Genomic DNA, 72,089 nt, shown 5'->3' with positions numbered 1-72,089 from the left:
TAATATTTAGACATTATGAGTAATATTGATATTCCATTTTACACAGAATTTGATTGCAGCTAATATAGTCAATATATTAATCCAATCTAATAGTATAACATTATCCCTCTTCTAAAAAAGCCTTCCCATAAGTTCATTTAAACTGTCATAGAAAGTTTTTTGTCTAAATGGTTTATCGTTTGGTTGTCAAGTTGTTTCATAAGTCATCGTAATCGTAGGCTTGTCCCAATCGTTGGTTTGTTTAAATCGATTTTGCACGTTGGTTTGTTTAAATCGCAAGAATATCCAAATTGTAAGTTGTCCTTATAAATCGTGAATTTTTCATGTAGCTTGCTTGTAGTACTCAGTCGTTATTATTATCAATTTTCAAAATTGTTATCATCATCAGTTAGTGATGAATAATTAGGAATAATAATTGATCAAGTTGGATATAAGAAAAAGTGAATCATCAATAATCAGAATAATATATGAATTAATATATAGAATATGGAATAATGTGTTGAATGTAAATCAAATTGGATAAATTGAATAATCGTCGCGTTTTAGTGTTAATTCATTTTTTGCATTTTAGTGTTAAATAATTTTTATTTAAATATTAATGTTTTCAACCCATGAGGTTAAAATATGCAAATAAATATTATGCACACTTCCCTCTCTTTAAAAAATTTTTTGAATTTAACACCCTTGTTTTTTAATTTAAAAAATGTTTTAAGATAATAATTCTTCATAAGATTGCTTTTAATAAAAAATAATTTCTTAAGCCTCAAATTTTTAGAAAATGATCTTGTCACATCTTTAAACATTTTCTAAAATGAAGATAGTTTTTACATAACTTCTTTTTATAATATTTATATTTGTCTTCAAAGTTTTAAGTTTCAAAAATCTCTTATCACATTTAGTATTACTTATAAGAGTTTTTTTAATTTTATAATTTTCTTTAATATTTGTATTATTAACTTTTTTAATCACAAATGTTTATTTAAATTCAATCATATGATTTATATCTTTTAAATCTTTTAATTCATATTTAATTACATTTTGATATAGACTTAAAATTATAGTGTTATAATTTTCATAATATCTAAAATTATTATTATTGTAATTTATATTTCTATTACAATTATTATCATATCTAAAATTATTATTATTGTAAATTCTATTTCTATTACAATTATTATCATATCTAAATAACATTTTTACAAACTAAAATTAGAATATAATATTAAAAAGGTTAACTAAAATGAGTAGTAAAACTAAAATAAAAATACAATTACGTGATACGTGATATATAGCGCATATGCCCTCTGACGTTGAGTAACAACATAGCCACGCTAGGTTTTCCTCATTTCCATCTAATTGGAACAAAAGTTAATTTGGGTATAAGTAAAAAAAATATGAGGAGCCCTCCACATGTTTGTGGGCAAGTCGCACGTACTTGTACGCTCAACATTTCAAAAAAGGTCGTAGACGTCCATAGGCTTAAAAAAATAAAAGGAGCGGGGCAAAAAAAGAGCCTATACCCAAGAACTGCAGTTTAAGTTAATTACTTTAAGGGTGAGTTGTGGCTGATTTTAAATTTAAAGTTTTTATAAAAGAATTAAAATAAAGTACCTACCGATTCAGTTTGCTATTTGTCCTGATTAAGAAACGTCACATATTATAATTTGAAAAAAAAGATGTTGACAATTGTCACAGGTGATATTTTATTTGAAATGTTTTTCTTTTATCCTGAAAAGTTTTTTAATAGACTTTTTGCAATTGTTTAATTTAATGAATTGTTTCATATTTAGATTTAACTCCATTACATCTTTAATAGTCTTATAGTACCAGAGAGATTTATATTTTGTATATTCTTTCTTATTATAAGTGTAAAGCCAAGTAATGGCATCATGAACTAAATTTTGATCCGAATTTCTTATGATATGGGCCTAAAATTGAATGCGGCGTTTCCTCAGGGTGATGTGTATCGGAGTATGTTTAGATGTTTTCCATAAATTATTATTTGATATAACCTGCGGATAAAAAATGTCATTTATGATTCTAAGACAATTATTTATAAAGGATTGGAGTCTCCTATTTTCTTCTTTATTAAATTCCCATAAGTCCCCTCCCCCCCCTTCCAAAAAGCAATATGGGGATAATTGTAGAATTAAAAATTCTAAATTTGGTGTAAACAGAGATCTCCTCTGTTTTCCATATTTTCATATACTTGTAAAAAGCCCCTTTTGCCTTTTGTATTCTATATTTTCATTTCTTCTTTACAGCAGCCCTTGTTGTCCAACAATATGATTAATTATTTAATTTTATCTACTACCTTAATATTATTACCACCAATTATGATATTTGGATTTTGGGCTGCACTGGGGGAAGGAAGAATGACTGTTTTGTTAAAATTTATTTTCAATCCCATTTTCAGACTTAAATTTTCTAAGAGGTATAACAAATTTTCCGTTTCCTTGATGCTTAATGACACAACAGCGATGTCATCCGCATATGATATTATCCTATTTTCTAGATGTAACTTTGCGTTTGAGCTCAGATCCATTAAACTCGCGGCTCCCGATACTTCATTTATAATTTTATACATTATGATATTAAACAGAAGAGGTGAAAGTACACATCCTTGTTTCACACCTTTCTTAATCTTGAAAGGGGGGAGGGTGTCTTATTGTTGATTTTGATATAACCGGTAAGATTCGTGTGGTGGTTTTTTAATATGTGAATTATATTCGATTCGATTCCGCATTCCAACAGCGTTTTCCATAAAGCCTCATGATTTGCATTATCAAAAGCTCTGCTGAAATCAGCGTCTACATGACAGGATTTTCATTGGATGCAAACTCCCTTCAAAAACTTTTGACTACCCCCCTAAAAAATCCACGCCGCCTTCGGCGGCGGTGTCTTTTTTATTTTATTTTGACCTTTATAATTATATTGATACTCCTTTTAGAGAATTTATAAGGATAACTTAAATTAATCTATCTCTACCAACTAATTTTGTGATTATAAAGAATTTATTTTTTAGATAAAAAATTCAATCAAAACCTCCATTATTTACAATGAATTAATTATTATGGCATTATGAGCTTGCTGATATATCTAAACCTTTTAAATATAATTTAAAAGGATAGCAGAAAGTTTTATTTGGAAAACAATGTGTATGATTGTTTGCAATATATAGATTTGATCGATGTATTATAATAATTCTATAATAAAAGTATTAATTTTTACAACAATAAATTTTGTCCTATTTCATCTCAAAATTTAATAGATAACCCCCCAAAAAATTGTTCCTAACCCCATTAAAGCAGCTTACCCTCTACCCCCTAAAAAAATAGGATGCAAACTGTTCCTACCCCTACCGCTCATGTAGACGCTGGCTGAAATCAACAAAAGTGAAGTAGGCGGGAATTATATTCCAACATTTTTGCATTATTATTTTTAGTGCTAAAATTTGTTCCAGCATATTTTTTCTTTGGTCTGTAGGCACAAATATATTTCGGAAGTAAAGTTGGCAGAGATGACATGATTCTGTTCTTTATCAGAACCATGAATATTTTAGACACAGTAGTTCTGAGGGCAATCGCGCGATAATCTTTGAAATTTTTTGGGTCTTTTATCTTGGGGAAATTACATAATAAAGAGATATTCCATTCTTTGGGAGTTTCACCATTATCTCAGATTTTGTTAAAGAGAGGAAGTAGATAGGAGGAGTTTGGTGCTATTTTAAGATGTTCAGCCGTTATTTCATCTAGCCCAGGGGCTCTATTATTACGCAGTTTAGTGATTGCTTTCCCAATTTCATCAGTGGAGAATCCGGATGGAGGCGGGATTGAGTGTTCTCTTATGTTCCTTTGGCAGACGGCTTTTCTTGAGTTAAAGACCCACATATAGTAATCTAACCATAAAGCTATTTGATCGTCTTGATCCGAAAGTTGTTCCCCGTTCTTTAAAGCTTGCATAACAGCTTTCCTCTTTTTAAAATAATTATGTCTATAAATATTAATCAAGTAAATTTGCAAATTTACGATAAGAATTAAAAAGCTGTGAAGATTTAAAAAGCTGTGAAGATTTAAAAAAAATATATATTAAGCTAAAATTCAACTCAGGCGCGTAGGTACCGAGGGGGATAAATGGACAAACCTCCCCCTCCCCCAAGCCAAAAAATGCAGATGCAGGATATATTTTTCAAAAATATTATAGTTTATATTAATTTATATTTTATAATATTTATTCCTATCTCTTTCTTTTTAAATATATATTTAATTATCACATTCATTTACTAAGTTATTTTAAAGTTTTCCTTGCCGTAATATTTATCTATTATTTTCAAATTTCTAGTGACGTATTATTTATTTCATTTTAAAATTTATAGTTAAATAATAATTATGGACATAAAAATTTTTTAAAAATATTGATGATGAAAATCCTAGTCATCTTACAAAAAAGCAAAAAAGTACAAATAATTATATAACATTTTGTAATTAGCCTAGAAATACTTCTTAAAAGGGTATTAAAGATACTTACTATTATTTTATTTAATAATTGATTTATATTCAACCCCTCAATTTTCAATATCCACAAACTTTATGTGCTAATCGAAAGTTAAAATTTTAAAACAGCTATTTTATTAGATGGTTAGGGCTAGAATACTTTATTCGAAACAATGGTGCTCATTGCAAGATATGTGTCCTTTTTGGCCCAAGATATGCTGGAAGAAATTTAGAACTTAACAGTCTTGTTAAGACTCCATTCAGCAAATATAAAGATGCTAGAGAAATCTTTGACAATCATCAAAAAACAAATTATCACAAAAACTACAAACTGATGGTTTCTTCAAATTAATTCAAAGTGGGGATATGATTACTATTTTATGACATATTGACAAAAATAGGATTAAAATAGTAAAAGAAAATAGATGTATTAGCAAACTAACTATTGAGCCCATTCTATATTGTGGATTGCAGGGCCTAGAATTACGTGGCCATTTGGATTCAGGAAGCTTGAATTTCAATTAATAATGATAAGATAATTTTGCTCTTGTAAAATTTAAGGCATTAGAGTTTTCTGCATTAATGGAATACCCCAACCGATAAAATATTTTAAACAGAATTATTTCTGAAACTCCTTGTCCTACAATGAGAAAGAAATTGCAAAAAACTTGTCCAACGAGATGGAGTCTTCTCCATCAAGCAGTAACAGCTTTTATGGAGTTAGAAGAGCCTATTATTAATGCTCTTATTGAAATATCGCATTGGCCTGAAAGAAATATTTCCTCAGAAGCAATCAAATTATTGGATTCAATACTTATACCAAATTTTTTTTTCACATTAGAATGTATTAATCAATTAGTTAATTATACTATTCTTCAAAAATATGACATTGACTTGATTGAGACAATAAGAATAGCAGAGAGCCTTTTATTAGAACTCAAGGAAATTAGGGCTAATGTTGATGAAGAATTTCATATTTTATATGTTATTGTTTAGTCAAAGGCAGAGCTATACGATTTTAATATTTGTCTCCCTCGATTCACAGCAAGGCAAGCTTGTCTTCCAAACATTAATATAGGGTCAGTAATAGAGTATTATAAAATAAATGTCATTTCCCTCTCTTGGATATATTTATAACCCAAATATAAGAAACAACTCTGCTTTATATATGTTGTTAATATATAATTTAATATATAATTTGAATACTTTTACTTTGTGACTTATGACCTTTTATAAAAAACAACTCTGCTTTATATATGTTGTTAATATATAATTTAATATATAATTTGAATACTTTTACTTTGTGACTTATGACCTTTTATAAAAAACATTTCTTTATTTTTGACAACCTATAATTTGAATATTTTTACTTTTACTTTTTGTAAAAATCTTTTCTTTATATTAACGTTAACATGTAAATATAATGTGTATATATAGCTGTAAAAATTGTAAGTTTATCAGTTGTATTTTTTGAAATAATAAAATTAATAAAATAAATTAAACTTTTTCTACTTTTTTAATACCTGCCTTCCCTGTGTTTATCATGGTGGCAGCTTACTTATTAATGATAACATTGCCTTTGGAAACTATTATAAAAGATATTTTGACAATAATAAAAGAGATTTCTCTTATACGTTACATGATTCTATGACAATTATTATGATACGTTATGACAGACTTGAAGACATGCAAGAGGCTTATGAACTGATAAATGGAAAAGAATACTTTGACACGACTGGAAGATTATTTATACTCAAGGCTCGTAGATATCAAAGAGACTTATAATAATATCAACTATAGTCGTATTGTATTTACACAAACATATATGATAAATTATAATTATTAATTATAAATATTAATATTATATAATAAAGTATAATGAAACCTTTAGTTAAAAATACTATAATAGAATGCCCTATATTTAATAATAATGTTGAGGTTTTTCTTAAAAAATTCGATAATATATTTAAAGATACACAATATACCGATATAGAAAAGGCATACGCATTTACGCAGAGGTTACCTGATGATCTTTACCTGAGACTAGAGGCGATATGCACTCCTACGGAATTTAGCAATCCATCGATCGTACTCGAGAGATTTAAACTTTTACAACCGGGCAATTCGAACATAGCGTATTTGAAAGAATTCAGTGAAGTAGTACAAGATAAAAATGAAACATTCAGTAATTGGGTAACCAGATTATGTTTATTAAGTAATAAATGCAAATTTGGTAATTATGATAGAGCAATAGAGAGAATAAAAATATATTCAACCAATAAAGATATACGTCAGAAAATTTCACATGTAGAAAGTTTAGATATTCATGAAATAATAAAAATAGGAAAGGGGATTGAGGATGAAGAAGCTTATGACAAAATAATTAATAAAATTGATAATATAAAAATAGAAGATTCATCCGAAATAAAACAAATAGAAATGCGGAAGGTTAATCAGGCGGATACGGATAGAAGGATGATGAAATACGATGATCGAAATAGAGGAGTAGATGCACAAACGAATTACGTCCATAGAAATTAATGGAGGCCTAGATACGAGGTTAATGATGCTTACTACCAAGTGAATGTATGGAATTCTAAATACCAACCTAATTTGCTAAATACCGACCAAAATTTATTAAAATGTAATAAGATCCTTATTATTTAATATATTAATACGGAATCACGTGGTCGAGTCCGGCCTCCTATATATTATCCCCCCAAGGATGGAACCACCAAGTTAGAATAAGAAAAAAAACATGATCATTCCAGGGATTTGAACCCGGGACCATGGGATAAGTAAACCAAGCTCTTGCCTACTAGGCCCTAGAGGCTTTCCAAAAATCACGATTTTTCAAATATATAGTATAAATATATTTGGTAGTGCCTATCCAAATGAAAAATGAACAAAATTCAAATTTGATAGATGGTACCTTAAGGTACCAAGCATCATTAACCTAGATACGACAGTTATCAAAGAAATAATTATCAAGAGAATAATTTCAATCCTCGTTTCCAAAACAATTTTAATTCAAGATATGCGAATAATTACGAGCCAAGATATCGGAATAATTATAATCCTAGAGTTAATAGTGGGTATAATGGACCGAGATCGTATAATAATTTTAAAAGATTCAACAATAAAAATAATTATAATAATAACTACAATAATTATAGATATAATAATAATGATAATTACAAATATAATGAAAATAATTATAGAGATTATAGATATCAAAACGAATCAAGATACATACCAAGATACAATAATAATCGTGATAATAGTCAGAGAAGCAATAATAGATATAGAATCAATAATAATAATAATACAGGATATTTAATATAAATACCGTCGATATAGAATAAATAAAGGAGGAAAATAATGATAAAAAGGATCATAGTTTATTTAGCATTGATGTGAATAATATGGAGGATGATGACATGGCAAATGATGCTTACAAAGTTACGATATACCTTAACGATATGCCGGTAGTCATGCAGATAGATACCGTGTCGCGCTTTTCAATATTACCGATTAAGATTGCTAGAAAGATAGGAATCAAAGTCTTAAATAAATCGGATACGAAACTTATTGGCTATGATGGAAAAAGTATTAAAGTGCTAGGAATCGTTAAAATAAAAGTGAGATATGATGACAAAACTCAAAACTTAGATGCGTATGTAGTCGAAAGTGACAAGAATGCACTACTAGGAAGAACATGGATAAAAGTTTTTGGTAACATACTCAATAAATTCGTGAATCTAATCGAGGAAAATAATAATGATACTATAGACAAATTAATAAAAGAATGTAGTTCAAAAATCAACAAAAAACCTATATATCGTAATGATGTTAAATTACATTTGACACAAGATGCTAAACCAAAGATTATAACACCAAGACGCGTACCATATAAAAGACTTGATTTAATAACAAAAGAATTACAAAAATGAATTGATGATAAGATAATAGAACCGGTAGATGAAGTACGATGGGCAAGTATATTACTCCAGTTTATAAAAGTGATGGATCATTGAGACTATGTGCTGATTTCAAAAATACGATAAACCCTGTATTAGAGGACTTTAAATATCCGATACCACGTATTAATGATTTAATTTCGAAATTATCAAAAGGAAAAAAATTTAAAAAAATTGACTTCAAAAACGCGTTTCTACAAATACCAATACATAAAGAATCCAGAGATTTGCTTACTATATCAACACACAAAGGTTATTATAGATTCACGAGATTACCTTTTGGTTTAAAAACGTCATCAGCGATTTTTCAATGCACCATGGATAAAATTTTCGGAGTTATGAAAGATGTCATATTTTATATAGAATTTATTGATAACGGGTGATAATGATGAAATACATCTGAACAACATAAAAAAAGTTTTCGATAGAATAACAAAATATGGACTTACACCAAATTTTAACAAGAGTGTGTTTATGAAGAAGGAGATTAGATTTTTGGGACATGATATAGATGATAATGGCATACATCCTAATGAAGACAAAATTAAAGCTATTACTAACATGCCAAAACCAACAACTAAAGAGGAATTAGCGACATTTTTAGGCATGGCCAGTTATTACAGGAAATTTTTGTGCAACTTTGCAGACTTAGCTGATCCTTTATAGGAAAAATGGATATGGGAAGATGTGCACCAAAAGAGTTTTGATGATTTGAAAGCGTTGATTAGCAGTCCGCCGACTTTAAATTTTTACAATCCTGAATTGCCTATAGGAATTGCTACTGACGCTTCGAAAAAAGGATTAGGTGCAGTATTATTTCACATGGAAGGTGATGGTAAAGAAAAACCTATTGCATTCGCATCTAGAACTTTGTTAAAAGCTGAAACAAATTATACAAATATCGAGAGAGAAACTTTGTCTATAATATTTGCGGTAAACAAATTTCAGGAATATTTAATTGGGACAAAATTTATGATAATAACAGATCACAAACCACTAATATATTTGTTTTCAAAAACACTCAAATATAATACTCCAATATCAATGCGTTTACAGAAATGGAATTTAGCAATGGGAGCTTATGATTATACAATAATACATAGACCGGGGAAACAAAACTTGGTGCCTGATTGTTTATCAAGATTACTATAGACAAATACAGAAAATACAATAAAGAATATAGATGATAAAAAAATTGACAAATTATGGGACATACCAATAAACTTCAATCAATTAGTTAAAGAAACAAAGAAGGATAAAGAACTAATGGATATAATTGATAATATTAGAAATAATGAACCAATAAAGAACAAAACATACAGAAACATGGAAATGGAATTGAGTTAGATAAAACATTGTCTATTTAAAGAAAACAGAATAATAATACCGCTGAACATGAGAAAAGAGATTTTACGCGAACTACATAAAGGACATTTAGGTGCAGGTAAAACGAAAATGTTGGCGAGAGATTATTTGTGGTGGCGTGGTATAAACACGGAGATAGATCTAGAGGTAAAAAAATGTGATTTATGTAATAGATATGCGGATAACCCTCACAAAATACAAAATCCATGGGAACCAGCATCAAAGATTTTTGAACGTGTACATATAAATTTTGCACAATTTGAAGACAACAATTTAATGGTATTTTTGGATGCGTATAGCAAATTTCCGAAAAATATTACGACGGAATCAACTTTAAAAGAATTGATAAAAATTATAAGCTTATTCGGAATACCACACAAAATCGTGACGGACAATGGTACGAATTTTACTAGTCAATTATTTAAAAAGTTTTGTGAAGATTATGGCATAAAACACATACTTACAGCACCTCATCATCAACAATCGAATGGTCAATGTGGACGGATGATAAAAACTATGAAAATGAGTCTTAAAAGAAATATGGAAAGCAACACGAACATAGACTTGGATGTAGCTTTAGAGAAATTTTTGTTTAATTATAGAAATACGCCGAATGATACAACGAATATGATGCCCAGTAAAGTAATGTTTTCAAGAACGATCAGGACCAAATGGGACTTAATCAAACCTGTGGAAGATAACGAGAATATACTAAGAAGAAAAATATCAAAGAATAGAGAAATAGAATTAGGAGACAAGATTTGGTACAAGACGTTTAAAGAAAATATTTGGGATAAAGGAGTAGTAGTACAAAAAGAAGGCAACTTGACATACAGAATAGACAAGACATTTGGATCAAATAAAAAAGAGAGCATCAATAAATAATACTGAAAAAATTTTTGGAGGGGGAAGAAGTGAACAAGCTCAAGTTCAAAATTCGAAAATTCAAAGTCAAGTTCAAGTTCAAAATTCGAAAATTCAAAGTCAAGTTCAAAAGCGAGAATATGACCTACGACATAGAAATTGATTGTTATAAAATTTTATAATAAAAATATATATATATAAATTTTTGAAAGAGAAATGGGATGATCAATACAAATAGCAAATCAACAAACAATGTTCAACTAACAATGATGTACAACCAACGATGTTTCATGATGTTCGATAATCGATTCAACTGGTCAAACAAACAATCTAAAGATATACGAACAAATGACTAATGTAGCAATTGAGAAACGAATGACTGGAAGTGAAGATAAGAAACTGAGGAAAGAAGACATAAAAAAAGAAAAAGGGGGAAATGTTGTTAATATATAATTTAATATATAATTTGTATACTTTTACTTTGTGACTTATGACCTTTTGTAAAAAACATTTCTTTATTTTTGACAACCTATAATTTGAATATTTTTACTTTTACTTTTTGTAAAAATCTTTTCTTTATATTAACGTTAACATGTAAATATAATGTGTATAAATAGCTGTAAAAATTGTAAGTTTATCAGTTGTATTTTTTGAAATAATAAAATTAATAAAATAAATTAAACTTTTTCTACTTTTTTAATACCTGCCTTCCCTCTGTTTATCAATATACAAATTTTAAAGGCTCAATAAATTTAAATTTCTATTTTGGGTCATTTATAGTGATTCATATGCTGGTTATATTCAATTAATATTTTATATTTCACATTTATTTTTTATAGTTTATCATAGGCCACTGGTTATATCCGTTTAATATTTTTTAATTCACATTTATTTTGTAGATTTTATATACCGGTTTATATATTAAATTTTTTTTAATTCACATAAATTTAAAATTGTATATTAGAAATAGTTATTAGTCCTAATCAATTTATGCTTGATATTTTTAAATAATAATAATTTTATCAAAATTTAATTCCCCCCCCCCCCCCCAACAAATTCCTGTGTACGCGCTTGATTCAACTTATCTGTTAATTAATAATCAAATTAAAATTTTCTCATTATCAAATAATATTTTATCAAGTAATTTGTCATCCCAGTAATTAAGGTTTTATTGAATATATATATTTTTTTATAATAATGATAGAAATCATATATTCAAAAATCATTTATTTTGTGGAAATAAAATACATGAAGAATGATATTCGCATATAAAGATTTCAATTCGTTATTAACTCATAATTAATATCTTCGTAAAATTATAAATTTGTTTTTGACGTATGAACAAGAAAAAGAATGGCATTTTTTCCTTGCTAATTGGGGTATGGAGTCTGTAAAGGTGGCTGGTGTTACCAATAAAATATATATTATATTCTATATGTATCTATTCTTTTTTTATTATGTTCTACACACTATATATATATTATCTTAAAAATATAAATTAGAATACATATAATCAAAACGAAAAACAAAAGTTATAAAAAGTTATAAAAGATTGAATTGTAAAAAGTTAAATCGTAAAAGGTTAAATCATAAAAGGTTGAATTGTAAGTCGAAAGAAAAAATAAAATACAAGTACAAATTTGTATATTTATTATATAACAATCTCCCGTTTTTAACGGATAATCTTTTTTGTTAACTAATTAATTGTTTTTTTAGGATTAAATATTGTATTAGAATTTCATTTTGAAAAATTTTTTAAAATAATTTTATATTTTAAATTAAATTTTGGGCCACTTGTACTATCCTTTGAATATAAAAATATATTACCTAAAGTTGCAGAGCTTATCAAAATCCCCAATATAATTTTACGAAATATAAAGAACTATCTTCGAATGATATTTTTAATATTTGAGGTTGCACTAGGCCAATGAAAAATTTATTTATTCTTCTTCAAAATATTATAATTATCACAACTATACAAAATCATCTCCTTATATATAAAAAGAAAATAAGAAATCAAAAAATATAAATGGAATATCAAGTAAAACAAATGATGGCTTTACTTCAAGTATTTTGGTTCAAACTATTCTTAAAAGTAAATTAAAATATTTAAAAAAACTTATAATAATTATTTAGTTTTAAATGCCTTCTTAAATTGTTATATATAAATATATTTTAGTTTTATGCCTTAGGGTATGATTTAAATTATTTTAGTTTTGTTTATATTTTATCGCGTAAAATTTTACATTTTTTTATTATTTTTCACTTAAGTTAAATTTAATCTTAAACAAAGAACATTTCATTTTCATTTTGCTTAACTTGATTATTATTTTATTATTATTTATTACTCCTCATGTACTTATGATTATTGATCATGTGCTATTATGATGATGAATATATATACAGAAAGTCTATTTCGATCCCTACATTTTTAGAATAAATAATATAAAGTAAAATGAAATATAGTAACTTACAAGAAATATTTAGTTTTGAATACCTACTTAAATAATAAATATAAAATTAAATAAATAATAAATATTTATACGTACACATACTGATAGAAAAAAGAAAAATATAACTAAAATGTTTAAATAAAGTAAAATAAAGTATGGAATATAAAATAAAAAATTAATAATAATTCAGGATCATAAATGTTAATAATTTATTAATATTGAATAAAAATTATATGAAATATGGCTATTTAATATCTATACCATAAATATCCGCAGGATTATTATAATCTTTAACAGCATGATGAAGGTATTCCGACTGAAAATTATAGAACAGAGAAACAATAGTGGAATTATGAAAAATCATGAATGATTCTACATGTTACCAGGGCAAGCCTTTTTTTGTGACAGCTTAAGGAATAATGTTGTTAGAGCACGAATTTTAAAATGGCTTGATTACGTTTCTAGTCAAAATAATATTATATAAGGTTGGAGATTTTGTTCATAGATAGTAGAAAAAAGATTTGAAGATCTAACAACGAAATATCAAGGTTTACATAATATTATTTTTTACCAAAATCATAGGGTCATTTTTTAAAATCGACATAAATCAGTCTTTTTAACAACATTATTAAGGAGAAGGTAAATTTTTAAGAAGTTATAGTAAATGAAAATAGATAGATATTCAAGTTCTTAAAAAATAATATTTAGAGGAATTATGAAATTAAAGGTCATTAATCTCATATAATTTATTCCTTCAGAAAATATAATGATTTATGTTAACACCTTTTTATATTTCCAAGGCCAAAAAATAGTTTCCACTATCAAGCCTCTATAAGAAAAAGTCTAAGATTGGCGTTAGAGCAAAAAAGGGAATCTGCTCATTTAAATTAATATCTATTTCTTAAAAAAAAATTGTATTCGGGAAATTGATGTCATTGATTGATTAATGTCAAATGTGACCTATCATATCATTTCCATATTATATTAGGAGCAGTATATTCTGGTTGATGTGAAATTTTAAATCATAACCATATGGCAACATCTTTATTATGTGTATTTTTTATTTTATTCATACCTAGTATGCTTAATATTTTTTTTCATTTAATAGTATTTTATTTAGAATCGATTTTCGCTTCCAAAGATATATATTGTTATGAATGTGCGTCAAGTGCAAAATCGAGTTCATCTATAGATCCTGGTTGTCAGAATTTTGAATCATGTTGTAAAGATCCTTTTATAACAAAAAATTCTGTGTCTAAGTCCTTAATTAAAAAATGTTCTACAGGAGTTTGCCTGAAAACTACATATCATTGGGGATGTATAATATAATTTTATCTCTCTATTTTTATTTTATGGAAAGATAAATATAGAAATGATACTTATTTTGAAAGAAAATGCTTTGATCCTACCTATATAGCTTTGCTGTTTACCCCTGAGATTAATAAAGATAATAAGATGCCAACAATTTATCAAGATGCTAGAAGTGAAGAGGCAAAATTGGAGGTTATTTATAAATATTTTAATGAGATTTATGAATATCAACAAACTTCTTTTACATTTAAAATGTTAAAAATTTAAGATATGTTTTGTTTATTTTTTATATTAAAACTTATTTCATGTTTTTGATAAAGTAATTGAACTAAATTTTTTCATGTTTTAGAAATAGCATTTCTATTATATTTTTAATAAGCTGCCCCAAATTTTTTTAGGTCCAAACTCTGTTTTATGCTCAGGGTTATCAGGTCAAATTTATCGCAGGAGAAAAATTTTGTGATGTCAACTTTTGGCAGTGTGAAGAGATGGAGTTTATTTAACCCCTTTTTAATATTCACATAGTTGCTACTTTCTTATACTTAACAAAAGCAGTCCCATTTTATTACTTATGCTTCCTAGTTAAGATGTTTTTTGTGCTTTTGTCTTACTTCTAATGATATTGGTTAGTCTTTTTTTTTACATTTTGTTATATTTAAAAAATAACAAAAATTGTTTGTTTAAATGTTATTTTCCCACATATTGGCTTTTTTTTTAAAAAAAGTGTAATGATATATTGATAATATTTATTCAAATTTAAAATTTTATAATGCAATTTTTTCTTTAATTTTCAGTATAATTAAATAATATTTCCAACACAGTTTTTGCCAAAAACTATCACCCCTAGTCTTTAGGTTTTTTGAAAAAGATACATCAACAATTAATAAATCAGGAAAAAATTAATTTGGCTTCACTTAACAGATTTTCCTTGCACCCCTTTAGATTAATCGCCATCCATGTCATATTGAACCTCACAACCCACCACTTTCAATTTCAATAAAAAAAAATTGTAGGCCACATTTTATATGTTCTTGTTAGATTAAAACGTAATTTTAGTTTGTTAGCAATTATATTACATGAGATAATTGGAATTTAAGGTATAAAAATTATTGTTATTACTTTAAACAATAGAGAGTCTTTTATTTATTAAAAGTTTCATATATAGTGTCATCTATTTATTAAAAGTTTCATATATACTGTCATCTATATTTTTTTATACACTAATTGCAATATTGTTTGAGGAAATTACCTAGCCACACTAATTACTGAAGAAATTTTGAAAAATAGTGAACGATCAGTAGGAAAGAAAAATTGCAACGCCATTTTGAAAAATAAATTTTAAGCTTTCAACTCGACCATAAAATGGCCATGAATTATTTAACAAGAGAGGGTAATAAGGTCGATTTTCAAACCTTAAATACCCATTATCTCAAAATCCAAAATGCTAAATTTTTGTTTTATTACTAATTAAAACATTTATGACGTGCTTATAAATTTTTGTTTAAATTGAAAAAGACTGGCGAAAATTTTAGAGGGTTCTGAAATCTCTTCACAGGAGGATACATCGATATTTTTTTTTTATTATTAAAACAGATATTGTTTCTAAAAAATATTATTTATCATTTCATGTTAAAATTTTTTGAAATTTGTGGTAATTAGTTTGGTGCCAAGGAAAAAATTGCAAGTGTCTCCGGCTAATGGGGAAGACCTTGTAACTTTGTTCATACTGATTTGAAGAGCTCTACTCTAAAAAAATGATTTAAATATAATTAGATTAAAATTGAGATGTAATCTAGATTCTTCAACTGATTCTGATACATAATTTATTTTTTAGTTGTCACCAAAATGTTTTTTAATCATAATATAAAACTTTTTTATTTATATGAACCAATAACTAATTTACTCATGTCATAAGAACAAATTTAGTATATTAAAATTATATAGATCCAAATATCTTCCGTAATTTTTAGATAATTTTATCTAATCTTGTGACTTTTCACTCCATACGCCATCGAAAAGTTAAGGAAATCACAAATACAATTATTATTAATGCGATCAGAAAGAATGTTAGATTGAAGGATGAAATTGCAGATAAGATTAACCATAAAGCATCTGGAAAATTTAAATATATTACGTTTGATAGATAAATCCTTGGGATGCCTCATATTTGTTATATATTGGATAAATGATCATAAGGTCACCACAGACAGGAATTAAATAAAAACAATTTAAAATATGAATGTAATAATGAATATTTGGAATGTTAGATTAAATTTATAATGTTTGAATATTACAAAAATATGTAATTTTAGTACAAGATATACGAACGAACAATAAAGTGGAAATTTATATTTGAAAAAAAAATATGAGCGGTGAATTAAAATTTAGGATTATTTTTAGCAAGCTGGTTATTAAAAATTTGGCTGCACAGTGCTGATGAAGGATATATTTTTTTGCTAAGGCCTGGAATAAAAGGAAAAGCACAAGTCAGAGCAATGAAAACTTTATATATAATTATGCTTTTAATAGTATTGCAAAGCTAATTTTCAAATATAGCTCTTTTTACTTATTCACCCATCTCTGTAAATAGACTTTTACAGTTGTTTCTAGCATTGTTAAACGGTTCGATTTGAGTCAATTTTCAAAAAGAGCTGACCACATGGCATAAAGGTTTGGGCACTTATTAGCGAAACCTTGAAGCTTAAATATTTTTTTGGTGAAATATTGAATTAGCCTCTTTTAATTTTTGGCTCAAATCGAATGGTTTAACAACACTAGCTGTTAGCCCTATATTATATAAGCTAAAAATTGGTATGGTAATAATTTTTACCCTCAGAATAGATATTTGCAAATATAACCATATATTTTAAATAAAATATGAATAATGCAGGCTAAAATCAATTATTAAAAAAAGACAAAATTTATACGTTAAAAAATTGAACTTTTAATAAATAAAATACAATTTTTTTTGGGGGGGGAAAGGGGAATCGGGCACGCCCTCAGCTAGTTACGCCACTGCTTTACTCCGGCCACTTTTTTCAAAAAATAATCTGGATCCGTGAATATTACTAAATATCTTGTTTTATGACAATGTTCATGATTGCTTCTTTTCACACTAAAGTTAGGACTAAAAAATCAAATTTAAAAAAAAAAAATCAAAAAATTTTTGGTTTATCTTTTGTTCTCGATTTTACTGAACATTCAAAAAATATTTTTTTCCGAACCCTACCGTATTTTCATTGAATGTTTTACCTTTTTAAAATAAATTCCCCACTTTTTAAAATGATTAGTTTTTATAATCAAAATCTAAAGCCAATTTGTATGCTATCTTAGTTTTTAAAAGATCATTAAGAACATTATTGTAGTCGAATATTCCAATAGATTTATTACATTAAATTTGTTAGATATATTTACGAGGGGTCTGCAAAACCTGGCTGTTTATTTTGGTGTTAAACAATATTTATTTCGGGTTAGGCTTTGTATTTAAAGAATAATTAAAAACCGGGCAGACAACCTTTAGTAAAAAAAATTGGAACCGGGCCGGGCAAGAATTAATTTCTCGCTGAGCCAGGCCTAAAAATTTTGCCATTTGCAGACCTCTAATGGCCACCACATTATTTTTAGAACTTTGCAAATTCATTTTTTAGACGGCTGATTTTTAGACCCCAACCCTCCCAAAATTAAAGCATGAATTAAAGACAATTTTATAAAAGTTAAATCAAATAACTATTTATTTGTCCTAACCCATAGAGAAATTATCATGTTATTTTGAATAAGAGAAGATAAAAGTATTATTTTATATTTTATTTAAACCCGATATTGGCCTCTTTTATTCGACAGACTTTCAAGGCTAGTGGCGAAATATTTATCGATATATCTTTTTTTACAGTTAAGGGACATGAAATGTGTTGACATAGTCCGCCAAACACCTACAGGAAAAGCTTACATAAACGTGTGCTCTTGTAAAACGGACCATTGTAATTCGGCTCCTTCCACTCGTATAAAATGGGCGATAACCTTCTCATTTTTTGCCATTTTTATATGTTCTAGGACATTATTTTTTTGAAAAAAATTATCATATTTTTTTAAATGAATATATATTTTAAATCAATTCAAATTTATAAATATTTTTACATACTTCAATCACCTTTACATTTTAAACTAATTTAAAAGCAATTATGTGATTTAACATATATATTGAGAAGAAGAAAATCTGAAATATTTTTTATCCTTTATTTCCCCTAAGTTTTTTTAAATTTGACTTTTATTGAATTTCAAAAAATATTTTTTTTAAAAAAAAATTTGACACATGCAAATTAAATAATAAATATTTTAAAATATTATTTTCAACCTTTAAAAAAACATGTATATATATAATTTTTTAAAGAATTCTTTCTAAAATTTAAAATAATCGTTTTAATTGTCGGGTAATCTTGAAAACAAAAACGTTCGTATATCAAGGCAAAGTTTTAAATAATTATTGATTATTGGAATTAGCATATTCAAACTCAATAGAAAATATCGCATTTATACTTCATCCGATGAAAAACAAAATTCTCCCAAAAATATTTAATATCTTCCTTTTTTTCATTTAAGTTCTAATTTTCAAAATTATATATATATATTTTTTTTAACAAATCATGAAAACACCTTTATTTTAAATTATTACATTTTCTTACCTTTATTTTTATATTGAACTTATTTATTATGTAATTTAATATTTTATTATATATTAAAATGGCACAAATTCGCGTGTTTATTTTATAAGATGTTTGAAAAATTATTTTTTGCCTTCAAATCAATAATAAAGTGTTTTTTTCCAGATTGAAATTATAAAAAGTAATCACACCCATTAGGATTAATGGTTTATTAAAAAAAGGAATTGTATAAATAATTTTGATTGGAATTGAATGAAAAAATTTTCTTCCTAGTTCCCAACAACGAGAGCTAATAAAATTTTTTCATAATCGCCACTGGTGTCATCCTGTTAATATAAATAAAAACGAATTTAATATATTTAAATAAAATAGCAGAGTTCCCAGACTAATTAGCAAAAACGTCGACCTTTATAAATGTCTCCAAGCATTTATTGTATATTCTCCGAAAATCTTGCCTAATTTGCGCTAAATCTACTTCGGATCGAGACACAATTATGCGGATTAAATCCTCGTCTTTCGTTCCAAAGCCCTATTTAAAAAATTTTTTTTAAATAAAAAAATATATTATTAGGCGCTGTCCTAGTTCTTTTAGAATTAATAAAATAGAAGTAGGCGCACTATGTCAAAATCTATAATTAAAAAAAAATTCCAGGCTTGCTGTTCTGTATAGAATTAATAATTAAAAAGAAAAATTAAATTAACTTAGGACGTGGCCTTAGACTTTGTTTTTAAGGGTATTATTTATAAAACATAAAATTGATGGAAGCAAATCACTATAAAGGTTTAAGTTAATTATATTGGTAACTAACATGTTCCCGTTTCAAATTGAAATGACCTCTCATTCATAGTTATCGCGAATACGGCGAATGGTAAAAAATATGCTGTATTCTTGTATTCTCGACTGCGAATTCGCGCTAACTGTGAATGCATGGTGAAGTGTCAAACCATTATCAAAAAAAACGAATAAAGAGAAATTATAAATATTGCTAAAAACGGAGTTTATAGGATGGTTCTGGACCCGAATTCGGATTCAGGAATTTTAAACTCTATTTAAGGGAAATTTGATAACAGAAACTTAATCGAAAACCGATTTTCTAAAAGAGGTCGAACCCGCCACGGCTCCATATTACCCCGGGTTTGATGGGCCCATAAATCGATCTATGTTTGGTCTGTGGTTTCAAAATGCCCAACCAAATATTTAAATTCCTTTTATAGTGCGCACAAGTTGAGCGTCAAATGCTACTAATGCATTTCAAATGGTATCGTGCAAATTGGTTAAATTAAATCTTAAAAAACGCAAACTGTTTTTTTTTTCAATACCTTTTTATTCATTCATTTTCACATTGGTCTATGACCCGTTCTAACTCGACTTTTTTCTTACAAGAAAGTCTACTCCTAGATAAGTGTAATAAGAGGTAACCACTAAAAACCCGCTCCTAGTTGTTTAATTATATGTAAATTAAATTTAATATTATAAAAAATGCAAAATTTTTTTTTAAAATGTAATATTTGGAAATTAATTAAATAAAAAGGAGGACTATAATATAATTTACAAAACCAATTATTTTTTAAAAAAATTTTGAATCGACAATTTTATTAAAAAAGTACGGCAAAACACAAAGGCTCAATCTGTGCGCACTATTACTTATATTTTATTCCAAATTTATTTAGCTCTATCGCCATTTTCTATCAAAAAAAGGTTTAAATTGGTTTGGCGAATTCGTGGCTACGCTTCAGAGACTAGTGGTAAAAAAATATATAAATGAAGATACTAAAATTTTAAGTTTGTTTTCAAAATGGCTAATTTTTTAAAAAAAAATTTTGAGTCGAAACGAAATTTATTTTGATTTAAAAAAAATATTTAAAGACTGCACCTATATACTTTACGGTATAATTAAGGTTAAAATGCAAAAATATGCTCTTAAAAATAAGTTTAAAAAAAATATATCCTTATAAATTTGGAAAATTAAAGATAAATTATTATCTTTATGTAGGTTATGAAACATGGGAAAATATATAAAATCAATAAATTCCAAGTGAGTGATATGCGTGGGCCTTGGCATGGCAAACAATAAGCATTTTTTAAAAAAAAAAGGATTATGGTATTAAAAAAAGTATATATATTGGTATTGGAAAATATTAATTTTTTTAATCTAAACAATATATAAATTTATTATTTTAATCGATTGAAAAAATTATATAATTCTGGGTTAAATAAATTAGAATTAACTAAGTGGATTAATTTCGTAAAAAAGTAATAATTATATTTGATTTAAAAATAATATTTAAATAACTTGAATTGATTCATGCAATCTTTTAGCAAAATAGGATGCGGGATATCTAAGGCATTCGACTAAAATTTTATGTTAATTTTTTAAAAGTGATATTAGAAATCGAATTCCTAAAACAAAAAATAATGGAAATATAGAAAAACTATTTTTAAAAAATTATTTGAAGGTATGAAAGGGAATAGTCCTTTCGGTCATTTTATTTTTGGAACAGACGTGTCCTAATGGAAATTTAAAACCAGGTGATTCTTAACACCAACTCTTCTGACAGTGAGATTCAATGCAAGTTTAAATACCCAACGCATGCTTAGCGACATTTTTTTTATATGAACATAATTTTATTTAAATATGTATATAATCTCCGTAATCAAGAAATGAACGTTTTCGTATAATCTAAATGTTTATTTTTTTTATCAACTTTCCTATCATCTTTAATAAATCGAAGGAGACTATATACTTCTAATGTTAAATTATTATTATTTTTTTAAAAGAAATTTTTTTAATACATCAACGAGATTCGATCCCCAGATTTAACGTTCCATAGGCAAGCGTACTTTCCAACTAAGCCCCCTTCTATATTTAATTTGGTAATACAATTCTTATATGAAACTATATTTTGATAAAGTAATTTAATTATATCAATATGTTTTTTATTAGAAGCTCCAGGCTTGGGAAAAAATTTCCAAATAATCTGTTGGTCAGGTTTGAAAATTTTTTTAAAATTATAATGGGTCGGGCTGGGCTTGGAAAATTTTTTTTAGAAATTATATTAGACTGGGCTTGGGTAAAATTTTTCAAATTATTATCAGCTTGGACGCTTGGGAATTTTTTTTATTATTAACTATGGATAATTGATGATAAAAAGCTTTAGGCGATCTTTAATTTACCATTTTCATTTATAAGTATCAGATTTAAAATGATAACATAATTTTTCTAATATATCAAGAATATCGATCTTTTTTTGTCTTAAGCATTATGGAGGACAGACCGTTTTTAGGATTAGGACTGATTTTCAAGGATATATAGAGATGGGCGGACTTTTCCTTTCAATATTGGAAAAGAATTAAATTATTTTATAAGAAGTGTACTGATAACTATTTAGAGGTCGATCCGAGTTTGAATATATCAAGTTGATATAGGTCGATCACGATCCCAATCCGATTTTTTAATTATAGCATAGGTAAAAAAAAGAATTACTACATTTACAAAAAAACTCAATCCGTCATTTTAATATATTAGATCAGCAAATAACTGATAATTTTAAACAGACATTCCGATATTAAAAAATCGGTACAACATTACATTTGCTTTCTACTTAGACATCATAGCATCAACGGAGGAAATGATACCTAGATAAGAAGTATAGTACACCCATTTTAAAGATATTAGGCTCACGTTCTTTGTGTAGGGGAGACTGAGGCACGTTAGTCAGCTCCAATATATTCCCAAGCTCTCATCATATAGGAGTTGAAATATAAACCTAATTATTATCACTATTAAGTTAAGAATACGACTAATTACCATTACAATAGAAAATGATGGGTAAAAAAATTACCCAAAAGATGTCAGGATTATATATGGATATTATTTCTGAAGATTTAACATATTCTTAATTGTTATGACCAGTGGCAAAATTCTTGCTATTATTGGTAAGTAATTTACTGGGATAATTTTTATCATCCGGCAAGTCAAACAGGCATCAATCTAAAGGGCTATATTCCGTGTCTTGTAAGCAGGGATAGTGATAAATCGCCTCTGGCGCGATATATGTTTACATAATAACAATATCATCGAGTGCTGCAGAAGATCTTAAATGGTCTGAAAAATTGTGTAAATCAATAAATTTCCGTTATCACATTCACTTGGAAAATCTATATAACTATTAGGGCCGTCGTCTCTGATAAATGATTAAAAAAAATTTCCATGAAAAAAGAAATGTAGAAAAGCTAGCATGATATTTATGTCAAGCGATATGGTCACAAGGGCTCTTTTTTCATAAGTCATTGCTGTGACCTGTTTTTGAACTTTTAGGACAATTATTTTAGTCTTATTTGTACACTATATACACCACTTTCATCTATATTACATAGTATGCTGAAGCGGGTTATAGCTTGTATTTATCTCTCTTTTTACAAACTATAAAATAAATCGATGCTAATGTTTTTTAAAACCAGCTGTTCCAGATAAGTTAGCGGTTTCTGAATATCTATCAATGTGTATTGTTTACTTTTCATAAAGCCATGAAATAACAATATTACCAGCCATTTTAATTATATTTCATATTCGGGGTTATATTTTTTTAAAAATATAAATGACCATATCGAATAGAATATAAAAGTAATCTAGTTTGAAATAATATCATAAATCTAATGGATATACGTTACTCATAATAATTAATTACTAATCTATTTTTATGAACAATAGAATATTAGTTAAAATGGATTGCCTTTGTCACATATTTAAATTAAACTTATAAGATAACCCAAATTTATGAAGTGCGAAAGCATAAATTTACAATCATAATTATTGTAAATAAGATTCAAAATAATGTCAATTTATTTTACCAGAGTTTAGAATGTTCTACAAAAAAAATCTTCAATGATTTCTGATCTCATTTTTGAAGCGATATTTGACCAAATTTTACCTATAAATCTTTTGAGATATTTATGGAAAAATCTTTCATGATAAAATATTTTTTTTTGTGATTTCAAAGATTTTTTTAACTAATCCATTAAGCTTAATCAATATAAAATTATAATACAATGATGTTTTGTAAATAGAATATTTCAAATTTTATTTTAAAAATAAATTATATTGGGGTCTATATTTATTTTTTAATTAGTTAAAATGACTTTTGGTTTATTACATGTTTTAATTTTTGCATATAATCTGATATTTTCTCCTCTTTCCAATCACTAAAAATGTTTTTATATGAATATTCTATAGCCAGCAAATTCAGAATATTGTTTCCTTTAGCTATATATCTATATAGGTTTGATTTACATACACCTTAAAAATAAATTCATATATAAAGGATAATTCCCCGATAAAAGTATTAGGATTAAGGGCTTATTCAGATTTCTTCTGAATTAAGGATTTTTCTACCCATATTTTTACTATATACCCGAATCATTTCAAAGCTGCTAAAATGGCGATAATTCATATTCCTTAAACCAACCAATCAACTCTCCTTTTAATTTTATAAATATCATTCATAATCATAATTATACTAATACATATTTTATAAATTCTAAATGACAGTCAGATTAAAAAAACTTAAAAATACTTTTGAAATTTTTTATTTATCCGACAAAAGTTTACATTAATTTTATGTTACTTCATCAAGTATTTTTTCACTGATTTATGATAAACCGAATTATGTTTGTTCTTATATGATAGCTTGTAAATAAATTAGAACTTTTGTTCCTAACTTTGGGTTGAAGATACTTCCAGCAAAAAGCGAAAGAAATTAACCATTATTCCTAAAATTATTTAAATTAAATTTTACATAAAAAATATGAACACAAAAATCGTAAAAATCAATAGGTAAAATAAATCATTTTTTTTTATAAAATTTTATATTAATTAAATTGTTAACTTTTGTTTTGAAACCAAGGTTGTGCCAAGCATGAATTCAATATCCTTTTCTCTAAGTTCGATGATTTTTTTTAGAAATTTACTTGAACCTACAGCTTCTTTATTAGAATAGTGCAGAATTATCAGAAATGTTTTGGTATTTCCATAAATAAAGAAAATGGATTATTTTCCTTAAAATCCTCTAAAATATGACTTTGTGTGGAGGGTCTATGGTATCAAAAACTATTTTTGAGGCCTTTGTTCTTGAATCAAAAAAGGCAATAGACAATAAGCTTGCAAGCAATCTATAGATGAATAACTAAGCGATTTTATCGTGTGATAGATGAATATCGCCTTGTATATTGAATATATAATATTATCAACAGATAAATTATTGTTTATAAAGTAGGGTTTAATATTTTTTAAATTGAATATATTTTTTTTTGAAAACTGCAATTAAAAAAAAATATAACATTAAAATATGCAGAATTGCTATAAACTTCTATATCTAATATCATTGTATATAGATTGAATTTTAGTTCACATTCACATAAGGATCATTTTCAGAATAAGATATTTATCATATTTCGTTTTAAAATTAATATTAAATATTTTGTTCCTTCTCTAAAAATGAAAAGAAGACTAAAATAATCATAAAGATGCATTTTTAAATGTATGATTTAAAAAACATAAAAGATGACCGTTAAGTTTCTGGTTAAACTAATTATAAGAATTTTATATTTTAAATTTCTATAAATTTAATGACTATTTTGGCATAATCAAGCAAAAAAATAAGTTTATTCCAAAATTGAGAGGTCTGGCAACCCTGCCCTCAATGCGTCTGACCCTCCTAAAACAAGTATAAATTGTTTTCTTTCTATTATAAATAGTATGCTTTCAGAATATATCAAAATTATCATAATATAGCTAATTTAACAATGATTCATTCATTACCATAGGAAAAAGTATGTCAAATGTAATTAAATAATAAATGTATGTTCGATTAAATAACTTTCCCTAAGGAATTTTCCTTAGTTATATTTTATCAAATAAATCGATTTTTTTTTAAATAATGATTTTTGTCAATCCGATATCAGTGCGCCGATCCAAATGTAGAACAATTCTATTATGCAAGGAATTGTTTATCCTGTCAAATTAGTCGAGATGTAACAACTAGCAATATAATAATCAGGCGACAAACATTTTTAATGAAGAAATTTGTTTTGTAAAAAAAAAACTTAGAGTCAAAAAAGCCTTTTTAAATTTTCCTCCCATTTCACTGTTGATAGATGTTTCGATATCCTGGTGTGTTAACCTTTGATACTCTTGCATGGTGGCATTGAGCTGGGAAGGATTTTGGGAAGTAAAAATATCCACAAACAAACCCTCATCAGTTCCCCACTTATTTATTCCGGCCTTGAAAAGTCTCTGTATTGTATAATTATTATAAAATGAAATACTGAATGTTTGTTTGTAATAATTTTCCATTCTTAAGAAAAGGCTTCATTTAAAAGGAAAATCTTTATTAATTATATTTTTTGTCATTTTATAAGATACAATCACAGACCATTCAAAGGAGGGGTTTTACCTATGGCAAAAAATATCCATCGAAATTTGCCGATCCCACTATATTTCTATACATAGATCTTTATGTCATACTGATTTAACTCAAATAATAGTTTTTAATTATAGATATATTTTTAATAATTAACTCAGCCCTAATTTATTTTGAAAATAAAGAAATTCTTTTTAAAGAAAAAAATTAAAGTTTATTATAGAAAAAGACATAGAAAAATAATACGAAAAGATGATAAAAAATGAGATAAAATTAAAGAGATTGCAAAAAATAAAAAATAACCAAAAATTAAAGAATGCCAAAAATGATATTTCTGGATTACTAAAATAATTTTTTTATAAAAATTAAATTTTTAAATTTATAAAAAATATAATAATTATTTCTTTTTTGAATCGGAATTTTCCTTTTAATCAGACTTTTTCCTTTTTTGATAGGGCATTTTTCTTTTTTTCAGTTGAACCTTTTCCTTTTTGGACCGAACTTTTTCATTTTTTTTAAACGAAAAATTCTGCAATCACCTTTATTCATTCATTATAATATTAAAAAAACACTCTAATTCTCTTTGAGATCTTTTATCAATATAGTCTTTTTTTAAATTGGGGAGCCGTTCCCAAAAGCGCAAATTGTCTCTTTCTTGTTATTAAATTTTTTTTCGAATTTAATTTGTTGATATCAAATTAGAAGGAACTATTTTTGGGTTAGGACATTTAAAAAAAAAGAGGGATATTTTTTCCCAACTATTTTAAATTGTGTTTGTTCATTTCAATCCAGCTTAACTCAGGATGAACCAGTTTCAAACATGTTGCTATATTTTATATATCATTTTATATTATATTAAAGGTTTATTGTAATTTAATATATTAGGGTTAACCATATAATATTATTTTAATATAAAGTTCATCGCGTTTAATATATTATATACCATTGTAATTAGTAATAGAGGTCATTGTAATTTGTAAATTGAATAACTTATATTATTATTTTATCGTCCAGTATTGTTGGATACCTGAATTTATTGATGGTTAAGAATATAGTAAAAAAAATAAAAATATATTATGGAAGATTGCTCATTTAATAATGTTTTTATAATTTGAAATTATGGTTTTAAAAACATTGCGACAAATTTTAAGGAAATTTAAGTACATACTCACCCCCAATTATTTTTATCCGATGGGCTAAACATTATCAAGTGAGACTCTAATTTAAGTACTATTTTGAAATAGTACAGATATGTATAAACGAATAATTAGTTCAATTAACCATAGTTATCATAGTATTTTATTGTCAGAGCATTGGTTCATTTCGGTTTAGCCTAAACATTGACAAAAATGTAACTAAGTAATACGTTCTAAAAAAATAGTCATGTTTTGCTACAAACAAATTGGATATATCTGGTAAGGAAAGAACGAAGGGATAAATTTTAATTTATATATATATGCCTCAAATTTATTGTAGTAATTGTGGATAAACTACATTTGAGATTTTTTTATATTAAAATAGCCCATTATTTATTTAACTGTGATTATTTCTCATAACTTTTTTTTTCGAAAAAAATTTTAAGGATATATTATATTATTTATGAAACCCTTTCAAAATAATGTTGATATTTTTATAGTTTATAAAAAATAATAAAAAATTTGAAGCAGTAATTTAAAAAAAAAAATTTACTTGAGCATCTTGTTGTGCCTTATTTCCGTCCACTCTGTTAGAATAATCCCTTTGACTCTATACATTAATTTTAAATTATAATCAACATGTTGATTAGCAGAAATTTTATAACATAAATATGAATTCGTACGCCATATAAAACATAACTAAAACAACGATCAAAACTTAATCTCCATAACATGTAAATCTTAATTGACTGGGCATGTAAAATTAAATTTTTTTAAAAAAAATTATGAAATAGGTGTTTTAAATTTTAAAAGATTAATCGTTTAATAATGAAAATAGAATAATAAAAAAATTTTACTCGACAAAGTGCCAATAATATTTTTTCCAAATCGCCTGACGTATCACCGGCCACGTCCCTTTCAAGATCCCTTCCATATACTTAATATATATATATTTATGTATTCAAAAATAAAATTGTTATATTATAAAATTTTACAAAAGACAAATGAAGTTAAAAAAAATAGTAGGGGCACGAAATGAACTTAGCCAGAATCTTTTTAAAATATAATTTCCTGAAAGAAAATTAACCGAATCCTAAAATAATTTGTACATTTTTTATTTAAATTATAAATTCATTTATTTTTGACAAAAGCTTTTCGTTTTTAAAATTACCATTATATTTTTTGGAGGGTGGTTAACTTTATATAATACCAGAAAATGTAATTTTTAACTTCTTTTATAAGCTTCCTTAATCCGAATAATTTGTTGAGGAGTTCTGGAGCACAGAATTTCTATCAGAATAGATTCATTCGTCCCTAAACCCTTAATTATATGATATAATGAAAAATATAAAATTTGAACTTAAGATATATGGACAGGGGCCTGGAACAGAACCTGAGGAAAATTACGGAACGAGAATTTCGGCCAAAAAAATAACATAGGAGAGACCTGGGGAAAAACGATTGATGGGATAACAATGTTAACGTGAATAACCCTATAACCCTTGAGCATAAATACCATAAATTTGGTATTAAGATGAATTTTTATATGTAATTTTCTACTTATGTTCATCTTTATGAATCCTGGTTTGACATATTTTTCCAAAACCCCGACCCCAAAATTATAAAAATCACCCTTCCTTAACGTCTTAGCTATAAGATAAAAGTTTATAAATTAACTAGAAGTCATGCAATAACGATTTGTATAATATATCACCTTGGGGTAACTGTTATGGGTAAAAAGATTACAATTTTCGTCAGATTATAGCAGCAAAAAGATAATTATCAAATATTAACGTCCACCCCATAGAGGTCTGCAAAGTGATTTATTTGCGGCCCGAGTCCAATTTTTAAATTTTTTGACCCGACCCGAGCCCGAATTTTTTTTTATAATTTGAGTTTAAATATTATAATATCCAAGAAAATTAAAAATTATGTGTATTTATTCATATATTGCCTGCTTAAATAAAAGTATATTTACCTCCATAATCTAATAAATATTCGTATAAAGTCGCATTTTATTTAATTTGTATATGTTGGCGTCAATGTGTTATTTTTTCAACTTTAAATCATTTTTTGAGCGCGTTTTTAAATTTGAAAATCTGATTTTACCGGAAATGTATTTCAGCATAAAAAAATTTATATTATATTTCGGAACGTTCTCCTTTTTTAAAATAAAATTCGAATTATTAAATTATAATTCATATTAAATAGACAGTGGAAGACATTTAGTTTCATTGAATTTATTTTAAAATTGAACTTATAAAAGGTCTATTTTTTTAACTATCCCTTCAATTTTCATAAACTCGTTCTTACTAATTTTTTTTTCTATTAAAACGTGCAAAAATATTATAAAAAAAATATATGAATAAATGATAATTATTTTTAAAAATATTATGTAATAATTTAAATTTTTTTAGAAATTCACTTTTTAAAAATTAAACTTGTTATATTTTTTTTGAATATGGTCAATCAGGCAGGGGGGGATCTCAAATTTCTTGTAAATATCATTAAGCTAATAAAAATTTTACCCCTAAAGTTCCAAATATCAAAAAAAAATTTATAAAAAAGATTTGGAATTTTAGGTAAAGTTTGATAAACACTCCTTTGAGCAATCTCAAAAAAGATTTTTTTATTTTGAGAAGTATTTAAATCTCTGAATTAATTTTATACTTGGGTTATCAGGTTTAGAATTAAAAATATATATTGGGTTGAAAATTGGGATAATATTTTTCTCCCTAATTGGTTGGATATGGTCAAAAAAGTAGTTTCTTACAAGTCTCTAATTGTAAATGTGGGATAATGTTTTTCTCCCTAATTGGTTGGATCTGGTCAAAAAATAGTTTTTTACAAGTCTCTAATTGTAAATGCCATTATTGTACTTTTATAGCATCATTCAGACATTGAGCATCATATACATCAGGTGGTGTAAGAAGTGCTAGCAATACCTTTTCTAATTTTCCAGAAACTTCACTTTTGATTTCTTGATACAAATCCTTCAAAAAATATTTATTCAAGTGATTCTAGTTAATCAGCCATTAAAAAAAATAATATTATTATACAAACAAGATTATATTAAATGATCCATAGGTCTCATCTTATTTAATTTACTTCAAAAATATTTTTGCATTCTATAAATAATCAAGATTTTTAATTATAAATAGTTGAGATATTTAGAAAATTTTAAGGTTATTAATTAGTATTAACAACAATAAATGAAAATGTTTAAAACAATATAGATTTTTATATATATTATAAATATGGGGAAAAAAATATATAAAATTTAAAAGCTTTGTTGATTAATATAACTTTTTGAATTAAATTATAACTATTTCCTAAACAAAATTATAAATCTTATCAGGATTATATTAAAAAAGTTAGGTTGAGTATTCTATATTAAAATATTTATAACCTTGTTATATAATCCTTTATAAATTTGGGCAATTTGTTGTCTCTGTATATTTGTTCTCTTAGTAATTATATCAATTAAGGTATCTTCGTCAGTTCCTATATTATCATTCAAATTATAGTTTTAAAATATTATAATACCAAATCCTTTCATTGCCTTTCTAAGCTTTTCTGCATCATTTTTATGATCAAATGGATGCTCCCTAATACTTGGTTGCATTTAAAAGAAATTTTATTCTAAATAATTAATAAAATAATAATACATTGATCGTTGATGACTCAACAAGGCACCCTTGATATTTTTTTACCAATCATATCATTACATTTATAATTTTCAAAATTATCAACCGGGAAATTATTTAAAAATTAAACATATGATTCTTTTATGGAAATTTGTTTATTATATTTCTCAGCTGTTTAATATCTGAAATTAATGCGTATGCCATTCAAATACGTTCAATCAAATATTAAACATCAAAAATCATACCTTATAAGAAATAAAAAGTAAAGTATATTATATGAAACAAGAAAAATGCTAATAATATTTGAAAATTGTTATGAATTATAATAAATTAAATGTGAAGAATAAAATATATTCTTTTATTTATTACTAAATTTAACAAGGGCGCCACTAGCCTTTACTATCTCAGGGGGGCTCAACATATTTTTTGAATTATTTTCAAAATTACCTTTTTTTAGTGGTATAAAAGATAATTCAAAAATTTTGAGGGGGTTCTTCAAGGGGAGTTGAGCCCCTACGCGTCAACCCCCCCCCCCCCCCAGTGACGCTATTGATTATTTAATAATAGTAAAAAATAATTGTTATATGCACAATGAATCCTGGTTTTTGCAAGTAAATGGGTAGGAGATACACATCACAACAAAGATGCGGAAAGCCACGAGTTAAATCCCCAGATAAAAATATTTTTATTCTTCTAAAATTAATCCCTACATACATGAGATTTATTATTCGATAGAACCGAATAGCACAAAAGTGTTTCACAGGGGAAGGATAATGATTTTTAAATACTGATTATTTAGCTTATGTAATTCTACTTTTTAAATTCGTGTTAACAATCATAACTTGAATATTAGTTTTATTCTATTTATTTAATTCAACCTTAAAATTCGCGTTCATAGTTATCATTTAAATATTGGTTTTATAATTTTGCTGACAAATAATGCTATATTTGAGGTCAATAATAATTAGAGTACGGGACTTGAACGGGACGAAAATAGTCACAAAATTTGACGCGTACTAAAATTCAGAGTTGTACAAAAAATTCTTTAAAAAAGATTTTTTTATTTTGTTAACATCTTAAATTAAAATTTCAATGAAGATGTACAACAGAAAAGACAATTGTCAAAATTTTAACTTTTTTAAACTTTTTTGAATTTTTTTTACACAAACGGGTATAAATATATATTTTGAAAACATGATTAATTAAAATTTCAATATAGATGTACCATAGAAAAGTTACAATTATCATAATCCTTATTTTAAACTTTTTTGCTATTTTAGATATAACATAGAAAACTGACAATTGTCATACATTATTTTTAAACTTTTATAAAATTTAAACAAGGATATAACATAGAATAAGATAATTATTGGTACTTTCAAAATTATTAAAAATCGCCAAAAATATTTATTGTAAACTAGGTTTATTTTAAAAAATTAGCGTCCCCAATCTAATTTTTTTCAAGAAAAAATATGGGCACAGCGTGTTTCTTAAATTGATGGCCTTATTATTAGATTACAAAAAATTAAAAAACGATACTTTCTAACTTTTACAATTTGAGCCTTATCTAGGATTAAGTAAAAGTCGTGTTTTTACTATTTACAACGACATAAAATGGCAGACCTTTTCGGGCAAGAAGGTAAAAGTCAAATTTAAGTCACAAATCCCAATTTATTAAATATTTAGGTTCTATTTACTCTGGTATAAAACTTTTTTAGAAAATTATTTTTCATGGGCGTCCTCCAAACTGTGCAGCCATTTTTGAGGAAAAATGTATAAATTACAAGCAAAACTAAAAAATTAATATTTTAAATGCTTTATTTATTCGTATAGTTTTTAATATCATATATTATATTATTACCTACACTACAAAACATAAGCGTATCAGGGATTATGTTGGAGGGTGGGGGGGGGGGCATTATTATTTCTTCCCATAAATATTGGAGATCTATAGGTACACGTATTGTAGGCCATTAGCTTTATTTGAAATTTATAAAAATAGTCCTGGGTTTTCACTTTTTTTTATAAAAATGCTTTTTTCTAAAAATTCTTAATTATAAATCTATATTAGAAATGTTACTGTCCTTGTTTTTGATGAATTTATTTCTAATTTTTGTTTAATTTATTACTAGTTGTAGTTAATTATAAAAGTTAAAATATTTTTTTTATACTAGAATTAAGAAATATTAAAAGTGTTAAGTAAAGTTAGAACTATTAAATTGTTGCTCGTGACTACAGGATTTAGATTAATTCGGTTTAAAGATAAAAAAAATTTTATATATAAATATTTTTTTAAAAATTTTTTAACAAAGTAATTTTTAGGTAAAGTAAATTTTAATAATATGAATTGGGCCTGTATTTTGATCAGTATAATGAGCCTCATCTTTTTAACAAAATTTTTATTAAGGACCTTAATTATAAAAGTTTGTATAAAACCTTCGCAATCATTTAAAATAGGATTATTTTTTATTATATATATAATAAGTATTACATTGAAACTTTTAATTAAGAAATGTACCTTTGTTGTGACAAAGGTGTATAGTAATTTAAAGAAATACACTCCGGTGTCGAATAATCTATGCAATAATCAGGAATGTGTGGAGAGATCAGTGGTGATCCTCCAAGAATTTAAAGAAATAAAAGAAGTAAACAAATGTATATATCGTTATATATATGAATTGATTAATATGAAGAATAATTGTGATAAAAGCCAAATATGTGGCAAAAATGGTCCAAATGAAAAAATTGATTTTTCAAGGGACAAAAATTTAGTGAAAAATTTAATGTGAAGAAGAATATTGGAAACAATATTACGTGCAACCGTTGTGGCTATAGAGACATAAGGTTGAAACCTGTATGGTTAGAGAACAAAATTTTGTGAAGGTTTTCCGTTAAAAAAATTAATAATGGAAAATTCGAATGTAAGAAAAAAATCAAAATTTTAAGAAAGTAAATAATAATGATAAAATAAGATATATTACTTATGAAATGAATGATTTTAATAGAAATTTTTTTTTATCATGATGATAAAATTAAAATTGTAAGTTATTATTATAGTCCGAATAAAAGGAGTTATAATGCTTTTAAATGGGAAAAATATCCTAAGGGTATTGTCATATCCAAATAAAAAGGATATTAATAATTTTATTGGGAAAAATATTCTAGTGACATTGTTAAATTATAAAACATATCAATATTATTAAAAAGCCTCTAAATTCCGAGTTGAATTTATGCAAAATTTTAGATTCTAATGAAATAGATATTTCAGATAGGATAAATGTTAATCACCCGATTAAAACCTGTGAGATTTTAATGATTAAAAAATAATTGAACTATGTCCTTGTCCTATGATCTTGTTCGATACCGGAGCTAGCATTTTTATAATATCTCGTGAGAATTTTTATAAATATTGTCCTAATGGCATTATTGAAAAAGAAAATATGTGTTTAAAATAGTTTGTTGGTTTATAAATTGAAGTTTTGGGTAAATCTCAATGAGATGCTATTTTCAATGATACTACCATAAGATTGAATTCATGGGTAGTAGGAAAAAATGTAGAGACTATTATTATGGGATGGGATTGGATTACCAAAATCGGAGCTCGTAATATTTATTGGAATTTTTTTTATTATTGATAGCGAATTGACTAAAGATAATGCTGAAAGAAAAATAATTGCGGACATAGGCGTAGCCAGGAATTTCATAAGGGGGGGGGATTAAAAAATTGCTGTGGGCTTCACCCCCAGACCCCCTTTCGGGAGGGCCTTCGGCCGGGTTACTTTAGTCTATATATAGTCATAAAATATTTTTACAAATTTTAATAAAAAAAATAAGCCTGAAACAAATATGAAATATATTTTTATTAGTTTATATAAAATAAAAATATAATAAATTACTTGTATTGTATATACCTTAATATAAAAGCATGGTAATAATTTATTCCAAACAATTATAAGAAATTTATTTATAAAAAGTAAGTAGATATATAGTTGATTTTACTCTATTATATAGAATTAGTTATAAAATACTAGGTAAAATTCCACTCTTACAGACATATTTGACAGTTAGAGAATATATTACAGTTAATAATTTAACAAATTTTACTAATCAATGCTCTTGTTATTAAATATAGCAACAATTTGCATTAAATTATTTAACGCCATTGTAATATAAATTGAATTTAAATTGAATATAATATTAACTTTTCGTTTGTAAATTATATAACCTAAAGGATTGAATTCATGATATATATATACGTGATATTTTGTATTAAATATACTTTTACTTACTTTTATTTAATAAAACACTTCTATTTATTTTAAGTAAAAATGATATTTAAATTTAATCTTCATATTATTCATCCCACAATGTCTTTTATAGATATTTTCTGATGTCCTTATCAATATTTTATAGTTTTCTGTAAAATATATAATTCGCTATATTGGTAAAAATTACTTGATTGTCATTTGATAATTAGATATACTGTAAATCTACGACATATAATATTCCACTGTTTGTATTGTGCTTTAATATTTTTTTAATTATGATTTAATTTTATCAATAGTTTTATTATTGTATTTTACTTTTATTAAGACAAATAAATTAAAATTACTCACTTTATAAAAAATTATATTTGATATATTATATTATTTAGTAATTTTATGGATCTATTATTAATAATTATAATACATTTCACTTCTGCCTTAAGACTTATCTTTGGCTTATATTCCATTTATTAAAAAACATTTTTATTTCATTTTATATATTTATAAATTTATTTCCCCAAAAATCTATAAATTATGATAAATATTTTTATAAAAAAATATCAACTTTTACATTCCTTCTTTTAAATTATTATTTAAGATATATGCATACATATTTGAGGGTCAGGGAGTGGGGGAAGGACTAAGAGGGATATTTTTTATTAGCTAAAAATGATATTTACAAAAAATGATAAATTTCTGAAGGGGGGGATTTCCCCTTGCCCCCTCCCCCTTGGCTACGCCTATGATTGCGGATATCATCCGAAATGAAATTAGAAAGAGAAATGTCTAATTTATTGAACGAAAGAAACAAGCCTGCCGTTAATAATAATTTTCTTGAATATCCCTTAAAATTATTGACCGAATCAAGTAATATAATAGAATAAATAGTGAAATTGATAAAGATCAATCGATATAATTTGAAATCAATGAATTACATAAAAGTAATCATAGGTATAATTTTTGAAGAAATGTTAGGACGTTTAAATGATTATCAAGTAGAAAACTTAAAGAGGGCTTTTCACTCATTTTTTTTGTATGTCGAAGAGATCTTTTTGAATGGAAAAAGGAAATAGAAGACGAATTGGACAAAAGAATAAAAGATGGAATTATTATTCCAATTGAATAGCGAATGGGCCACACCATCGGTTTCAGTTAAAAAGTCAAATGAAAAATTGAGGCTGTATGCTGATTTTCGTGTAACCATAAATCGATGGGTAATGGAGATAAAATATCTATTTTATAGGATTGAAAAAATTCTGGCCAATTTAAAGGTGCCAAATATTTTTCCAAAGTTGATTTTTCTTCTGCTTATCTACAGTTACATTTAAAAGAAGAAATTCAAAAATTGTTTACTATAACGACTCCTAAAGGATAATTTGCCTTTTGTAGGTTACCATTTGGATTAAGTGTGTTAGCGCCGATTTTCAGCGTACTATGGCATCAGTTTTATAGGGCCTTGAGGGAGTCTTTTGTTATATGGATAATGTGTTGATTACTGTTGTAACACCGGAACAACATAATCAACATTTAGAAGAGGTTTTCAAACAAATTTGAGATGGTCTGAGGGCCAGTAAAGAAAAAAGTCATCTTGGGGTAACAGAAGTTATCTATTTAGGACATCAAATTATTGGAATGGAGGTGACCTCTCGATAAAATTTGAAAAATATAGCAAATATGAAACCGTTAACGAATAAAGCGGAATTGCAATCATTTGTGGATGAGATAAATTATTATCATAGATTTTTGGATGATTTTGCAAAGATTGCATTACCTTTATATAAATTATTATAAAAGGGAGTACATTTTGAGTGGTTAAATGAACAACAATACATGTATGTAAAATAAAATTGAAAACTAAAATTTGAGTGTGAAATCATAGTATAGAATCAAGAAATATTAAAATTCAAAAGTGCAATAAGGTTAAAACTATTAAAGCAATTAAGGTTTACCAATTTCTCTATCAAATTTGTAATATATTGTTTAGATTTTTGGAAGTGAGGACTGTGTAGGGGGAAATTTTTATTACCTTAAAATGATAATTACGAGAGCAGGCAAATAGGTGAGCATAATTACGCGCCTGCCACAAAATTCCCAATATTTCAGTTTCAAAAATTGATTTAAAACATGATAAGCAATTTATATCTATTATATAACATATTATAAAATTATCATTTATCATAAAAAATTATTATATACACTACAAAATTCATAAATACAGTGGCGTCACTAGGGGGGGGGGGGTAACGCAGGGGCTCGAGCCACCTGAAAAAATTGAATAGCGTGTGAAGCAATAAATTTTTTTAAAATGGAATCTTGAGTTGACCCCTTGAACTAAAAATAATTTTTTTTGATTGTCCCCTGAATGATTTCTGTTATAATTCTATTAAGTAATATGTAGATTTAATTTTATTATTTAAAAATTAATAAGACTGTCTAAATATTTATCATATTATTTTAAATATTAGATTAGATTAATACTTATAAATTATATTTTCACTATGTCAGCTTGCAATCAAATTTTATGTTAAAAATAGAATATCAATATCACTTACTAAATATTAATTTACCATTAACAGTTGAAGCTTAATTGACTATTATTATTTAAATTATTATACAATCCTAATTAAATAAATATAATCATTTATTAATTGAAAACTAAAATAATTAATATTGTAATTAGCCGAGTTCAAAATGACTAATCAACTGCATATTTATTTTTAATTTTTATTATCATACCTATTCCTAAAAATATTTTCAAGTTCCAAATAATTATAAGAGATTTCTTTATAAAAAGTAAGTAATTAGACATATAGTTTATAATCCTCTATTATATACAGTTGTTTATAAAATATTAGATAAAATGCCACTTTTATAGACGTATTTGACAGTTACAATAAATATTATAATGAATTTTACTAATAAATGCATATGATAATAAATACAGTAACAATTTGCATTTAAGTATTTAACGCCATCTAGTTATAAATAATTTAAAAAATTAAATATTTTATTCATCCTACAATAGATGTAATAAATTTGATATCTTTTCTTCGCTTTTGTTTTTAGGAAAGTTATTTTTTTCTTTTTCGAAAAACTGTTTTTTGAGTTAAATTTTTAATACAAAGTATATTTTTGATATTATTACAAACCACTATTCTTTTAAGATATAATATACCAACTAGAGGTGCTGCGACAATATATAAAATCTTAATTGTTTCATCATATCATTCTGGTCCTTTTTTTATAGTAAGAAAATATTTCATTTCTAATATGGCATCCTTGCCATGTAAATAACTCAGGCTTCAATATATTTGTATAATTATATCTTCCAAAGATTTTAGTGTATTTATTTTATCAGTTTATTCAACATAATAAATTCTGACATTAGTTTAGATCGTGAGTGTCATGGCTATTACTGCAAATTAACCAGCATCTATTATTTGTGTTGCTATGTAATTTAAGATTATTACTACAGCTGCTGAGAGCATATGATAACATATTTTAGACAAATAATAATGGTCAATGTGTAGTCGTTTATATATCATTTAAAATGGAAGATAATCTTTTAGAAATTTAATATCTCACATTAATTTTTTTGATTACATATCTAGCTTCCATCATGTGGAAGCTTTAACCCCCATATAGTTTTATGATTTGGATTGGTCGTTTATACTCTCTTCTTCAAGAATTGTTGATTTGGTTTAGGCCTATAAATTTTTCTTAATTAGTCCATTCTATAAAACATTGTCTAAAATGGTAACAGAGAGTTATATTAGTTTTATAACCTTTTGTCAATGTAAGTTGCTAAGAATTATATTATTGCATTATGTGGTTTTTAAAAACTATTATCAATTGAGGCATATATATGAATAAAAAATATTTTTTATCACTTGTATTTCTTTAGATGCAAATTTTTTTATATCAGCAATCGGTAATATTTTATATTGTAATAAATATATTTGTATTAAAAAGTATAATTTTTGAAATTGTCTTGTATTGTTTTAATTATTTATATGCCAGTTTATTTTGTATGCATAATGTAATAAATGACAAAATATGAAATTCAGAATAATTGTTCAGAGTTAAAAAATTTTAAAAAATTTTAAAAAAGTATAATATACTAATATAAAACCCGGCAAGGCCCGCAAATTGGGAGGCGTGGAGGGCGAAGCCTCCCATATTTTTTTTTAGTTTAGCCCCCCTGAGATAGTAAAGGCTAGCGACGCCCCTGATATATATCATATCACCTTCTAAAATTGATATAGATAAAAATAAGTTATTACGGAGAAAATGGAAGTATTAAAATTAAAAATCATTAAATTTTGAAAAATGATTTCTCGAAAAAAAAATTTGAATTTATTTTAGAATAAAAAATAGAACACATCTACATGACATAAGATAAGGTATATATATATATAAGTCTATTAATCTTTGAATAAAGAAACTTTATAGTTTACCTTTTTTGTTACTGCCCAAATTTGGTCTAATAATATTATTAATAGAAATTAGATAATGGTTTATATATAAGCTTATAATAATTTAAAATAAATAGGAATGAGGGGGTTTTTTTTAAATTAAAAATCCTATAATATAAATATATTATATTTATAACTCTTTGTTAATCATATAAATAAAGCATTTTTAATCACATAATATTTCTTATACTTAACTCCTAGAGGGATTATATTTGATCAAGGGTTTGTATATCCATTTATGGTAAGCGTGTGAAATAATATAAAAGAATATCATAATAAATTTCCGGTGGTTTATAATTTGGATACTTTATAATTCTAAAATAATATGGTAAATTTTTTTTTTCAAATAATATTATTAAATTTATCTCATTATTTGAACATTAAATATATTTTAAAGTCATCAGGCGTAGCAGTAGATGATGAGTGTTTAAAAGTGTATGAGGGTATGAAATTAAAAAAACATAATAAATATGTGATATTGGGGATGTCAGAGGATGATAGGAAAATTAAAGTTTTAAAGAAAGCTGAAGCTAATGCCACCTATGATGAATTCCTTAAAGATCTTAAAGAGGCTGAAAGCCAAGGTGATTGTAGATATGCTATTTATGATTTTGATTACAAAGTTGAAAGACATGGCGCCCCTGAAGCATCAACAAATAAACTTCTATTCTATATTTGGTAAAAATTAATATTATACCTTGATTAAATATACTAATTAATCTCTTTGGTTTCCCATTTGTAGTTGAAACTCATTTATATATTGATTTAGTTGTCTGTTCTAAGTGATATAATATTGTTAAATTAAGATATGGTCCAAGTAATATTTTAACTTTATAATTAAGTATCAGGATTTTATGGTCCAAATATCTCTTATTGGATAGAATTTTTTTTTATTTATAAGATATAAGTTTAATTGCAATAAATTTTTAAAATAATTTCATTTATAAAAATAAATTAGTCTTAAATTGGCAAATAAAATTGATGTACAGATATCTTATAATACATTTCAAGTATTGTAATTTGTATAAGACAAACACAAACTGATATGCTTTATTTAAAGGTCTAAATAGTTCTCTCTTTTGGAATTTAAAGAAATTGGTTAACATTGCTATATTTTTATAAGTCATATTATAACCCTAATTAATTTAAAAAACTTAGATAAATGGTTATCCTTAATATAACTTCATTTTTTAAACCTTGAACTTTATTTTATTACACTAAATTTGTAATGCTTAAAAAGAATCCTTAAGAATACATTTTTTGATTTAATATATTTTCTTTGTTTATTATATTATAAATCTAAAATATTGTTTTTGCTTAATAACCATTTAGAAAAGTAATCCTGCCTAATCCCTTTCTCAGTTTTCTATACTTATTGCCATTACCATGATCTAAATTTTAATATTTTTATAATATTCAAATGTTGATTCTTGGTTAGGAAATCATTTAAAATAGTCAATTTAGGGAATGACTAAAATACGCGTCCCCGAAAACTACGCGTCCCTACGCGTCCCCGGTCAAAACGATTTATTTTTATTAATATTAATAGGAAATCTTATTAAGCTTTATAAGATGAGTTAGAAAATGTTTTTTTTAATTTAAAAAAAATACGGTAACTATATAAAATTTACAAAAATTTATTTTTTAAAAAAATAAACTACGCGTCCCCGGTCAAAATACAGTTTTTTTTAAAAAATCAAAACGGATTCATATTTAGCTTATTAAAAGAATACAGAATATGTAAATATTATATTTTAAACTATTTTATAACTTAGTGATTTTTTCAAAAAACACTTTTTTTTTCAAAAACACTACGCGTCCCCGGTCAAAAAACCTTTTTTTTTAAAAAATAATAGCAGATTCATGTTTAACTTTTTAAGGAGATTCAGAAAATGGTATTAATAAAAAAAAATTTTAAAAAAAATTTTTTCCAAAAAAATTTTTTTTTGGCTAAACTACGCGTTCCCGGTCAAAATACACTTTTTTTAAAAAAATCAAAACGGATTCATATTTAGCTCATTAAAAGAATACAGAATATGTAAATATTATATATTAAACTATTTTATAACTTAGTGATTTTTTCAAAAAACACTTTTTTTTTCAAAAACACTACGCGTCCCCGGTCAAAATACACTTTTTTAAAAAAATCAAAACGGATTCATATTTAGCTCATTAAAAGAATACAGAATATGTAAATATTTTATTTTAAACTATTTTATAACTTAGTGATTTTTTCAAAAAACACTTTTTTTTTCAAAAACACTACGCGTCCCCGGTCAAAAAACCGTTTTTTTTAAAAAATAAAAGCAGATTCATGTTTAGCTTTTTAAGGAGATTCAGAAAATGGTATTAATAAAAAAAAATTTTTTAAAAAATTTTTTCCAAAAAAATTTTTTTTTGGCTAAACTACGCGTCCCCGGTCAAAATACACTTTTTTTAAAAAAATCAAAACGGATTCATATTTAGCTCATTAAAAGAATACAGAATATGTAAATATTATATATTAAACTATTTTATAACTTAGTGATTTTTTCAAAAAACACTTTTTTTTCAAAAACACTACGCGTCCCCGGTCAAAAAACTTTTTTTTTAAAAAAATAAAAGCAGATTCATGTTTAGCTTTTCAAGGAAATTCAGAAAATGGTATTAATAAAAAAAATTAAAAAAAAAAATTTTTCGAAAAATTTTTTTTTTGGCTAAACTACGCGTCCCCGGCCAAAATACAGTTTTTTTAAAAAAATCAAAACGGATTCATATTTAGCTCATTGAAAGAATACAGAATATGTAAATATTATATTTTAAACTATTTTATAACTTAGTGATTTTTTCAAAAAACACTTTTTTCGAAAACACTACGCGTCCCCGGTCAAAAAACCGTTTTTTTAAAAAAATAAAAGCAGATTCATGTTTAGCTTTTCAAGGAGATTCAGAATAATTTTGGTAGTTGAGAATTCAAATAAAATATTTAAAAAAGCCAATGTCTAGCCCATATTTAAAATTAAAAAATTTTAAAAGATATCTATTTTAAATTTTACCCAAGTTGATTTCTATCATAAATGTAAATTATGATATTTCTAAACCCTTACATTGCAACATTTTTACCTCCTTTTCTCCTAAATATTAATATTTTTATAAAATATATTATTAAAGCATATTTAGTATCGTATACACCTAACTAATTAGTAATTACCCATCAACCCCGTCATTCTGATTAAATTAAATAAATTTTATAAAAAAAAAAAAATTTTTTTTGGAAAAAATTTCTTTTTAAATTTTTTTTTATTAATACCATTTTCTGAATCTCCTTAAAAAGCTAAACATGAATCTGCTTTTATTTTTTAAAAAAAACGGTTTTTTGACCGGGGACGCGTAGTGTTTTTGAAAAAAAAGTGTTTTTTGAAAAAATCACTAAGTTATAAAATAGTTTAAAATAAAATATTTACATATTCTGTATTCTTTTAATGAGCTAAATATGAATCCGTTTTGATTTTTTTAAAAAAATGTATTTTGACCGGGGACGCGTAGTTTAGCCAAAAAAAATTTTTTTGGAAAAAATTTCTTTTTAAATTTTTTTTTATTAATACCATTTTCTGAATCTCCTTAAAAAGCTAAACATGAATCTGCTTTTATTTTTTAAAAAAAACGGTTTTTTGACCGGGGACGCGTAGTGTTTTTGAAAAAAAAAGTGTTTTTTGAAAAAATCACTAAGTTATAAAATAGTTTAATATATAATATTTACATATTCTGTATTCTTTTAATGAGCTAAATATGAATCCGTTTTGATTTTTTTAAAAAAAGTGTATTTTGACCGGGGGACGCGTAGTTTAGCCTTTTTTTTTTATTAATACCATTTTCTGAATCTCCTTAAAAAGTTAAACATGAATCTGCTATTATTTTTTTAAAAAAAAGGTTTTTTGACCGGGGACGCGTAGTGTTTTTGAAAAAAAAAAGTGTTTTTTGAAAAAATCACTAAGTTATAAAATAGTTTAAAATATAATATTTACATATTCTGTATTCTTTTAATAAGCTAAATATGAATCCGTTTTGATTTTTTTAAAAAAACTGTATTTTGACCGGGGACGCGTAGGGACGCGTAGTTTATTTTTTTAAAAAATAAATTTTTGTAAATTTTATATAGTTGCCGTATTTTTTTTAAATTAAAAAAAACATTTTCTAACTCATCTTATAAAGCTTAATAAGATTTCCTATTAATAATAATAAAAATAAGTCGTTTTGACTGGGGACGCGTAGGGACGCGTAGTTTTCGGGGACGCGTATTTTAGTCATTCCCTCAATTTATAGAAGCCCATTATTTAAATCATCTATGACTTGAGATCAATGTTGTTAAAAATCTCAATCTAGATGATTTTTAAAAAATGGCTAAATCAATATTTTAGCCAAACAAATATTACTTAAGTCTGAGGAATTTTGCCAAAGCTTTCTATAATGTTTTAACAAAATCAAGAGAGATAAAAATATTAGAGCCATTTTTTTTTAAAATTCTAATACAAGGTTTTTAACAACACTATTAGAAATACACCAATACCATTTTTAATTAAACCAATGTGGTAAGACCAATACTCATTCCACCAATGGCAATTTTTAATTTTTTTTTTTTAAATTAATTTTTATTTTATTTTCATCATAGATTTATATAAAACTATATCACAATTTTAAAATAATACATTGAACGTTAAAAGTAAAACATATATAATTAATTTAAAAATATATATTAAAAATATCATGTAAACTATTTGTAAATTAAAATCTATATAAAAAACGGTTAAAAAAAATTAGTATAATTAATTGTGTTGGGTAGGAGGAGGTCAAGAAAGGGAGCCGTGAATGGCAATGCAATTAGATCTGCATATATCAATAGATATGCGCTGTCTGAGATAGAAGCCTTACTATGAGTCACCAGTGATGGTACAAATTTTTTTTACCAAGGGATTTGAAGAAGGTTAGAGTATGATTGCCAAAAACCCGGTTGTGTCGGATACGATTGGTATGAGATTGCAATTGGTTAGGGAAGTGTATTTATTAATTTTAGAGTTTTCAGCTCGCACGAATGAGTTGTTATTAAAAGAGGTTGATTGTTATTGAAAAAGATATAAAATAATTCATAAATATGAAGCTTGTTATTTATTTTATGTTAATTTTTCATAATAAAAATTTTAAAAGTAATAAAGAAATAAAAATTGAAACTTTCTTTCTTGTTAGAAATTTTTGATCAATTTTTGAATGTATTTTTTATGAGGGTTACCATTTTTGGTTTTATTTTTAGCCACTATTAGGCCCATTTAAAGCTTTGTTCTAACATTCAAACAAATCTTACACCCAACATACCCAAACTGGTCCAGTCTACTAACATGATCATTTACCATATTTCTTATTAAAATGATTGCATTACTTAATAAAATGCATTAAAAAATTAAATTTTTCAGTGCCTTATTTGAATTTAAAAAGATATTATTATAAAATTTATCATATCCTCTAGGGGAGACCGGGGTAAAACGATAGGCATTTTGCATATTTATAATAAAAATTTTAAATAAGAGTCAAACACAACAAATATAAATCAATGTGTAGCCCCATCTCTCTTCTACAAGATAAAAAAAAGTGTAGCCCTCTACCTATAATATTTTAGGAGCTATGATTAGTTATGTAAAACTACTCATTTTCGCCATTTTATCCTGGGTACAGGGTAAAATGGATAAGCACTAGGGTAAAGTGGTTAAAATAATATTTGACACATATTTATTGTTTTATTTAACAAATATTACAAATTTAAGATTTATTTATGATTTTTATTTAAAAACTAATCGATACAATAAGGACATGTAAAATAATTATCATAATTAGCACATTTAGAATGTGCCCATTCAAGGCACATTGTACATTTTAGCCATTCATCGCCCTCGCAACTATTTTTATAGTTTTTATTACAAATAACACATAAACAATTATTTTTTGATATTTTTTTTTCTCTGAATTAATAATTTTTTTTTATAAGGTGTAGATGTTAATATTTCTGAATTCTTTTTTTTAGATATTTATCCGATGAAATATTGAATAATTTTGGAATAGGTATTATAGATGAAGGATTGAATACTTTATTATAATTTTTTGAGCATGATGGTAACATATCATGATAAGGTTCATCAATATCATCTGGAACATTTTCGTTCAATAATATAGATAAATCACTATCATTATTTTGAGTCACTGTAAGATTTTGAGTCACTGTAATATTTTCATCATTATTTTCAAATTCAATATTTGAGTTAGCATTTGAATTATTGCAGCAGATATAATCTTGTTCTATAAATATATTTGGGTTTAAAGGAAATATGCCACATGCTAAGAATCCATTTAATATATTATTTGATGTCACTGCCCTTGGTATTTCATTTTTTAACACTCCTGGAATATCATAAATCTGAAATTGTTGCCCCACATGATTTTTAGATTGAGCATTATTAAAATTATGAAATACAATATAATTTCAATTGAGCATTTTTATTAAAGTTACCAAATTAATATTGATATTTAGATTGAGCATTATTAAAATTATGAAATACAATATAATTTCAATTGAGCATTTTTATTAAAGTTACCAAATTAATATTGATATTTAAATTGAGTTATTAAAATTATGAAATACAATATAATACAAACAATAGTCACACAATCTAGATTCTTCTTCATTTGTAAATATTTGTTTATGATGATCTGAACTTTTAATACCAATTTTACATCTCCTTCTCAACGTTGTATAAGGTATGTTAAATTTTTTAGCAGACAAATTTAATGAAGTATTATTTGTTATTTTATATTTTATGGCTTCATTTATTATATTTACATCTCTGTATATGGTTTTTCTTTTATAATTTCTCATTATTTGATTGATACAATAAAAATTATAATAAATGAATTAATGAAAAATTAATGTGAATAATTTTATATTTTAACCGTTTTACCCATAACAGCTTTACCCCTAGGTGACATATATTATAAATATCGTTATTGCGTGACTTCTAATATAGCTAAAGATGTCAGATAAATTTTATTTTATAGCTAATACATTAAGGAACATGTGTGCCAAATTTTGAATCCTGAGGATATGTAAATTTTACTAAAAGCAAAATATACTAGAGAATGATTTTTATATTTTTTGGGTAAAAAACAGTTTTTTGACAAAATAAATAAAACCAGGTAAGTTTTTTAAAAGATGAACATAGGTAAGAAATTAGATATAAAAATACATCTTCACACCAAATTTAAGGTCTTTATACTCAATGGTTAAAAAGTTATTCGCGTTAACATTGTTACCCCGTCAATCGTTTTACCCCGGTCTCCCCTATAATAAATTGAAATTAAGGTTTTTGATAGGCAAGATTTTTCTAAATTTTTTGATTTATTTACTATTTTTTGAAATTTATTGCTTGATATTTTTTTCTATGCCATACTAGAATGAGGCCTTTTTATTCCAATTTTAAGAGTACAAATTTTTTGTTTCCATTACTGTCATCAAAAATGTTAAAGTCATGCTTAGACATTGATAATTGTTAAGAATTTAAATAATTTTGATTCTTTGTTTATTTTTTAATATATAAAACTCAGAAGATTTCCTGTAAAGAGCTTAATTTTTGGGCTTATAAAAAGAGGGAGAATTTTTAGCCAAGAATGCTGACGATCAGGATAAAACGTTATGTTGGTAGATAGGAATATTTATTCTATCTTGTTGAGCACCTGGTCAATATTGATATTTGGGGGAAAGTATTTACACAGGATAAATTCCAAGTTAAGATTTTTCTGCTTGCTCACCTATTTATAGTAGAATCATTCACCTTGTATAAAAAATCGTCTATTTATAAAATTCTCATCTAATTGTTTTTTATGTTAATAATAAACAATTTCAAATCATTCAATTTATGTTAAGTTAAATTTAAATAATTTACTTTTAAGGGGCTTTAAAGTTAATTAATAAAATAAACTTAAAAATCGCTGAATACAAAAAATATAAATTAGTTATTTGTTAGAAACCCATTTAATCATTTAATTTCATTTAGCTTCTTTTCATTCCTTTCATTTGAACAATTTTAAACGTTATCAATATTTTTGTAATACTATTTAGATAAAATAATTATGAAAAATTATATTTTTTTTCTATCAATTTTTAGTTATTTTTTGAATTTTGCAATAAACTTTTAGTATTATGTAATTAAAGGGAGGAAGAGAGGGTGAGCAAATTCTACAAATATTACCTTTTCTTTTTTTTTGCTTTATAGGTGGGGGGGGGTATAGGAGCCTTATGATTACTCTATATTAAAAGAATTTGACAGTTTTCATTATTAATAACATTTAATTTAGTTTATAAATTTAATTAACAAATAAAGGTTTCAAATAATATTCTTAAAAATGATAATCCAGTTTTGTGTTGTTTTTAGATATAAACTTCATGATAATTTAATCTAATATGTTGCTTTGAAATGATATTCAATAACCATTTTCACATAATTTATAAAATGCTTTGGGTTGGAATTATGTTTGTCCTAATCAGACCATTAAAGACTAAAGGAATAAATTACTAATTAGTTTGCTACTTCCAAAAGGCGGAAAACTTTATATTAAATCTCTGCAGAAGTTAATTTTCAATATTTTGAATAATTTTGGTTGTTTTCTGTAATTTTTTTCAAAAGGGAATAAGAGCATTAAATTAATATTCACTATTATTTCGAGCTAATTGAGCGTTTTCCATTTTTTCATGCAAAACGCAAACAATGCATTTCGAATCTTATCGATGAAATTGATCAAAATTTATAAACATTCATAAAATCTAGTTTGCTTTAATACTTTTTTTGAAAACGCTCAATTAGGTCGCACTATATTATATGATTTTCCACACGATAATTGATATAATTTAAATATATATATTTTTTAAAATATATAATAAATATATAATATTCTGGTGGGATCTAGGGTAGAGATCTGCTAATCGAGCAGCTTCTCATATTTTTTGTTCTAGGTTGGCCCGGATTTTTTTGTAACCACCTTAAATAATGTAAATTTATGATTTTTCCTTCTCAAAAAAAACTATAGCCTGATGAGCATAATAAAATATGGGACTAGAATAGGCTTACCAGATCTTTAAAGAAGACATGTTCTCGTTTGAGATATTATGGTATCTATTTTCATATATCCTCCTTTTAAATATTTTTTTAAGACAAAAATTTTTTCCCCATGTTGGGTCCACTTTTGAAATTTTATTCATAAAAATCAAATATAAAAAATATATTTCTAAGTTTTGTCTCTATTTTTTTCAACCTATTTTTTATTTAAATATTTTAAACAAAAACTCCAAAAAAAAGGCAATTTATTCATAGAATTTAAATTAACGGTTTTGTATTAATTTTTTTTAAAACTTTTATGATGACTTTTAATAAAACAATTTTATTTATTTTTCAATATCAAAATAATATTTATCATTATAATTACGATGCCAAAAAACAATGAATTAAATTTCAACCTGTGGCCAAAGAAAATAAGAATGTTGTATCTTGTCTATCCTGTCATATTTCATTTTCAATCAGTATCAAAAGTAAAGCCGATATAAAACAACATTTAGCTACTTATAAACATCATCAAAGGATCAACAATGCAGCTAATTCGGGTAAAGTAACGTAATTTATATCTAATTACACAAATCTAGATAAAGTTTGTAGAGCAGAAGGCACTTTGGCATTTAAGAATTGAAATGTTTCTAATAGATGGAAATTAAAAATGTTCCAAAGTGATCAGAACTAGAGAACTCTATCAATTTTCTTAAAAATAAATTTGTTAATTAAATCAAAAAGTTATTTGATCAATTCTGCAACCTTAAATTATTTATTACTAATAAAATGAATTGTGAAGAATATACAAATTTTTCTCCATCAGAAATGGGTTTAATATTTTTTAAATATTCCAATCCTTGAGCAACACAGAGAACTGCTAATCATAAGCAAGTCTTATTTTTGCTATACCAGCTCATAATGCTAATGTTAAAAGAATATTTTTTAATTCGTAGACAAGTGAGAGGAATACATTATCAGTGGAATTTATAAGAGCAATGAAATATGCAGAAAATAATTTTAAATCATTTTTATGCCAAGATTTTTATTAAAATTTAGAGAAAAGACAAAATTTATTATGAAAAATATTGGCAAGTGAAAATTATATAATATATTTAATGTTATTGATATATGCAATAAAAATAAAATCAATTAATATTTTCTTGCCTTTAACACATTAAAAAATATATTTTCCACTAAGTAGGATCTGGTAACCCTAAACTAGGGTGTAAAATATTTTTTTGAAAGTAAAGGCTGCTAATATTACCAGTCAAGCTAATAAAATTTTAAAATTCTTCACGGGCTCATTCGGACCTTGCTTATCTCTAATCTAGCTACAGGATCCCTAGGCACATTATAATTTATATAAAAATGGTTAATAATAATTAGAAATTTTAAAAAGTAGCTCCATTAAATTTATCTTACAATCTTTTATACCATATTTCGTATTTTTTAAATATAAACATTTTATAAGTGACCTGGGTTAAAAACCCCTCAAAAATTTTAATTTATTCTTGAGTTTGACCTTAAAATCCAAAAGATAAATCATCAATCATCTTTTTGGCCATTTTTTTTATCTTAAGTTTTTTTAAAATTGTTTTTTGAGCCTGAGCTTTGGGCGATTAGTAGGGCTCTAATTTAATAATTTTTTAAAGCTATATTTTATTTTTAGTATAAACTCATTTAAAATTATAAATAAAAATTTTTCATGATACTACTGAATAATTAAGGGCAGTGATATGATACTAATAGTAATAGCCGAATCTACATTTTTTTAAATTATTTTTATTTATTTTACGTTCTTTTTTAAGGATATAAATCAGATAAAAAAATATTACAATTTTATTAATTTTTTGGCATAAAGATTGTCATCACTTAAATCAGCGAGATTATTTTTAATTTTGTAATTGATACAATATTGGTCATACATACCGATACAAAATTTTTTTGTGAAAAAGTAATATAATAATTTTTTACAAGTTAATTCGGCATCATATTTAATCATTTATTTTAGAAAATTCGACCGGGCTTTGTAATTTATTTTTAAAGTCTGGCCCGGATTTTTTAAATCTGACTTCCTGGCCTGTAGATCTGATATTTATTACAATTGCACGTTATCATCTAATCTAGGACATAACCCTATGCCATTTATATTTTTAGCTAAAAAATTATTTTTCATTCGTTTTATTCTTGATAATTCCATTTTTATAGGTGTCCGGGTAGTGCCAAAATCAAGCGCAAAATGATTTACACCAGCAGTAAAGACGCGATAAAGAAGAAATTGGTCGGAATAGGAGGCGAAATTCAGGGAACCGATGATGCTGAGGTCAGCTATGACGAAGTATTAGAAAAGGTTAAAAGTGGTGAAAGACATTAAGCCAATCTTAATACCTCTCTCGTATATACACTTACTTTACAAAAAAATAACCAAAATTTAACCACTCATTTGTATAATAATCTCTTTAAATATTTTTTTCTTCAATTAGCCGAAACTTGATAATTATTGAAGGTAGGTAAAGATTTTGAGACTATTTATGTAATACATTCACGCGAATCGTTATTTCTAATTATGACATGCATTGCATGTTGTGGTATTATGATGCATCACCTTAGCAAAAAAATTATATTATACCTATAAAAACACTCGCCATTTTATAAAACAAATATATCAATGTTTATTATTTATTTATACAATTTTAAAATCTCAATGTTATTTAAAATAAAACCTTTTTACATTACAATTTAAAAATTTATAAGCTCAAAACTTGATTGGGTTTCGGTTCCCCTCTCCCCATTGTTATAAATAGTTTGTGATCATCCATAAATTCATATTTGATAATTATTAATACAAATCCATTTAAAATCTTTGTAAAATTTCGACATTTTTTTTTCTCAAGTTGAAAAAAATTGTCATTCTTTTTATTGTCATTTTTTTAGCAAAATATATAACTGAACTGCTAATATTTATTAAATTATATTTTTGTATCTTCAAAATTTGTTTTATTTATTTCATTTTCAAAAAAAAATTTCATAATTATTTATTGATAATAATAATTTTTTTGCGAAAAAGTACCTTTGTTTTTTTGATCCATATTTTTACAATGATTTATTCAAACAATATAATTATATAACAATGATAATATTATAAAAAAAATACTAGTATAATTTTGTGAATAAATAATAAATAACATAATTGCTTTTACATTTGGAAAACTACTTGACTAGTGTCGGGATTCGTGAAATGACACATTGGTGTAGTAATTTTAATATATTTTTTTTAGACGTAAAAATAAATTTTTTTTAACCGATTTAAAACTTTCTGCTGTTAAAGGGGCTTCAGCGTTGTTTTAAGTCATTTGGGAATTCAATTTTTTTTTATATGGCATTTTGTATATTAATATGGAGCTTAACCACGCAAATCATAGTCGACTATGCATCGCTCCTAAATAAAATTCTTTCTTTTTCCCCTTTATATATCTAATCTTGATAAATATTTTAATTGCCCATAATTCTGCCATTTGGCGAAAGCAATTTATTACGAAAATAATATCAAATTACAAGAGATAAAGAAAATAAAAATTGTCAGGTCTAAGGAATCAGGTGTATCTAAAAATAAATCTAGCTAATTAGTTATTATTTTGTCACTTTTTTATCTCGTAAAGTTTTTCTTTTTCAATGAAAAATTTATTTACATTATTATACAATGATAAAAGGCTAGGCATAATAATATAATATATTGAATTTTTATTGTTATTTTGCAAAGTAATTATTTATTCTACACAATTTGTGAAATGTTGAATGAATGAAATGGTGTATTCCTTTTTTTTTGTCAAATGACCCCCTTTTGGAAATAAAAATATTTATGAATTTGTTGATATAAATTGAATGAATATAGTTTAATTAAATATAAAATCCTTTAAAAAAATAATGTTGTGCCATATTCATACCGGCTCAAAAACTATCTCATGCCCGCGCGCATACATAAATAATTGCCAACCGATCTTCAAATAAGGAATTTATATTGATTTTTTTTTCCAATCGATGAAAAGATTTTAATATCGTATATTTTTAAAGGATGAAATAGAAGTTATGCAAATATTACTTGATTGAATTGAAAAATAATTGATTTTGGAAAAGAATTGATTTTTAAAAAAAATATTCGAGCCAACGCTATTAAAATTTAAAACTTTTTGATATTTGCAGCTGTTAATAGAAAATATAATAAGTGGAAGAAAGGAAAACTTTCAAAAATCATTTATCGATTTTGAATCTAATTTAACAAAATCGTTCAACCTTCGATGACTTTATTAATTTTGATTATTTATTAAATATTTCGAAATTCAGAGATTATGGTCTGTCGAAAAGGATCAAATTACTGAAACATATCCAATTTAAAAAAATATATATTATGATCTTTTTCTAAACAAATAAAATAACTAAAGGTTATTGAATATATCGGAATAATAGATAATTATTCATTGTTAATGTTCCCGGTCTGAATATAAAATAAAATTGATTTTCTTAAACCTATCTGATATTTATATCAGCTCAATTTTAGGACTTATCCTATTTAATAGGAATTTTAAACACAAAAATGTAAAATATTTTAATAAACAACATAAGAAATTTTGTCGGAATTATTTTATGATATTAAAAAGGCCAATTTGATTATTTGTACGAAGTATTTTTCTATTAACGAGTTGAATACGAATAATTCACAACTTTGTTCCTTTTTTAATAGGTCTAGTGTTTACATGGTGGGTTCTTTCAGATTTTTGGGACTTATGATTGGCCCTATAGTCATGTCATTGGAGTTTATGAGCGAAATTTTACGCTTCGAGATTTCATAGTTGATTTAATTGGGAAGCGGTATTGAATAATATCCATAGTTGAGAACACATCACCTTATTTCTAGTGTTTCTTATAGCAGGAACTTCTACACCACTAAGCCAATGACTATATTACTCTCATGCCCCTTCAAAATTAAAGGAAAACAAAATTATCAAAAAGAGGAAATCAAACTATCACCCCTACCCCCCCCCTCCCTTTAATGGTAGAAGTCCCGAATGTTATGTCGATGGTTTCTGACTCTTGTATTTAAGACTCATGATTGGTGATCCTTTTTACCATACTGGCTCTCCTATTAATGGTATTGACACATTGTTCCCGGCCACTATTTATATATTATCTAAAGGACATCTTTTTATCCTTCCTAGATAAGCGAAAGTGATGCCCTTTTCTTGTTAATTGGTTATATATAGTTTTGGTAGTAAATTAAACATCCTCCCTTTAGCGCATTTTTGTACCTCATGTAGAAATATGTGCTTTAAGGCTCTAACCCTTTTTTACCATGTTATTATGTTTTTTAATTTTGATTATTTTTATTAACTACGGTGTAAATAAGAAAAGTAAATCTCCCTTTTTAAAATTCTCTGGAAAATTGTAAACGACTAAAATAAATTAAAAATTTTATGACGGATTTTCTACGTTGAAATTTTCTTTTTCAAGCTTAATTTTCTATCAAATAAATAAATAACTTGCTGAAGGTGGGGTTAGAAAGCAGTGATCTAATTTTATTCCCGACTACAAAATCATTTCATTAGCCCTGCATTACCATTATCAAAACAGGATTTATATCACTAATAAAATCATAAATTTGCTGTTTAATAAATTTTCTCGTTATTTTTGTGGACTACACCAATGAACTACACATTTTCTGAAATTTATCGAAGCTCAATATAGTAATTGACCAATTATGAAGAGTTATGTCGTTATAATTTAGTATTTGATTACTTTTAAAAATTAATTACCTTTATTCAAGGTTGTGAACCCAGATTAGAGTTTAGGAATTTAAAACTATATTTAGCGGAATTTGATAAAAGGGGCTAAATCGAAACCAATATTTTGAAAGAGGCCTGAATCCGCCGGGTTCATATAATCCTGGGGTCGCGATAGGTTGCCCATAAATTGGTTATTTAGTATTTGGTCTCACAATTTCCAACTAAACAATTTTATATTTCTGAGCTCTAATTCGGGAGTACCACGCCTCTATCAAATCCAGACTTATTGTTATTCTAAATTTAATATTTAATTTAGCTTGAAACAAAATTTATGAATCTTTTTAGCAGTCCCCCAAAAAATTATTTTCTTAAATTAAATAAGCATATTTTACGATTTTATCTCTCAAGCAATTATTATCACATCAAATAAATATTATAAATTAGTTTTATTTATTATCCAATACAATAACATAGTTTTAAATAAAATTTATAAATGCAATAGGGTTTTATAACAAAAATTACAAAAAAACATATATAAATGGTCGATTCAGATATTACATATTATAAACATTTCTTCGAATATAATTTTATTTATTAAATATGTAATATTTTTTAATAAAACTGGCATAAGTTATAATTATTTATAAATGAAATGTATCAAAAATCACAACTACTTTGCATATTAGAACATAAAGAGTTATTAAATATATAAAAAATTAATTAAATAAAATATAATTATATAAAGATTTCTCGTTTAAAATTTGGAAGTAGCGAGAAAAAAGTATTTGCATAGAGCTATTTGAGATAAATTTATTTTGAGATTGAAAACTCAAAAAAAAAGTTTGAATAAATGCAATAATTTTTTTTTATATTGAAGACATTTGATTTGGTTCGTAATTGTAAATATTAAAAAAAATCCTTATTATTTCAAATTTTTTGACAATATGAATGGGAGAGTTAAAAGTTTTTAATGCTATTTATACTATATTTCGGAGACAAATTCCCAAACATTTTATTATTTAATATATCAATATAAAAGAGTTACTTAAACTGCGACAATATCTTCTAATTTGATGTCATTTAGTGATTTTTTGATTCTCAAGCTCGTAAGTCTAGCCCGAGATTCTGGTCTCCAACATTCTTGCATTATTCGAATCAGGGAGGTCAAAAACTTTGATTAAAAAAATATTATTTCAATAAATTTTTATTTAGTTTTTAACCGGTATCAAAGGCTGACACCAAAATATAATAAACTCATCTCCGATTTGTTAGTAGTATTAAAAAAAATACTCGTTTGAATGTGACTTAGAAAACTACTATTTTTTGTGCCTTTATCCGATGATATTTTTTGGAACTTTTCAGAACCTTAACCGAAAATAATTATACTTATAAAATGTAAATTTCTAGAATTACCCAAGTTCAATAGTAAAATTGGGGATCCGGGCTCGTAAAACTAAATATTTTGCCCCCAAATTTGGATAAAAATCGATTGCCGAACCCGGGGGAGGGAAGTGTATAAAATTTAAGCCAAGCTATAATTGTTAAATCAGATATCAATCAATTTCAGGTACGATAGTTCTCACAAAAAAAATAATGGCCCTGAATTATGGAAATAAAAAAGGGAAAAGAAGAACTTTATCTGTCGTCCATCTTGAGTAAATCTTGGGCCTCATTTTTTTGTAACTCACTACTTGTCGCATTTCTTCGAAGGATGGATCAGGTTGAACTAAATCGTGATAAGGAATTTTGTATTCCTCGACCCTGTCTATTGGTATCAATTTTAAAAACATTTTTGTACAATATATAAAATGCCAATTTTTTCTTTAAAAATAATTCTAATACAATATGTTCACTTTATTACTTTTTTTCTCAACTTAAATCTTTCTTTACAACTGATTCTTGTCTAAAAAAACATGTATATAAATGAAAAAAACCATTAGTAATGCTTCGCTGGCATATTTCCCACATGATTAATGAAAATGAGTAGATATCACAAGCTTTATAAGCTTCGAAATTATCGGGCTGGAAAGTGTCGTCTAAAATTTCGGGAGCCATATACCTTTTGGTACCGACTCGGGGGTTAACTGGAACGTCTATCTGGGTTGTTTCGCTTTATTTTATATAAACAAGTTTTTTTATTTTTAAATAAGAAAAGCGAAAAAAAAGAGACGATAGAAAGTAAAGAAAAAGAATTAACCTGATAAATCTGACAGCCAGTCCCAAGTCTGCTATGCAAGCTGTTCCGTCTTTTTTGACCAATATATTCTTACTTTTCATGTCCCTGTGAGCGATGGCTGGTTTACCTGAAATTAGCAAAATTGTTTATAATTCTGGTGCAATTAAAAGTCATATAAAATTAATATTTATAATTAATTGAATTTTCTTATTATAAATTCTTGATATTTTCCCCCACGTTTCAGCCATTGCTTATTAATAAGCTATTTATTGACATCTAAGTAAACAAGCCAAACATAAAGCATATATAAAATTGTGCGTTCATTACAAGGCTCAAACCATACCTATGAAAATAAGCTGAGCTCAGTTGGGTTTTGTGAATGAGAAAAATAAATAATTATCCTTAAATACATCACATTTAATTCCTATATTCTATGTGGTTCAATATTGAATAGACATATACAATTTTAATTTATAAACAAAATAAAAAATATATATTGGCGTAGATCTATGGGCCTAAATCCGAATTATGGGAAGTGGGAGGTCATATTTAAGGATTGTTAAAAAATAATATTTTTTTATATAATTGATTAAGCTTTATTATATGAATATTTAGTTAATAAAACAGAAAATATCGGCTTGAATAATAGATTAACTTCCTCATTTTTTTAATCACCTTGAGTTCCCAATATTTCGGTATGCAAATGACATAACCCAGATATGATCGATTTGATTATTCTCAAAGCTGATGCTGGATCTAGAATAGCTTGTTTGAGATGGTCGTAAAGAGAACCAGCCTCGTGGAAATCTGTTATGAGGAAAAGTTGAGTCCATGAACCGGTACCTTTAATATCTGCTGCTATGTATCCTAATTTTGAGGGAAATTTTTTACAAGATTTTATTAAAAGGTCAAGAAAAAGAGCGAAAAGGGAATAAAAAAAAATGCAAGTTGGTTATATAAAATATTTTGTTATTAGCTTGACTTATGTAAACCGAACGTAAAAATAATTAGGTCCCAAAAATCGAAACTTTAAACTGGCATGGCATAAGTCGAAAGTACACGATGGAATTGTGTAAAAATCGGGAAATTATTGTTATAATATTACTAGTTATAGCGACGTTTCTAAAAAAAAATATCTAAAAGGCAAGAAGTTAACTTAAGGATAATTAGGTATAAAAAACAAAGCACGAATATTAATCTATCGAAAAAATGCTTTTACCCAGAATATTCTGATGCCTCATAAGAGAAGTCTGGTAAATTTCGGTTTCCCTGAACCAGCTGGCCTCCTCGGTAGTGAAAAATATTTTGACGGCCACGCTCTCGTCCCGCCATTTACCCTCCCATACCTCTCCATAACGACCATGTCCTACTATTTTAATCAGCTGAATCTGCTTGGCTATGGTTCTTTGAACCTTTTGTAGGTGTTTATTTTTTTAAATAAAATTAAGTTTGTATTGGAGATCTGCACGATCAAGGTTTTTGGCTCGTCAGAAAAACTAATTTGCCTGATCGGCTTTTGAATAAAATATTTTGTGAGTTGTTCGACTTCCGTTAGAATTTTGCCTGTTCGCCCAAAAAGGCTAGAAAGTTTTAGGCTATAAAAAACTAAATTTAGCCATTTTCCCAACTTTATATCTTTGACAATGATGCCAATTATTATCGTTCTAAAATAATAAGTTCCAAAATAATATACGTCAGCGTTAAAAGATACAAAATATAAAGAAGCTATATTTTTGATTAGAAAATGTAAGTATGCAAGCCTGTTTTGTTAATCTTGGCTTCCCCATATAAAAACTTTTAGATTAAGGGCTATGGCGATATTAAATATATGATCGGGCCGATATTTACAAAAAATATCTTTCATTGATTTTAATTATTGTTTATCTAAATATTTTTTATTTATACATAATTCCCTAATATTAAAAATAAATAAATGCAACCAAAATATAATGTTAAAAAAAATCGAATTATTAAAAATTGGGTATTATTTATTGTTATATTATTTGCAAAAAAGGGTTTAATTAAATATATATTATATATCTAACAAGTCACATTACTCAGACATACCATAAACATTGCAAGTTTTAAATGGAATTATTAACTTTTGGAGAATCTTTCTTTCTTTCAAGGCAAAATCGTGAAAGTTAGTTTTTTTAAATAGAAAATATATTGAGTTTTTATAACATTAGTTCAAAGATAGATGGTAAATAAAAATCTATTGAAAAATGGGATCAGTTTTGTAGCAACATATCGGATGGGTAAAAAAATTTGTCGATCGGTACAGCCCTCTTTTAAATGAATTAAATTTCAACATATTGGTTGACTTTATTAATAAAATGAAAATTATACCAATAAAGGCAGGCCAGATCCACTCCCGCTACTTTGATCAATGAGTTCGCGAATCAAACTTTTAGAGAAACCCCCGTTAATAGCAACCATCTTTTCTTGTTCGGAATCGTCTGCTCCCCCCGATGGAATCACCTTCTTACTATTTACGCCCTGTTTTTGGACGTGAAACTTATCGATTTTATGGATATTTTTAATTTTGTTGCTCTTGTTATTGTTGAATGCGAAGAACGATTTCACGATGAGCCTTAAATTGTCAATTTTCTTGAGTCTGTTAAAAAAAATCATTCTTTTGATTTGCCATGGTTACGTGATAATCTTTTATACCCTTTTCAAATAGAGCTTACAATTGACCATGCATGATTAATATAATTATATATTTGATATTTTTTAAAAAAATGCCATAGATGATAATAAATATAATGTTTATTTTCTCTTTATAATATCGGCACTATTTCAAGGAGGAAAATAATTGGTTTGGGAGTTTTCATAATTAGGAAAATTCGTCTTCGGAATAAATAAAAAATTGAAAAAGTATAGCATCTGTCTCATTAATAATTATTGCATATATTATTTACACTTTTTCTGTCTGATCTGATAAATAAAAAAAATATGCCCAATGATTTATTTTTAATAAATGTATTGTAGGAAAAAACCTAGTTCGAAATTCACAATTATTTACAGGAACATATATTTCAATATATTCGTTCATTTATAATCAATTTTGATTTAGTTGATAAAATTTCTCAATCAAGATTCAAAATATCCCTGGCTTTCTTTCCCTCCTTAACTTTAGCAGGGGACCTGCAGAAGTTCCACCGATAGGTTAGGCTTTTTTAAATTTAGCCATTTTAAGGCCGAACGGATATTTGGGCGAGGAAGGTAGGGTATCTTAGTTTAAATATTAACCCAATGTATATTAAATAATTTTTATACCTTCAATTATAAGTAATGGATTCTTTATTATCTGTTTACAATTTAAATTCTGAGTCAAATAATATTTACACTAGGACGTATTTAAATCATTAATTTTTTTAAAATTTAAATCATTTAAAAGTAGGATTTTATATAACCAAATCCTTAAATGTATGGATTTATGAATAAAATTTTTTACATCTTATTTAAGTGATATCTTTATTTATATTAAAAAGTAATTCTTCATATTTTTATATTAATACATAAAAAAGTAAATTTTAAACATTTTATAAATATAAGAAAATTAAATTTACAATTTGAAAAAATAGTTATAAAATACAAAATAATTTTAATTACACGGTTGTAGGCGTAGTTTGGATAATGAGTAAAACATGCTGAAGAGTATAAATTCTGATTTTGAGAATATTTTAACAACACAGAAATAAACTCAATTTTGAATCAACTATTTGGTGTAGCAGCTTCCTCAGCTTATGCATAAAGAATGTTTTCCTTTGTCTAATTCAAATTTATAAACAGGCTTAGACTAGAAAAAACTGACAAAGTTATTCATTTAAAATATTATGATAAATTGTTGAAATTTATATTTAAAAAAGAAATACTAGTTATATATTTGAATATTGTTTCTTAGGGTTACAAATATGAGATCAAATAAATTGATGAATTTTTTTTAATATTTAAAAAATAATTTCAGTTCGGGCTAGGTCGGGCCTAATATTTTTTTAAAAGTTTCGGGCCGGGCTGGGTCTAAATTTTTAAATTATGATATCATTACAGTCAAATGAATTGATATATAAAATTCTTGCAAGAAACAAGGCGCTAATATTTTTAATTTGTAAAATATTTTTTACAATCAAAAAAATATTTAATTTTATTCGAGCCGGAGCGGGTGGACAAATAATTTTTTTATTTTGGGTCGGGCTTTTCGGGACAAATATAAAAAGAATACGTTCGGACAAAAAAATTTGCCCGGCCAGGATATTAGGCTTGCAGATCACTAATTTGTAGTAAAATGTAAAATGATTTGTAGTGATGAATTATGATAATTAATGTTTAGATGAAATATTTAAAAAAAAAATTTGATTCATCAGATTGAATTTTATTTCCACACCAGGATTTACACCATTAATTATCTTTAAAATTAGCTTTCTTTTAAATTAAAATAATAATTACCTGAAATACAAATATAAAATGAGGCTAGATAAGGATGCGAATCCAATCACGATAACGATCAAAATGGTTGCAAAGTGCGCGTCTGGGTTCGGGTTCGAACCTATAAAATAATATAACTTTTATTTGATCAGCTTCATTTAAAATAAAATATAATGAATGCGTATCACTTTGTTTATTCTTCAAACAGTGAGCCTTTGATGTGCGAAAATTAATCCAGAAAAAAAATATTACCTTGTAGTGAAAACTGAAAATTATTTTTAAACATATTATAAATTAATTAATGGGTAACAAATAATAATAATATATGCAACAAGGTTTCTAATTATTCGGATATATTGGTCCTAAAATCAAATCATATTTTTAAAAATAATATAAAATATTAAAGTTAATTCAAATAAGTTTTTTTAGGATATTAGATGCTGCAAAAGCGATGTATAATACATCTATGCTATTGTTTAGCGATGCATAATACAGTTATGCTATCGTTTAGAGATGAAAATCGCCTGAGCGACATTGAGGTATTTCGCGATTACCATAAACAAGGCCTGACAATTCATTTCCTGCGCCGCGATACCTAATTCAAACGAATTAATATCGTTTTAATTATTTTTTCACCGAAGCTAAGGTTATGGTATCTTACCGATTTTAATGTTGTACGTCTTTCATCAATTTTGACTTGAATGAATATTAATCCTTCTGCCCCCTTCATACAACCACCTCTTTCTGGGAAAGGTCGAACTAAGAATCACTAGCAAAATACGAACTCGATGGCAAAATATAATTAATTTGTATAGAATTTAACAAATTTTCCGTCTATTTCACTCTTAAATATGATGCCATGTTTACTAGAGAATTTTTATTATTAGCTGAAGTATATTATGTAGTTTGAATATTCCCCAATTCAACTTCCTAGTTCTTACTTATCGTAAGCTTTTTCAAATTTTCTATTTGCGAGATATTCATCATTTATTCGGGATCTAAATGATCAAGACATGCCTAAATTTTAATAATTAGTATTACTGATTTATATTTGAGAAATAATGACAAACCTTTTGTTTTGTAATTTTTATTCTTAATAATAGAGATACTTAATAATATTAGACTAGAATTTACTCCTCTAGGACGACCCCAACCTATAATTTATTCATGTAATTTAATTATAACACTTACTTTTCTCCACTTCTTTAATGTTCCATTCATAAGGTGGTCTAATGCCTTGATTACACATATCCACGTGATCGCAGCATATAATATTCTTGGGGAGGTAGTGGGGCACAAGATCTCCGCGACACTAAAAAAAATATTATAAAAATCTTAAGCGCATTGTAATAGAAGAAAGTGCGATTTTTATTTAAAAAAAATTTAATTAGAGAAATTCCAAGCTAATCAAGGTCGACATTCAGTAACATTTCTGTGCAATGAGGGATACAAAAACAAAATACCAAAATTTTAAAATAGAATCCTAATCCAATATAAAATTTTATTTCATACATGGAATTAGAGCTTCTTTTTTAGTCAGAAGGTGTCCCATTAAAAAATGAAAGTGAAGACACTATATTTTTGAAAAATGACATTATATGGCGAAAAAAAATATATAATAAAATAAACCCTTTTAAACTTATAAGCTAGTAGGTATGCCATAGATAAAGTATGAGTACATTGATACTTTTTATTACTTATATAGAAATTATTCGTCATCCAAATAATAAAAGTGAATGGAAAGAGGGGGGTTTGAAACCGAATTACAGAAAGTGATGCGGGGAAGATATTATACACTCAATATAGGGAGATAAAAGATTATATCTATATCTGTGCATCACCTGGGGTCATTTTGCGCTAAGCATACCACCGCCGATGCGCAAATTCACCTGAAGCGTGGCGTAAATTATATTTTTTTATTGTTACTAAATAATATATTAAACTATTTATTATTTATAATTATATCTATATTCATAGAAGAAATAAATATTAATGAAGATCGATTTGAATTTTATGATGAAAATAGTGTAATTAATATTTAATAAAGCTAGAAAGTGTGAGTGGCACTAACAAAAATTCTTTAATTATCATGTTGAAATAGAATGGGAAAACAGGATCTCAAATTATTTAACTTAATTGATTTGAGACTTGCTGGAAGAACTTTAAAATTTTATTATTCAAGAAATACCGTTGAATTTTTATCCGCTCAATAAGAATGCATAAAATAAACGTATTATTTATTAATTCGGAATAAAATTAATATTTTACAGTAAAAGAAATAAAGAAATTATTGTTAAATAAATTTAATTAGAGATTCCCAATGACCCAATCAGGTATTATTATAAAATTGATAAATTCGTTTTTTATACATAACTCTTTAAATTATTTTTAATACTTAGCAGTTAGAATCACTTTTAGACTATCGTCCTTAACAAATAGACATAATGAATAAATATTTTTTAAAAAAGATTTTACTCAATACGCTAGCTATATATCTATAACTGAGAAGTGATTTTTGAATCAGATAATCTTAAGATATTGGCTATTAAACATTTATCAATTTAAAAGCAAAATTTGGAGCAAGTCAATTTGACTAGTCTATAAAAAATAATGTTATAAATTATTTTCGCCTCAAAACAATCCTCTAAAATATGTTATATCCTTAAATAATAAAAGACCTGAAAGAGTTTCCTCAAATAATTAGGACGATAGCATATACCTTACAAACTATGTATCATTATAAAATCCTATATTTAACGTGATCTGAGAATGTTTTTAAAATTTATTATTTTTATAGGAATTAAATATTAAGGTGGTGTCCTAGGTCAGATTAATACTTAGCCGTATTTTAAGTATCGGCTAAATAGCCAAAAAAGTAAAACAAAAATTTTTTTAAAAAAACTAGGGCTATGCCAATCCACATATTTTTTACATATCCGATCCCATACGATATTGGTTCAAAATCGATCGATATTTATATTGATATTTCACCATTCCCCTTTGAACCAAATGTAAGAAATCAATATTTTTTATGCAAAAATTCGAAATATGCATTTAATTTAATTGTTTTATTTTTACAATAATTAAAAAAAGTTTACGGATATTGGTAGTATTAAATGAATTTTTCATTATTCCTCCCCGTGAAATTAGAATTTCGCAGATAACGCATTTTGCAAAATTATCTTTGTCTTTTGTAAAATATTTCCATAATTCAGATACCATATTTAAAAAGAATTCTTTTATTTAAGGTATATTAGCGTTATTATTTAAAAAGATTTAAAATAAATAAAACTTTGGGTGTTCCTTTCTATTTTTATAAAAAAACTTTCAAAATACTATAAATCTATTTAATAAAATAAATAAAATTTAAGGGGTGTTGTGCATTTGCATTGTTTAAAAAAAATTATTTAGAAAATATTATTAATGTAAAATAAATATATATATTAAATAATAAAAAAAAAGAAAAGTAAAAAGATCAGATCGGATCAGTTTCTTTACAGGTATGTGTTTTGAATTAGTTTTTTTTGTTCATCTTTTGACAGTATCGGCCCAATCCGATATTTTTGGAAAAGACTAAATATTGGCGCCGATCCGATCCAATATTTTACACAGCCCTAAAAAACAAAAAATAAGGAATAAAAAAAACATAATAAAAAAAATAGAATAAAATATGAAAAATAACAATGCCACCAAATACTTAAAATAAACCAAAATAGGATGTCCTCGAACAAATACTTTTTAGCCTATACCAAATAGCACTTAAGTATCCAAATTAAGCCAACCTAGGACACTTACTAAAGTCTTATATTATTGTAATTAGTAATAAATTAGCTATGAAAACAATGCATAAACTAAATTTACAATTAGTATACAATGTAGAATATACCATACTAGAGGATAGCTAATATAGCACTATTTTTTTGAAAAAATATATATAGCCGTATTGAGTTATTTTTTGGAATTTAATTTAATAACTAACAATATTTACTATAAATCAGAGACCTTTGCACGACCTGGCCCAGATTTTTTATAAATATATATTATATTTATTAATTTTTATAGTTTAAGAAATATTATGTGAACGGAAAATAAAGTTTTTCTTTATCTAATTATATTTATAAATAATATAGTTTTGTTTGAATCAGTAATTAAGAATAATGCAATTTAAAATATTCAGGACAGCAGTGGCGTCGCTAGGGGGAAGCGCAGGGGCTCAAGCCCCCTGAAGCAAGTTTTTTTTAAATGGCTCCTTAATATCCCCTTGAACTAAAAATAAATTTTTTTGATTGCCCACTGAATGATTTTTTATAATTCCATTAAGTAATATATAGATATAATTTTATTATTTAGAAATTAATAAGACTATTTAAATTTTTATTAAATGAATATTATTTTAATTATTAGATTAGATTAATACATATGAATTATATTTTCACTGTCAGCTAGCAATCAAATTCTGCATTAAAAATATAATATCAAATAACTCACTAAATATTAATTTAGCTTTAACAGTTGAAGTTTAATTGACTTTTATTATTTAACCCTAATTAAATAAATATAATCATATATTATTTGAAAATTAACAAATTTAATATTGGCATTCAAGTATTTAACGCCATCTATTTAGTTATAAATAATTTTTAAAATTAAACATTTTATTATTCATCCTGCAATAGATGTAATAAATTTGATATCTTTTCTTCTCTTTTTTCACGTGTTTTTAGGAAAGCTATTTTTTTCTTTTTCGAAAAAGTCTTGAGTTAAATTTTTAATACAAGTAAATTTTTGATATTATTACAAACTGCTATTATTTTAAGATATAATATACTAAGGTGGTGCAACAATATATAAAATCTTAATTGTTTCATCATATCATTCTGGTCCTTATTTTATAGTTAGAAAATGTTTCATTTCTAATATGGCATTGCCGTGCAACCAGGCTTCAATATATTTGCATAAATATTTCTTCCAAAGATTTTTAGTGTTTTTATTTTATCAATTTATCCAACATAATAAATTCTGATATTAGTTTACATCGTGAGTGTCATGGCTATTACTGCCAAATTAACCAGCATCTATTATTTGTGTTGCTATGTAATTTAAGATTATTACTATAACGGCTGAGAGCATATAATTGCATATTTTAGATAAACAATAATGGTCAACTGTGTAGTCGTTTATATATCATTTAAAATGGAAGATAATCTTTTAGAAATTTAATATCTCACAATAATTTTCTTGATTACTTATCTAGCTTCAATAATGTCATCTAAGAGGAAGCTCTAACCATATAGTTTTATGATTTGGATTGGTCATTTATAATCTCTCCTACAAAAATTTTTGATTTGGTTTAAGCCTATAAATTTTTCCTTATTAGTCGATTCTATAAAACATTGTCTAAAATGGTTACAGAGAATTATACTAGTTTGATAACCTTTTGTCAATGTAAGTTGCTAAGAATTATATTATTGCATTATGTGATTTTTTATATGCCAGTTTATTCTGTATGCATAATATAATAAATGACAAAATATCAAATTATGAAAATCAGAATAATTGTTCAGAGTTAACAAATTTTAAAAAAGTATAATATATTCATATAAAACCCAGCCGAAGGCCCCCAAATTGGTGGTTAAGGGGGGCTTTGCCCATAATTTTTTTTTAGTTGAGCCCCCTGAGATTGTGAAGGCTAGCGACGCCCCTGCAGCCCAGCCCAGGTATTTAAAAAAAAATTGTAGGCCTGTAAAATATGGTTTGACCCGTGCTATAAATATGAAAAAAAAATTAATTTTAGATTTATATTTTTTATATTTAATCTTTGAAATTCAAATCCAATTGCTTATCTGAAATATTCAAAATGTCTTACCCCTAAAAATTATGGCAGTAAAAGTAGACTTTTCATATTTCCCCAATTTTTAAAAATTAGATATTTATTTACAAAAGAAATCAAACCTGCATAAGGCTTTTCTCGTGTGGTGGAAGACAACCATAGGAATAAATTTCTATATATTTCTTGGTACTAGGATCATGTTCTATTCTAACGGCTGCAAAACATTGACTGGAAGGTTGAGCATAGCAGGAATTACTGTAATTTTGATGATTATATCTAGGATCTTTAATGCTGTAAAATTCCTGAGGGCATTCATTCTCACAATAACATCTTAAGCAATTGAGCAACTTTAAATCTAATTAAAAAAATTACCACATATATATATATATATAGTTAATAAAAATAATGTAGGTACCTGATGTTAAAAACATGCAAATTAAAATGTTAATTGCAATACAATACAGTGTTCTATTCACTGCTAAATATATATTTTATCTTTAATTTTAATAGCTAGGAACAATTAGACTATAGGTTTTTTTAAAGTTATATTGGGCACATGTTACAAGCAAGCAATATAAATAAATTGCCCATATTAAAGAACTATTTAAACATTTATAAATGGTTCGCATGGTCTGAACCAAACCAGCCCATGGAAATTATCTATCAGGTCTTTTAGAATGTCCTGTAATTATTTTTTGCAAACTAAAATGACACAACTTTGTTTAATCATCAGTTTTAAATTTTAAAACTTCAGCCAGGCCTATAAAATAGTCGAAACAATTTGTCAGGCCCAGGCCAAAAATTTTTATAGCCTGGTTTAGACTGCACAGATTTCTAACATTCATATTTCCAAATATAAACTAGTCCTTACACATATATGTGCTTTTGTTTAAATTGGACAGATAAGCTATTTTTTAAATAAATTAAAAAAAAAATAAATGGGAACTTTTGAAACTAGGCCCTAACCAACATAAGGTTTTATGTATCTCCAATATATAGCTCATGCCAAAACTTAGCCCAATGAAATGCTTCTTTTGAACCAAATATATTTTCAGCATGTGTTGATTTACCAAGAATTGTATACATACATGATTTAGAATAATGTTAAATCATTACTCTTTTCTTTAAATTTATCAGACAAGTAGGACTGCCCTAAACCCATAAAATCAATTTTGTTGCCCTAGCCTGCCAATGCAGTAAAAAGTTGTTATATTTAGATCTAAGCCTAGTATCACCCCCCCCCCCCAATCCACCAAGTTTTTAAGCAATTCAAACTGAGTGTAGCCCAATTTTTTATAAATATAACATATATTATTCTCTAATCTCTTCTCTTTTCCATTGTAATGTTAAGCAGTAGTAATTGAAAATTTGTTTATCTATTTATTTAATTTATAACTTGCTCCTAAACATATAATCTTTTTTGCTTTTAAAATTCATTTTTTATAGTAATATTCAGTGAGGTAAAAAAGAATGTAAATAAAATTTTTTTAGGCTATAGGTCAAGCCTATTTTTTATTGATGATTTTAGAATTGCTTGGCCCATCTATTCTCAAGTCAACCCTTCAGACAAAAATTAAACCCTAAACCCTATTTATAATAATAATTTGTTTATCATGCATTTTTATAATAAATTATTCCATATGACCAAACTAACAAATTGTATATTCCAGAAAAAGGGACTAACCCTCCATATGAGGGGGGGGGCAGTGCAATTGTACTACTGATTTATATTTGGGTGGTGGAGTGTTTTTAGTCACTAGGTCTCCACATATTGGCTTAGTGGGGTCCAGAGGGATCTGTGAGGTTACAGAATACTGCTAGCTTAAACACCTTGTTAATATAATAGTTGGTAATATGATCTTATGGGCTTCTGAGTAGTGTGTTAAATTTTTTAAATCATAGCTGAGCAATCTGACATATAAGATAGTTTTATTATATGCCAGATAACATAACAATGATATAATACCAAGCCTATAAACTAAATGATTTAAATATAATTAAGAAATTTAAAAAATGTTGATACTAACTGCAATAAATGAATAAGATTTTATATAGAGATGATAACATTATAAGAAAATGCACAATTATTGTATCACATTATTAAACCATATTGTTCAATTTTAATAAACGAGGAAAATAAATGGGAAAATAATATATTTTGCTTTATTTATTTTGTTGGTCTTTGTTGGGTATGGGATTGGGAAATATCTTGAAATGAATAACGTATCATCAAATTTTTTTTATTAAAAATAGACTTTGTAGTGTTTAAGATACAGAAGGTTTTATAAGAATCAAATATAATTTTATTTTAACAAAATGAAAAAAAAAGATCAAAAGATAATTTAACTTTAACAATAATATGTTTATATATTCATCGAATGCACATTTTTGATAGCCAATCAATTATTAAATAATTGTATAAATTGTATCCTAAAACGAAATACAATTTATTTAAAGTTAATACATTACATTACAGACTTCTTGTCACAAAATTATATGGTATTTGCATTTGTGCCTTTGCTTAGCTTATAATTCAATTGTTGAAGTAATAAATCATTTGTTTATTAGCGATTCTTATTAGAATAACAAAACTCCTAGAAATCCTAAACATATTAAATAGGAGGGGACAGTGGCCCCTACACTTTCTGAGGGATTGAAACAAAGTCTCCCCCCCCCTCGAAAAAACGACCAATTATTTTTTGTCACCCATAAATTTTAAAAATAATTTTTATTGTAGCAATCTTTAATATATAATATATAATATAAATAAAATTTAAAATAATATTATTTTTAAATTAATAATTTAGATATCGGGGAAAGAGAAAGCAAAAGAAATTATAATTTCATCAATATTTATTGCAGAGACCTTCATGGGCCTTAATTTTTTGACCTCTGGCCCAGGCCCGCAGTAAAATAGACCCAAGCCCGGCCCATATCTAATGGTAAAAAAATTCCCAAGCCCGGCCCAAGCCCATAATAAGTTTCAAAAATATTTCCCAAACCCGGCCCAAGCCCATATCCAAAAATTTAATTTTTTTTATTTTATGAAAATAAACAATATTTAAGGCAATCATTTTTTTTACAATACTGAAATTTATTATTATTAGAAGAAAAAAAGGCAATAATTCTTTAAATTAGCAACTGTTTTAAATAATCTAAATTTAAATTTAATAATTTTAGGCCCAAACCCAGCCCAAGCCCATTAAAAAAATTTTTTTTAATCCAGGCCTGTTAGAAAATATAATATTAGGGCCTGCGGGACGTGGGCTGGAATCTTGTGCTTCTGAAAAAACATCCAAAAATTCAGTGTTATTATCTATTAGGATTAAAAAATAATTAAAGACAATAATTTAAATTATACTTCTCAAATTAATCAGGGAATCTTTTGATTTGATTTATTGCCAACCCTATATCCTTCGAAATGATTTGATATTTTGTACAAGCCAAACTTGTTATCAACAATATTTTATCCAAAACACAAAGTGATAAAATAAAATAAAATTTTTCTATTCTAAAGACTATAGCACTAGCCATAGTGGAAGTGGCAGGATCTTCAGAATCCTTAAAATTTGTTAAAGCTCCCCTCAAGGCATCATAAAGTAGAAAAAATTTACAATAGCTTTTAAGACGATAGCCAGCTTCTATCTAAACAAATAAGTTAATATTACCGTGTGGTATTTTTGATTCGTAGAAATCGGAGCGATTTTGTCAGTGCATTACTCTGACATGCTTTGAGCACCTCATATCTTTTAACACCGATAAAATATATATAATTTCGTCTAATATTCCTAAAACATTTCGTAATTTATTTATTGATTGACTTAATTGTACAATGATTAAATTTAATCGATGACAATAGCACCTAATAAAATCTGCCTTTGGCGCCTCCGCTCTAATCAAAGCCTGCACTCCATTGATTCTCAGAAGTTTGAGACGCCATCATAGCTTTGGCCAACTAGGAATTCAAGAGGTCATGGAGCCAAGTTTGGATATTATATTCTTTTTAATATCGAGACCTTGTATTTCCCATACAATGTATGTCTATCAGTCAGTCTTTCAATGGGCTTAGGCGTCTCACTATTTTCATATTGTTAATCGAGATTGACTTTTTAAATTTGTTTAACTTAAATTGCTTTTATTTTAAACATGTTAGTATTTAACCATGTATTTCGTTTAAATTGTTTTTTTTATAATACATATATATACCTTATTTTATATTTATTTTTAATTTTTAGTTTTAGATATATTTATAATAAATAAAACATTTTTTCATGTCCATACATCACCTCCGTTATTGATATGTAACACATATATTACTATCAAAGCTATTGCTTCTGATTTCGAAACATCATATGTGCCATCAACTATGATTGAAAAGCAACTGTTAAATTCAATCTCATTTTGAATTTGTTTATAACCATATTCATGGTTTTTATGTTATTATATGATAATAGATTTGAATATAATTTCGTTTTTAATCCTTTATTTTGTTTTCTCCCAGTACAGGTTAGGAATCTGAAATTATTTTAATAAGGCCCATCAGATTTCCTTCTTGTTGCCTGTTCCTCCAGAAGGCTTGGTTACGAGATATTAAATAACCTAGACATCTTATTATTATTCTTATGATAGAACGGTTATTATCCACACATTCTTTCTGGGGTATTATAAATTGTATTATGGAATTTTTGTTGTG

General features: G+C 25.9%; 4 protein-coding genes across 5 annotated transcripts; 2 read left to right on the top strand and 2 right to left on the bottom strand.

Annotated features, from left to right (window-relative positions):
- The first annotated feature begins 14,135 nt into the window (after nucleotides 1–14,135).
- On the top strand, nucleotides 14,136–19,277 carry LOC135923357 (uncharacterized). The gene is made up of 4 exons (XM_065458053.1): nucleotides 14,136–14,233; nucleotides 14,276–14,473; nucleotides 14,516–14,658; nucleotides 18,356–19,277. Exons 1-4 carry the CDS (start codon nucleotides 14,188–14,190, stop codon nucleotides 18,530–18,532), a joined length of 564 nt encoding a protein of 187 aa, XP_065314125.1. The 5' UTR covers nucleotides 14,136–14,187; the 3' UTR covers nucleotides 18,533–19,277.
- Nucleotides 19,231–31,438, bottom strand: LOC135923356 (annexin A4-like). Of its 2 annotated transcripts, XM_065458052.1 has the most exons (11): nucleotides 31,348–31,438; nucleotides 31,226–31,293; nucleotides 31,089–31,183; nucleotides 30,559–30,672; nucleotides 28,910–29,000; nucleotides 28,537–28,616; nucleotides 28,233–28,289; nucleotides 26,227–26,416; nucleotides 21,419–21,477; nucleotides 19,531–19,653; nucleotides 19,231–19,450 (listed from the first exon to the last, which is right to left on the bottom strand). In XM_065458052.1, the coding sequence occupies exons 2-11, from the start codon at nucleotides 31,236–31,238 to the stop codon at nucleotides 19,394–19,396; spliced, it is 879 nt and encodes a 292-aa protein (XP_065314124.1). In that variant the 5' UTR covers nucleotides 31,239–31,293; nucleotides 31,348–31,438; the 3' UTR covers nucleotides 19,231–19,393. The 2 variants fall into 2 exon arrangements, with proteins under 2 accessions (XP_065314124.1, XP_065314123.1); XM_065458051.1 differs by lacking the exon at nucleotides 31,348–31,438 and having other exon boundaries at nucleotides 31,226–31,327.
- Nucleotides 31,439–40,266: 8,828 nt separating this feature from the next.
- On the top strand, nucleotides 40,267–52,372 carry LOC135923256 (uncharacterized). Its single transcript, XM_065457911.1, has 3 exons — nucleotides 40,267–40,394; nucleotides 40,464–40,744; nucleotides 51,391–52,372. The coding sequence occupies exons 1-3, from the start codon at nucleotides 40,392–40,394 to the stop codon at nucleotides 51,554–51,556; spliced, it is 450 nt and encodes a 149-aa protein (XP_065313983.1). The 5' UTR covers nucleotides 40,267–40,391; the 3' UTR covers nucleotides 51,557–52,372.
- Nucleotides 52,373–55,827: 3,455 nt separating this feature from the next.
- Nucleotides 55,828–69,514, bottom strand: LOC135925330 (bone morphogenetic protein receptor type-1B-like). Its single transcript, XM_065460598.1, has 11 exons — nucleotides 69,424–69,514; nucleotides 67,519–67,751; nucleotides 62,758–62,878; nucleotides 61,588–61,687; nucleotides 59,485–59,752; nucleotides 58,355–58,547; nucleotides 57,811–58,002; nucleotides 57,157–57,262; nucleotides 56,894–57,069; nucleotides 56,594–56,724; nucleotides 55,828–56,130 (listed from the first exon to the last, which is right to left on the bottom strand). Exons 1-11 carry the CDS (start codon nucleotides 69,461–69,463, stop codon nucleotides 56,005–56,007), a joined length of 1,686 nt encoding a protein of 561 aa, XP_065316670.1. The 5' UTR covers nucleotides 69,464–69,514; the 3' UTR covers nucleotides 55,828–56,004.
- Nucleotides 69,515–72,089: the final 2,575 nt, after the last annotated feature.

Source organism: Gordionus sp. m RMFG-2023, chromosome 2, assembly GCF_954871325.1.
Source record: "Gordionus sp. m RMFG-2023 chromosome 2, tfGorSpeb1-WG-v2, whole genome shotgun sequence".
NCBI lineage: Eukaryota > Metazoa > Nematomorpha > Gordioida > Chordodea > Parachordodidae > Gordionus > Gordionus sp. m RMFG-2023.
The sequence above is the reverse complement of the archived record's forward strand: the minus strand, read 5'-3'. Positions and strand labels throughout refer to the sequence as shown.

Excerpts from the sequence above, each read along its gene's own strand:
- LOC135923357 (XM_065458053.1), top strand. The coding sequence starts at position 14,188 with ATGGCAACATCTTTATTATGTGTATTTTTTATTTTATTCATACCTA. Across the intron at positions 14,474-14,515 it reads AACTACATATCATTGGGGAT|ATAAATATAGAAATGATACT; the intron begins GTATAATATAAT and ends TTTTATGGAAAG. Across the intron at positions 14,659-18,355 it reads GTGAAGAGGCAAAATTGGAG|TTAAGGGACATGAAATGTGT; the intron begins GTTATTTATAAA and ends CTTTTTTTACAG.
- LOC135923356 (XM_065458051.1), bottom strand. The coding sequence starts at position 31,304 with ATGCAACCAAGTATTAGGGAGCATCCATTTGATCATAAAAATGATGCA. Across the intron at positions 29,001-30,558 it reads GTCTGAATGATGCTATAAAA|GGTTTAGGGACGAATGAATC; the intron begins GTACAATAATGG and ends CATATAATTAAG. Across the intron at positions 26,417-28,232 it reads AGGCACAACAAGATGCTCAA|AGACTTTTCAAGGCCGGAAT; the intron begins GTAAATTTTTTT and ends TATACAATACAG.
- LOC135923256 (XM_065457911.1), top strand. Across the intron at positions 40,745-51,390 it reads AAACTTCTATTCTATATTTG|GTGTCCGGGTAGTGCCAAAA; the intron begins GTAAAAATTAAT and ends CCATTTTTATAG.
- LOC135925330 (XM_065460598.1), bottom strand. The coding sequence starts at position 69,463 with ATGTTATCATCTCTATATAAAATCTTATTCATTTATTGCA. Across the intron at positions 61,688-62,757 it reads CATTAAAGAAGTGGAGAAAA|GTTCGAACCCGAACCCAGAC; the intron begins GTAAGTGTTATA and ends ATTATTTTATAG. Across the intron at positions 57,070-57,156 it reads CTGGCTGTCAGATTTATCAG|CGAAACAACCCAGATAGACG; the intron begins GTTAATTCTTTT and ends TATAAAATAAAG.